Source organism: Mytilus edulis, chromosome 3 (assembly GCF_963676685.1).
Source record: "Mytilus edulis chromosome 3, xbMytEdul2.2, whole genome shotgun sequence".
NCBI classification, from domain to species: Eukaryota; Metazoa; Mollusca; class Bivalvia; order Mytilida; family Mytilidae; genus Mytilus; species Mytilus edulis.
The window spans coordinates 7,600,209-7,672,297 of record NC_092346.1 but is presented as its reverse complement, the minus strand read 5'-3'; the positions used below and the strand labels follow the sequence as shown (position 1 = coordinate 7,672,297).

Genomic DNA, 72,089 nt, shown 5'->3' with positions numbered 1-72,089 from the left:
AGTAAATAACGAAATCGAAGAGCATGGAGGATCCACATATCGAAAATAAGTGATAATGTTTTAAACATTAATATAGAAAAGAAAAATAATACACTTAGAGGCGTGCTCAGATGTTTCATTACAGACTAGACTTACTATGTTCTGAAAATAAGGTCATCCCTTGACTTCATTCACCCGGTCGTAAAACCAATACTACAGAGGTTGTCAATTTTGCAGTTTGAAGAATGGTAAGCTCACTGTTTGCTTATAAACCTGGTAGTATTTGGTGGTATTTTTTAAAGCAGATATTCAAACACATTTCATGCAATTTCGTTTGCAAATCTATAAAAAGAAAAAAAGTATTCTCAGTTCACTCTTATATTACAATATTTCTCGCTTACACTTCGGTGTTGACATGACTATAAATAATGTGGTCATTTAACAAATTTCCTGTTTACAAAACTTTGAAATTTTCGAAATACTAAGGATTTTCTTATCCCAGGCATAGATAACCGTAGCCGTATTTGGCACAATTTTTTGGAAGTTTTGATCCTCAACTCTCTTCAACCTTTTACTTGTTTGGATTAATAAATATTTTGATATGAGCGTCACTGATGAGTCTTTTGTAGACAAAACGCGCGTCTGGAGTACTAAATTATAATACTGACACTTTGATAACTAATTATAAACAATTTTGGAAAAGAACCCACACGGTTTGAAAACAGAATGAAGCATATTTTTCCAGGACAGCCAACACATTTAAGGAATAAGATAACGTTTTGATATAGTTAATATTTGTGAGAAAATAGCACGTATTTCATTTGAAAAAGTGAGGTTTAATAAACATTTATTTGTGAGAGGTTACAATTCATTTGATAAGTATTTAGTTTCCCTATATTTGTGAAGAATGAGAAAAAACTAAATTCATTTTCTCAAGATTATCCGCAACTTTCAAATAACAACTTTGATTCTTTTGTTTTAATTCTTCATTCGTTCTAGGACAATAATTCAATTTAATTATGACTTAACTCATTATTTAATAGCCAGTTTAGAATTAAGCGTTAAAATTTTAGTAAAAGCTTTTACCTATTCTCATGATAATGCCCGTACGTTTTGTTCAAATGCATATACATATATGATGGAAAAGTTTTGCTCCAATACTCCATTGCCTAAAGAAAAACAAAAAATAATCCCTGTATTTAACATCCTGACTTATTGTCAAACTTGCAAAAATAACACTTAAAAAATCCGCGTGTTTTTTTTTTCTATTTTGAATGACAACTCCAATAGGCGTTGCTTGCTACAATAATAGACAATAAAAATCTTGTCAGTAATTACAGATTAATTTAGACCTCCAATGCAGACTTAGGCGAAGCAATGCGATTTATCATTTGAACACACATGTACATTCTAATAATGTTAAATTTAATATGTGATCGAATTTCCGCGAACTGATGATTAAAGATCATATCTGTCAATCTTCTGGCTTCCGTTAGAAGAAATAATTACGCCGTCATCTGTGCGTTTTTTTACTCTTGGCGTTGTAACGTATTTTTGTATAATTGACATTGAAACAGAAGAACCGTTGTTTCGTTATTAAAACTGAAAATTGTCGGTTTTCTGGAAACAAGATCCGGAGCAATTTAAAAACCACAAGAAAGCAGAGGAAACTTTATACCATTGACAATAATTAAGTTTTTGAGATATATGACGTGTATTGCTAAATCATGAGATGTATTAATATAAAGACATGGCATATCGATATTGTGTAATTGTCAGTTTTTAATAGAAAGCAAAATTTGAAACGAGCACGAAACAAATTGATTTGTTGTGATTTATTATCTCTGTAAAGATCTATATGATATTGTAACTATAATATTCTTAAAGAAAAGTATATAGTTATATTTTATAATGTAACTAGACTATTCTTACAGTAAAGTACATAAAAAATACAACATAGCATACACAATTGTTTTTTTTGTGAATTTTATGTTTTATTTAAACATATTTGTCTCGCATCCCATTGCCAGTAAACAAAAGAAACTATTATAAATGATCGCTGAATATAAATATCAAATCAGTTAAAAATGTCTATTTATGAACATGAAAGTTATAAGATAATATGAAAAAATATTGTATAATTGCATGAAGCATAAAAAATTATGACACGATCTAAAATAAATTCAACCATATCTACAGACTAAAGTGAGTAAAAGACAATTATAAAGTGTTTTTTCATAACTGCAATGTTTTCTAAAATAAGAATATACATTCATGCAATTGCTTTGTTTTTATTGTTCATTGTGCTTTTAATATATGCTGTCACTTAATTTTTATTCATCGATCATTTTCGAAGTAATATTATGATAATTTTTATTTAATAGGCCGATGAAAGACAACTAAAGGTAAACAAAACAAAACATGTAATAAAACACAATGTGATTTAAAAAAATATAATTCCTTATTTTAATTGAACTTCTCAAAATAGATAAGTTGAACTTTTATAATTAATCATATGTATTTAAAAAGAGCCCATTTGGTAAATTATTGGTACTTGACGGGTAGTATTACCGAACTATTACAAGTTTGTGATTTTATCTATTTTTGTCAATTTTGCCTACAATATGTATGCACATAACAGAACGGGTATTACTTTAAACACGCATCGGTCATTCACAAACTACAGAAATCGTTGACGGTTATAACCGCTACATTAAATGCAACAATAATAAAAGATATATATTTTGCGTGACGGTATTTATTTCGTGTATATTTTAGTTGGACAATCGGATGCATTTCCTGTTTGGTACTCAATACCGGAAGTTAATCAAAGCTTGTTTGTATGTCGCGGCGCCATCTTAAACCTCTACGATTTACAGTTGTAACTTGTAGAAAGCGTATTCATCATCATTCTTCTGTCTTAGACTTCCTTTATAGTTATGAATTTATACAATCAATGCCATATAATTACAGACTGCACCTGGTACCTTATACGTGTTGCAGTAATAACAAATGATAGTTATCACAAAACCATTTCCGATTTCAATGTATCATTCCGACTTAATCAAACATGGCGTCCATAAACTTGTTATTTTTTCTGGAGCAGACTATTTGCAGTTTATTTGTAACCGATACTGCTACGTTTTTATTAGGTCTTTAATTTAAGAAATGCTTTTATTCTGGAAAAAATAGATTGAACTCTTGTATGTTAAATTTAGAGGAAAATGAAAAAAATAAAACCACCTTTTAAATAAGATGCACGTGAAATAAAAATGGCTAAACACGTTACACGAATATAACCCTTTATCACCCTCAACAGTAGATAATTCAAACAACATTTTTAAGATTTGGTGCGTATACCCAAAGAAGAAATATACAATATCCTCAGTTAACAGTTTATTATTTCGAATTATGTACCCTCAAATATTTTTAGTTTCGATATTTTCAACTCATGTGTAAAAATAGCTGCTCCATTTCGGCGTAACCAATTTGCTTTGTGATGTCAAAATCAATGGCATATATTCAATGATTTCATGTAAAGAAAGGTAGATAAGAATAGCGAATAGCGAATCATTTCTATCTCACATATGTCAATTATATTAAGAAAAATAACGTTTTGATTTACCCTTCATCAATTTTTATAAGCGTAGGAAATATACATTGATGCCCTTACTATCTTTTGAGATAAGACCAAAAGTATTCACAACAAAAACAACTTCAATGTTAATTTAGAAAGGGGAAGTCCATAAAACCCTGACAAAACCAAACGTTCAACTATACCAACTATACCAACTAATGTAACGAATGAAAAAACAACTGTTAATTGATAACTTGGTATGAAAATGTTTCCTCAGTAAATGGTGTGTTAACCTGTTTTATATCTAGCTAAACTTCTCACTTGTATGATAGTTGTTTCTTGCTTCGTCACATTCGCAAAACTTGGTGAGCAACCAAAACCAGACAGTATTGGTGAACGTGACAATAGTTTGTATCCAAATGTGTATATACAACTGACTTAAAAATTGAAACAAACATACTAATGAATCTTACAAAGACACCGACAGAGTTTGTGTAGTTGATGGTGTATACAGTACACTTAACAAAATAGCATATGTATATACGTCTCCAATTAATTACAAATTCAATAAAATATACATAAAAGGGAATACAAAAAGAAAACAATTATGAACCTCATGCATCCGAATAGCACCTCTGTACCAACCGTTGCACAGAACGCGCGCCTACATACCAAAACCTAAAGTGTACAAATACCAATCCATTTTAAAAGTCATACGACCAACATGAACATAATAGCACAAAGAAAAATAAAGTGAAAACTGTTAATTTATTAGAATGATACATGATATATAATACATAACATATTACTGTAAATACCTTCTTGTTTTATAATTTTTACAGTAAGAGGGTAATCTAAAACAGATGAACACTCACTACAGCAATACATAGAAGGCAGTTTGATATAAACCCCTGCTGTTTGTCTGTTTGTTGTTGTCCTTTTCCTTTTAGCCCTGGTGTTGTCAGTTTATTATCGACTATGAGTTTGAATGTCTCTTTTGTATCCTTCGACTCTCTTCAGCAAATTAAATATATGGAAGTCGATTGTCTCGTTCTCAAATGTTGAGTATATGAAATCAATTTAATAAGTGTATTTAACTACCATCATAGATGATGCTTAATGTTTTATTTGAAAATGTGATACATCATCCAGTTGGTCATTGTGGTCAGTTGTCGGTGAGAAATTGTCACCTGTTGTTAAAAGGGTAAGGTTTATTTGTCTTTGTCATTACATATGGTCGTACAAAAGTAAAATCAAAACAATATCAAAATTAAAAAAAAACCGCATAGACATTACTTCAAACAACATTAACGGTAACAAATTTTCAGTACCAGATACGCATTTCGACAATAAATGCATCTAAAGTGATGCTGTAACCGAATTATGTATATTCAAAGTTTATCAAAAGGGACTCAAAAGCATAGAGAAAATCTGGCAAGGAATCGGAGGTTTGCATGAGGCAAATATATTCCTTAATCAAAAATAATTTCAAAAATGTTTTTCCAGCAAATTTGAACACACAATAACCGTAGTCAGAGGTATTAATAGAATTAATGCCAAATAAATTGTATTACACATACCGATGTCACTATGACTTTAAAGCATCCTGAAAATCAAGTGTCAGTAGGGTATATATTTGATGTTCTCGTCAGTAACATTCAAGACGTTATAAACACTGGAGGGGAGATTCAACAAGATTGAAAGATTTTTTTTTCACTAAGCATTTTATTTTTGTTATAAAAATATAATAATAATATCCCAGCTAAATTCAAAAGGTGAATTAGTCGATTGAAACAGACAATATCAAGAATTATCAAGCAATGGAACGAGAGAAAAACAATTTTCTTATTTCTGACTAGGAAAAGGCATTTAGTAAGATTCTAATTTGTGAGGACCTTATGTACCCAAATGTTCACCAATATAGATCTTGCATTCAGACTCCCTGATTTCTTTTTTGATGTCTTCTAATAATAATGACTCGCTCCAATACTGAGTTTATTGTCTGTCTTATGTAGATAATCTTATCATAGATACGAGGATTGAAATTTTGTATTTGTGACAGACGCGCGTTTAGTCTATTAAAGATTCATCAGTGACGCTCGAATAAAAAAAAAATGAAAATGCCAAATAAAGTACAAAATTGAAAGCATAGGACCGTAAATTCCTAAAATGTTTGCCAAGTAAAACTAAGGTAATCTATTCCTGAGGTAGATAAAACCTTTATATTCCAAATATTTTTGTAAACAGTTAATTTATACTTATCATCATATCAATAATTCATGTCAACACAGAAGAGCTAACTACTGGGCATGCGATACCCTCGGAGAATAAAAATTCCGCCAACAGTGACATCGACCCAGTGGTTGTAAATAAACTCATCATAGATACCAGGATTGAACTTTTTTAGTTGATGCCAGAAGTAAATGTGTAAATTTGTGTTATTCATTAAGTTAATGCTTCAACCTTCTTATATTAAGTCGAAAACATTTAAAAAAAATGCCAAATCAGCCTCATTTTGATGTTTTGTCATTAATATTAAGATATGAACAACAGCCTCACCTTAAGGTATTTTACTACAGAATGTTTTTTTACAAAAGATATGTGTGGAATATATGTTTGGGACCAAAGGCATTTACTCATGTATATTTTGACAAATTACTATGTGTTAAAATACCATTTAATGTTACCATCATCAGTTTTCAATTCATATCAACTGGTTAATTTATCGATACAACTAACACAATTTTGAAAACAGTTGGATAATGTTTACACTGATTTCAATACCAGGGATCAAATACGAATTCTAATAATACCTCCTCCATTTCTTTTAATATTTTGGTTGACCTTTGTTTTTCAACACGACATAAGAATAAGGTTTTCAGATTTTCATTCAGATGAGAATTGACATATGTCAATCTATACCTCACCTCGAATCTGGACAAGATGTGAGTAGATTAAAATGAGACTGAATAAAATCAGCGTTCACCAGCAAAAAGTTCGAAAAACCTACAAAGACCTGTCATCATTGCTGAACTATTCAAAGAAAAACAAGCCATGAGACATAACCTTCGGTACCAGAAGATAGGGAACCTAATACAAAAGATCAGCAACATCAACAATAATAAGTCATACAGGGAAGCTTTGTAGAGTATGTATACGAAGAAGAAAAACTAACCGAAATTTTAAATGCCTGATATTGAAATATATGTATAATTTTTGCACTCAACTTGTCTGGCGTATTAAATTATAATCCTGGTACCTTTGATAACTACTATTAACTTTCTGACCATATGATAAATTGTATTAAACAAATTTTGGTATGCTGTCATGACCTTTAAAGACTACTCCGTTCACTTCACATGTACAAATTTTTTTTTGATGATTTAACAATAAAGGACAGTCAACTTCTCACACCAATTGTTATTTTATTGTTTGCAATTGCGATTCTTAGTTGTTTCAGGCTTGATCTTGCAAAAATATGAAGAAAAAAAAAAAACATTTGACGGTAATTCAAAAAATGTGTTCGCCAAGCTACGATATGTGCTATATGGTCAATAATCGCGAATTACGCCATCTTTCAAAGATCCTTAATCCGTCCCTATAAAAGGGTCTTTGATACTGTTTAATGTGTTTTTCAAGACATTCTAGTATTTTAACCAGCCTTAAGATTTTTATTCTCTCTTTTGGGCCAAATAAAACAATGATATCTTAAACGAAGTGTTCGTTTTCATTTTACTATTTTAATTATTCGAACAGTCGTTGACTTTAATTCAGATAAAATTAATGTTTTCCAAAGTTTCTTTAAACTAGTATATTCATATAACAAATTACCAGTATTAACCATTTTTATGACCATTGCTCTAGCTACATGATATATAATTTTCAGTTTTTAAAATTAAAATTATTGCATTTTTATGACCATTGCCTTAGCTACATGATATATAATTTTCAGTTTTAAGAAATTAGAAGTATTGTATTTCCAAATAAAATCTAAGTAATAACAATACACTAACACTACAATACACGAGAAATGAAATCTACATTTATAATCCTGATAAAGCAGTTAGGAATTCCCCAAACGGGAAGATAGGATGTATTTTTGTTATTAAAATGTCATTCTCACGATTCGTGCTGTAACTTGAACACCCCTCAATTGCTATAGATTACAAAATTGACGGTAAAGTAAGATGATACGTAATTGAAATATTTATTATAAGGATTCCGTGTCAGTGTCGACATTGAATTTCCCTGAACAAATTATAGTGTAGCGTTGACGATCAATTACACCATAGCATTTCATGTGTAACCCAACACCACTTTATAGACACTTGATAAATAAACATTATGAGACATGTCCTATTGATTATCATCTTTTTAATTAATTGAGTTTTTTAATTCACATCTGAGATGGTTTGAGCCAAAAGGCTGGTTTTAAACGAGTTTATGTCAAGTGTAAAAAGTGTTACAATGAACTTAATGTTAGAAGTAGAATATAACATAAAGCATTGTTTACGTTAGATTTGTTTTATCTATTATCAAAAAGTAAAATCAGACAAACGCATCCCTTTTTAGACAAGTTGTGTTTATTAATATACATAAATTCGCTTTATATTAATTTCGCACGAAAGAAATTTAGAACATTCTCAATGAATAAATAATTTTACAATGAATAGTCAAATATTTCGAGGAGTACATGTAATAAACAGTGTTCCATCAATTTGTTACATCTGAGATGGTTAGAGCCAAACGGTTGGTTTTAAACGAGTTTATGCTTTAAGTTAGAAAGTAGAATCTAGCACAAAGCATTATTAGGTTGATTTGTTTTATCTATTACCAAAAAGTAAAATCCGTCAATCGCATCCCTTGTAAGACAATCTTTATTTATTGATATACATAAATCCACTTTATGATAATTTCGCACGCACGAAAATCAGAACATTATCTTTATAATAATTTTACAATGAATGGTGAAATATTTCGAGAAGTACATGTCATTAACAGTGTTCCATCAAATTGTTACACCTTATTTTTGATTGGTAAAAAAAATGCAGCCATGTGTGTATATATAGTAGTATGTTCTGATTCGCTTTCAATTGTCTAAAACGGTTGTTTGAGCACTAGATGCACACCACGGTGACGTTAGGCAAATGCCGTATATGATTTAAACTGAGATATTATCGTAAATGCAAAAAGATCTAAGGGAGGAGATGTATATATCAGAATAAGTCAAATATGCCGCTGGAACGCTTTTGCAGAGATATATAAAGCTTACAATTGGAAAATTGGAAAAACAATTTTCATCATAAGGACAAGTTTTCAACCGGAATTTGCTGTCAAATTAAAGATATCAAATCAAAATAGGAAGCAGCCTTAACTATATCTGTGGTATCATTATTCAGATTCAATGGGATTAATATAAGGCAAAATAAGAGGCAATATTAGATTATACCGATATTCAAGTTTTATACCAATCTATTAGATAGATACAAACCAAGGTAAAACCTGACGAGAACAGGTGTGTCCACAGCTTAAGCGTCAACCACATCGTATCAGGCAACCATTTCGTTTGGTTGAAACACTCTGTCATGTTGATAGTAACACTTACAATTCTCTTCAACTTCGTCAGCACTTCGGTGTTGACATGAATATCCATTATATGGTCATTTTTATAAATTTCCTGTTACAAAACTTTGAATTTTTCGAAAAACTAAGGATTTTCTTATCCCAAGAACAGATTACCTTAGCCGTATTTGGCACAATTTTTTGAAACCTTTGATCCTCAATGCTCTTCAACTTTGTACTTGTTTGGCTTTGTAACTATTTTGATCTGAGCGTCACTAATGAGTCTTATGTAGACGAAACGCGCGTCTGGCGTATTAAATTTTAATCCTGGTACCTTTGATAACTATTCGTACTTTATTTGGCCTTTAAACATTTTTTCAATTCCAGCGTCACTGATGAGTGTTTTGTAGACAAAACGCGCGCCTGGCGTAAATATAAAATTTCAATCCTGGTATCTTTATGATGAGTGTATTTCACTCGGTTTTCTACAGGATTTGTGTCAAGTGCAATTTTGGTTTTTTGATACCTTATTTTTGGGACAATATATATAGTTCCTGTTTAGCCATATTGTTTGGTATTGATTTTGTATGATATCTTTTGGTGTCTTTTGTATTTTGTAGACATAACGCGATTCTGGAATCTGATTTTTTAATTCTGGTATATATGATTAATTTATTCACAACTGAGTCGATGCCACTGCTGGTTAAAGTTTTTACCCCAAGTCCAAGTGCAAGTGCATCACAAGTGAATTATCATTGATATTAAAATAATGAATTTTTACGATTTTTTAATTCTTCGAAAAACAAAGGATTTTCTACCCAAGGAATAGATTAGCGTAGACATATTTGCAGAAACATTTCGGAATTTCGGTGTCGCAGTGCTCTTCGATTTCAATCTTTATTTTGCTTGTTTTAACTTTTTGTTATTCGAAAGGCTATGATAAGTTTTAAGTAGACTAAACGCGTGTCTGGCCTTCAAAATTGTAATCTTGATATTTATGATAAGTTTAATTATACCGTTGAAAAATTTACAATAATGGTGTAATTTGTCCCTCCTAGTAAACTGATGATTTGAATCCTTAAAACAAGAATATTTTTCTCGAACAAATATATAATTTGTGCAGCATCAGTTGTTCAGTACTAGCTTTTCGCGTGTTGGAAGTTATAATAAAAAGCATTTACCTTAAGATTCGAGTGTGTAACCTTTTTCCTTTCAAAAGAAAAAAAACCAAGTCAATTGGGTCAACAGCATCTTTTATTTTAGCTCAGTTAGACATCAAATAAATCATTCGGAGGAATCTCAAATACAAAATAAATCATAAAAAAATATCAATATTAAAATAATACGCCAGACGTTTTGTTTTCAAAAGACTTATCAGTGACGCTTGAATAAAAAAATGTAAAAAATGCATAATCAAGTACCAAGTCTGAGAGCATAGAAACCCCAAAATTTAGAAAGTTTTTTTTTCTTTCTTTTCAAAGGAAATCCATTCCTGTCGTAACATTGAGTTTATTATTAAAGACTACTTTGTTATCCCATATTTTATGATATTTTTTTTTTTATCATTTATGAAAACTATAAAAAGGACTCAGAAGGATACGGACTTTATGTAGTCCCCGTAATTTCTGTGTGGTCTCTTTGAGTTGGTTTTAGTTATGATGTTGTTATCTGTCATTTAATGAGAGAATTGTGATATCACCCCCAGTTTTTGGTGAGGTTTGTTTTGCTTGGTCCTTAGTTTTCTATGTTGTGTCTTGTGTACTTTTATTTGAGTTTGTCTTTTTCGTTTTTAGCCGTAGCCTTATCAGTTTATCAGTTTATTTTCGATCTATGAGTTTTACTGTATTCCTGTTACGTAATGTTGTCGTTTTAATGATTTTTTTTTAACATTGTCGTATAAGCAGGAGGTTTGGCTAGCTATAAAACCAGGTTCAATCCACCATATTTTCTTAAAATGTCCTGCACTTAGTTAGAAATATGGCAATTGTTATCAAATAGTCCGTTTCTATGTATGTTGACGTCTGATTTTGTTGCTGTTCAGTGTTTCTGTTGTTCCGTTGTTTTCCTCTTATAGTTGATGTATTTCCCTCTGTTTTGGTATATGACCCGGATTTGCTATCGCTTAATCGATTTCTGACTATTGAACAGCAGTATACTTCTTTTGCCTTTGTTTTGGAACTGTTGGTTTAAATATTTCCTTGTAAGAAAGTCTCTATTATAATTTGCAAGCTATTGGCTATCGTATCAACTGGGAGATAATCCATATATGCAAGCGCTGGTAAAATGTTGCTACAAAGAAATAATAAATTCACAATTGGAAAGCTTAAACCATCTCTTGTGTCGTTAATTTTAATCTCGACCAACCCTCATTGCCAATTGCCACATGTAGGTGACGATATGAAGCACACTTTACAATTGTATTAATATACGAATTTCAATTTTGGGTACCTTTGTGGATAGAGGAAAATTTACATTTTCGTGAATATATGATATTCGTAGTTCCACGAAATTTGGTATCCATTGTATAATAATCAATCAACAGTGGTTAAATTTTGCCATAGTGTCTGTGTATGTACAGGACAAGATTTTAAACATCTTTATGATTGATAAATCAACTGTTTTGGTTAATTTATCTACTTGTTTATTTAACTTCAGTAAGCCCAAATCTGCATTACATTGGACACACTACAATTAATTATCCCAAATACATACTCGTAAATCAATTAGAATATAAAATATCAAGAAAATACTTCAAACAGAGCGAGACCAGTTGGGTCGAAAAGGTAGGCATCGGTACAAAAAATAACACAAATAAAGGCAACAGTAGTATACCGCTGTACGAAAGATATCAATCGGTTGAGAGAAAACAAATCTGGATTACGAACTCAAACCGAGGGAAACACATCAACTATAAGAGGAAAACAACGAATCAACAGAAACACTAAAGTGCAACAAAAAAACAAACGACAATACAACACACACAGAAACGAACAATAAGATAACAAATGCTAACATTAACTCAACCAAGATCTAAAAACTATAAATATAGAAATACTTTATAATTAGTATATATTTTTAAAAACAAAGTAGCTGCATAACTATTTTTCAAAATTGTTAATTGCTGTCAAGTTAACGGTGATCAAAATAAAAATCTTTGTCTGGAGATGTTTTACGTTTAAAGAATACAAATTGAGAACATTAGAAATTAAAAAAAAAGACCAGAGGATCACCAAACAAAGACTACAACTCCCAAAGTTTATGATGATACCATATAGTCTGTTAGGTTCGCTTCGGCATTGATGCTCACAAATTTTCATAAAGTATTTTGCAGTCAAAACTTTTGTTTTCGAGCGTTGAGGCTTACTCCACGAGGAGTCCGGTGTTGTTGCTTGGGTTTATTTTGCTGTATGGTATTTGGTACGATTCCTGTTACACCATTTTGTATATTGTCCAGAAGCACGTGTGGTAGACATTAGATGGTATTATTAGCACACATATATGATATAATACTAGAACACATGGGATTTATATTACAAATATAACTTTTCTTCCCATTACCTTATCAACATTATATTGGTTTTTAGCTATTCTGACAATAATATCTATATATTAACAACAGATGAAACATTGATTATGAAAAGTTCAATTGCGTATATTGAACAGGGTCTGGATGAGGGTCCTTCAGTTCTGTATTATTTTTTTTTCATGTCATTTTTCTCTGGGTTTTTTTTTAATTATTTTTCTCGTCTTAATATTACCTCCAAGGAAACAACAGACAGGGCTTCCTCTGACTCATTTTCAGATCCCATATGCAGGTGAAGTTGTTATAAAGCTACTATGGTTGGGGAAACTGATAATTTCAAAATTAAAATCGTCTCGTTTGTCATAGATTCTGATACCTCGAATTTTACTTACGCGGTTATCTCAGTATCAGAATCTATGACAAACGAGACGATTCTAATTATGAAATTATCAATTTCCCCAACCATAGTAGCATTATAACAACTTCACCTGCATATGGGATAAATATTTTCCACCTTATTCGGTATTCAATAGCTTGTAGCTGCTACTCAGACTTTGTAAAACGTCAACAGTGTTTGTCAATGAGTAGAAAGCTGATGAACCACAAGGGTATGCAAAATAATGTCTTGTCCTTTTCTAAAAAATAATTCATTGGATGGTACCAAGACCTTGTTAATAAATATTCCGTATCAATTTCGCACATATTACACGATGGTCTCGAAGTATAGATTCTAGGTACTGACGTTATTTATCATCTGAATAACGTGTTATAGTATTCTTCTATTTGTCTTTACGAATATTAATTTTACTGTTTAGTCTGTTTTTGGTGATATCCATTCGACGTTGCTCTGTACTTATACATCCCGTCATTGTGTAATTGTAAATTTTTGTCTTTCAATTTTGCTAATGTTCTTTGTCTATATGCCTTTTTCTGTTCTTTGTTACCATTGAATTGGCCGTTTCAGAATCTAAAGTATCATGGGTAATTTCATTGTTCGTATTCCAAAGTGAAAATAACGTTACGTCATTGGTTGAATTTCGATTGTTTGGGACGTTTTAAACCAATCAAAACGCTTTGGTGTACGCTTTTGAAAATATTACCCAGGATGCATTAGATTCTGAAACGGCGAATTGGATCTGTACTTATACATCCCGGCATTGTGTTATTTTACTATGGTAATTTTTTGGAATCTTGTCTTTCGTTTTTGATGTTGTGTTTTATCTATATTCCTTTTTGCGTTTCTTTGTTATATATCTGTTAGTTTTAGTGATTAAATATAACCCAAATGTTGACTGCGCTCTGCTTTTTTTTTTTTTTTATATATTTCGACCTTTTATGTCTGTTTGTTTTGTTCACACATCTTTGTCAATATAATGTAATTGTATGCGACTGTCATACAAGTGAGAGGTGAAGCTAGCCATAAAACAGGTTAATCCACCATTTTCCACATAAGAAAATGCCTGTACCTGTAGTTGTTATCCATTCGTTTGATATTTTTGAGCTTTTGATTTTGGCACATGACTATGGACTTTCCGTTTTGAATTTCTTTGGAGTTTTGGTAATTTTGTTATTTTACTTTTTTAGCACCCGGCGATTCTCTATTCTTTTTTTCATTTCTTTGGTTCTTTTTTCTACATTCTTCACATTGTTACCACTATTATCTATTCTGTTAACCTCCCGCCAGACCCTCATTGAAAATAAATCGGAACATGATTATTGTCGTATATAAAGTTGTTGACGTTTGAGTTTACTATTTGTGAATTTAATTAAAAGAAACCAGTTAGAGTCTAGCTGATATGATAGTTTACTCTAAATGGTTAATCAACAGATCAGCCATTGGATTTGACGGCCGTGTTTTATTCTTCAAAGACATTCGGTTATCAGATAAAGTATTAAAATTAATATCCGTGAACAGTTTCAAATTGGCGACAACCAGGAGAAATCAATAAATACTTCACCAATTACGGGCTCCATTCTGTGTAACATCTTGACATCTTCATAAAAATGATACTTTATGCTGGTGTCTATTCGTTAACGATATTAAGTGCATTTACATGTAGTATACGCAAGTCATGTGATTTGGAACTCTACACACCAATTATTGTTTAAATTATTGAATGGGTATTTATGATTTATGGAGGATGCTTTTATTTATTTACATTGAATCAAGCATAACAACTCATTAAAAAGCAGGGTTATAATTTGGTTCACTAGACACTCGTTTAGTTTACATTAGACTCATGATTGGCGCTCGAATCAAAACAATAGAAAGGTAAAATGAATAACAAAGTTGCTGGGCAATGAAAAACCAGAATTTTCAAAAAGTTCTGCTTCAAGGCGATGCTTTTGTTGTTGGAATGGTATAGGACAAAATTAATATTGTTCATATTGTGTTCTCATATTCGGTTAATTTATAGAGTCCTGTTTTGATGTATTGTATGTATACTTGTATATATGTACATTTTCGACGTTTACTTATGAATCGAAAGTCAAAGAGGAGAGTTGAGATCTCAAAACTCTAGTTTAAGTGAGTAATTGTCGTTTGTCTTCTAGTTATCGAAAACATATATTTGAAGAATTGTGAGATATATGATAGTTTCTGTTGCATATATTCTACTTCGGAAGGTATATGGCTTGACATGTTGTCTTTGTTTGCAGTAACATTGACGTATACCCCCAACGACTCATTTTATTCATAACGGAAAAGATACATTAAGTTATTCTAAAAAAAAACCACACACACGCACAAACATAACACATCTAAAACATACTTCTATATTCTATAAAATAATCCGGCAATTTTTTGTTGTTGCTTTCTTTACTTTTGCAATATTTTGTATACCTTGTTATCTTATCTCACATCTAAATGGTATTTATTAGGTCCTTTTCGGAACACTTATTTTTTCGTGTGTACTGGACATTGTTCTGGCTATCCCTCGAAAATGTAGTGAAAAGTAAAATCACAAAAATACTGAACTTAGAGGAAAATCTAATCGGAAAGTCCATAATCACATGGCAAAATCAAATAACTAAACACATAAAAAACGAATGGACAAGAACTTTCATATTCCTGACTTGGTACAGGCATTTTCAAATGTAGAAAATGGTGGATTAAACCTGGTTTTATAGCGCTAACCCTCTGACTTTGATGACAGTCTCATCAAATTCCGTTATATTTACAATGATGCGTGAAAGAATTTTGACAATACAAATAAAAACAACAAATTAATAAAGAAAAGAACTATATGCACATATTACCAAGGAAAAAAATATTCTAGTAGTGGCTCGATGCCACAAGTAAATGACATTAAGAGTACTTTTTAAATTACTTCTTCCTTGTTCTGATTTTTATCGAATGTTTTTAAAATTTAAGTTATAAAAAACCGTTTATCTCCTTAGCCAAATACTGACCTGATGGTTCTACTTCTCTTAAGAAGAATCATAATTTTATCATAATCATTAACCTCTGATATTTATAGACATTTTTTGTTGGGGTCGATTTATGATACATGTATATTCTTATTGTAAAAGTTGTTTTGATATAGATTGAAGTCTATAACGTTACTGCAAGCATTTAACTTCTTGTAATAATGGAAAGATTTTTTTATCTGATGACTGAGACATTATAAAAGTACGTTTACATTATAATTTCTATACAACTATGCAATGCAGCATAACACATACAAATTTACAAATCTCAGATTAAAAAACAGTAGAAGAAAAGCACTTTTCCAGAATCAGTTGGAAAATAATGATAGATTTAGCTGAAGATAAGTTGAGTAGGTCTGATAATAGACTTCATTATTCTCACTATACAAAACATTACGTGGGAAAGAGAAAACAAAGCCCTGATTATGTATATGCCACAGCAGTATTTCCCAATAGCGTGTCCATCTTGTAGGATCTAATTTCCGTTAGTCAATCTTTTTGACTTGTCTGTAATTTTAGATAACATTCGATCCATGCCCCCTTTGTACGAGGTGACAATCCATGAAGTCTGTAATCAGTGTGTGTGTGAGGTCCTCTGATCTCCTTCTGATATTTTGTCAATCCTGAGCTAGTAGCCCACGGTTTTTTGCTGCTAATTCTGACATTTCTGCTGATACGTATTTTTGATTTCAAGCTCGTATTGCAAAAACATTTAAGGTTCATTACTATTTTCTTTACGATATACTGTGATATTTATCATCACAAGGGTACTGACACGTATGTAGGTTTTTAAAAAGAATATATAGGTATAATATTGACTTAGCCGAGATAATTCTGTGTTTGATTTCATGTCACAAATATACGATATCTTGCCATAAAATAATCCAACCATATCTCGGTTTATCAAGTCGGGTATAAGAATCACAATCTTATGCTAAATGTAATAGAAGGAAACACAGTCTGAAACATGAATACATTAAACTATTTTGAAATCAGGAACTTGTTTTAAACATTATTAAAAGTTGAGTTAAGACCAATAGTTTTATTTTAAAGTTTAGACTATTAACACAACAAAAGTGAATTATGTCCCCGCATTTCTACGGCATTTCTTACGAATTTAGAAAACATTTTCTACATGGCTTAACAAAAAGAAGAAACATTCATTGCAACATGTATTTTTAATGTTATCAGGTTGGTTGAGCGAGTTTCCATCCTAAGCGAAGTGATAATAGACTTAGGTAAACGGAAACATGATTCCTAAACATCATTCGGCCGCCCAAGTCCCTCTAAGAAATACGAAATCGTGTATGACCTCTTCAAAACCAGTTGAATATCCGGAACAAAAATCTACATCTCCTGTCTTATTTCTATGTTTTTTTTAGCAATGAATAAAAGGAGTTTTGTGCATAAACATCAATCAATCTTTAACCAGATAAAACACACAGACTCAAACCATAAACATGCAACTGATTGTACCAAATGTCAAGCTCAAATCGACAAAGTTCGGACAGGTTAATAATGTTACTGTAAAATCAAAAAAGATATACCATTACATTATGCTATTACTGGAGACAACTGACGAGGGACAGGCGCGTCAACATCAGAAGTTTTAATGGTTTTGATTTTTAAAATTGCTTTTAAGATATATACATTTTAAGATATATTTATGTAAATTGTAAGTAAAAGTTGAACTTTAATTGTTTTAAAACTAACATAAATTCTGTTTAAAATGATGGAGTCACACATTTTACAACAGACAAAAGTCAGCAAATTTGAAAAGAGTCTGTCAGAAGATAGATTGGAGTGACTTAAGATTGTTTTATTTACTTCCGCTTAACATCGACACAATCTACTCTTAAAGCAGCAATAATTACCCGTGCATAATGAAAACGTCCCCCAAATACCTGGATTCATGTTTAATGTCAGAAATATTATCCCCATTCACTGGACCAAATGCTTTTTAAATGATACGTTTCTTCACTTTGATTGACAAGAAAAAATAAAGTTGTCATTCTATCTCATTTGAAATGAATTCATTGCAAGTAAATTTGGACTGTGTTAAGACTATGTCTACATACAAGTGTTATTAGCGACTTAACTGTTGTCTCGAGGTGACAGCGTCTTGATGGGAAAAGACTTTCTCATACTCCGTAAAAACTTAGATCAATCCTTTTTACGAGTCTGTTTTTCTCAGCCACAACACGCAAGGCTATGATTGTCGAACAAAAAGAATGCGAAATAAAAAAAATCCAACATTTATTAAGTAAATGGATGTTTCGGATTATATTCATTTCTGTGGTATTAAAACCCCAAAATATTAAGTTCCTGAAATGAATATCAAAGAAGAAATAAGATATATTTAGCTTTATATCTATTTCAAGTTGAAACCCTGTACAATTATTGTTTGTTTTGTGATATTTTTTTAAATTGAAGATCATTAATATCTGCAGAAATGTGACCCGTAATTGTGTCAAGTTGCTTTTGAAATTGACCATATACGTATAGAGTTGTGAAGAAGGATATCATTTCAAAACCATACCAAAGACTGGTTTACAGATAAAATCATTTAATCAAGATACTTTTTTTACAAAATCTGGCGTTTAAAAAAAATACTATAATGTAATATATGAGTTAAACAAACATTAAAATAACTTGTAGTTCGTAATGATATTTAGAGCTGTATATTTCATTCATTTATGTTTCTTCATTTATTTGTTGACCCGTTCAATGGTTTCTCTGAGGTTTATCTTTTATTTGAGCACGAAATTTGATTTTGGGATTAAGTAAAAAAATAAATAATAATAAAACAATACATGCACACAAAAAAAAAATTCCTCCTACAAAAAAAAAAGAGACTTGAAGAAAAAAAGCAAAACACTTTTTAAACTTGCTTTTCTAAAAAAAATCCATGAACCACTGTCTTTTATAAGATAGTTTTTATGCAAAAGTATGACTAGTAGAATTTTAGTTGGTAATACATGTATGCGTTGGTGATAACATTTTAATTTTATTTGTTTTCAAATATGATAAAAGTTACATATTCTATGTGATATATTTTCTTTGATTTACATTCTTTTAAAGAAGAGTGCTTGCAAATCATACGAATTTAAATTAAGTTGCTGTTGCTGATTCAAATAATTGATTAATGAGTAAATAAAGATATATTGCAAAAAAATATATATATGTTTTATGTATGCAAGCAAAAAGTAAAAATATGGTATAATTATTTATAAAACGTTAATATGCGCAGAGACCTGATATAGTGTATGGATAAATTACCATTTATCGATGATGTTGTCTGTCTATTGGCAGTTTGTTGATAATATCGATCTATGAACAAACGTTCGCGTCGCACTGCTGCTCAGAATAGTCAATACTACATTCATCTCATTAATATGTCGATAAAACGGAAAGGTCATATAAGGTAGAAAATGGTAAATAAAAAATTTGAACTAATTTTGTAGATCTAATACTAAAATGAATTTAATTTCTTAATTTATTATGTTCATTTTTTGCATTTGTTTCTTTTTCGCGTCTGATATTTGAATAAAATGGAAAGAGGAATTATTTTTCTAATATTTTCTTAATCGAACAAGATATTTCAAACTTATAGTTAGTCTTTCTACGGTTTTTAATTTTCTAATGTTTATACCCCAATCCTGCCCTGTCGAAATGACAACATTTTTTTTGGAAAATGTTAAAACTATTTCCTGTTTCATTAATTCATTCAATAAATCTTTGTTGCCTTTGTTTTTTTTAACCTTTTCAAATCATTTATTTTCTTTCTTATTTCCACAATCACAAATCACATGTATTCACTCCTCCTTACCCCACCCCCTGCAATAAGGAGAAAGAACATTTTGAATGGCTTGTTGAGACTATCTGACTTTTATAGATGGCCCCTAAGACAATTGTTCCATATACCGTTCCATAAATTATTACACAGCATCACAGAAGTATCCGAAACATTTTGGAGAGAGGAAAATTCAAACAAAAAAAGACAAAAACAGGGCATGTTTTGTGACGTTAATAGGTCAAATGTTGCAAATTCTTAGGCCAAGTATTGCAGAATTCCAAAGATAGCGATGAAGTCTATATACATATATACGACCATCACCTCGAGTCTCATTACAGGCATGATGACTTGTTGATTGGTTAACGTCAAGTGTCAAAACCTAGTGCATATTTAGGACTGGAAAAAATTACTGACAAATAATCCATTCTGTAGATATCTTTGCAAACAGGCTATTGAACGTTATGTGAAGAACGCAACATATGGAATTGCTCTGGAAAAAAATCAGTTTGTATTATTATTAAGAAATAAAGCTATCCTCTAGAATCCAAGGCTCATTTAATAGCGTGAGTTTTTGGCTTTATAGTTTGTTTTATTCATCGCATTATTTCGTGTAGTAACTATGCTTTTGATTTGCTGATATGGTTAAAAATGAAAAAAGTAGCAGGAAGGTGCATGAGCTAATATATATCCGCTTCAAATGCTATTTCGATTAGAAAGCTATATCAGCTGTCACATGGAAAATCCGTATCAGCTTTCTTGGGGTTTAAATGCCCACTTTTCAAGATATATACTTGATATGAATCTGATCCTATCGTTTATATAACTATGCTTACAACCAGCACATCCTTCATACAAACTACGCTCATCTTTTATCTTTAAAATATCGCACGAGATTGCGAGATCTTTGCTAGAAACAATATATACTTCCATGTTGAACTTGAAGTCTGAGAAGACAAGCCGTGATTATTGATATTGTTGGGAAATCTTATGTATATAGGAAAGTATAGAACACTGCAAAAAGCACAAAGAAGCAATGAAACAAACAAAAAAACCAGAGACATTGAATACATAAAAGAGGGACGAAAGATACCAAAGGGACAGTCAAACTCATAAATCTAACAAACTGACAACGCCATGGCTAAAAATGAAAAAAACAAACAGAAAAACAATAGTAAACATGACACAACATAGAAAACTAAAGAATAAACAACACGAACCCCACCAAAAACTAGGGGTGATCTCAGGTGCTCCGGAAGGGTAAGCAGATCCTGCTCCACATGTGGCACCCGTCGAGTTGCTTATGTGATTACAAATCCGGTAAATAGTCTAATTCGGTAGGTCACATTCATGAAAGGGAAGGGGATTGTATTTACGACGTAAGGAACATATCCGATATCATTTGTGAAACGGTTATTCCATAACGGTCAACCAACTCGTGATGGCGTCCGTGAAATTTACGAAGGGATGATTTCAACTTCACCATTTGGAACTCTTGGTTTAATAGCTTCCTTGTGAGCAGTAACCCTCTATCAACAAAATCATGATAGGAAATGCAAGCACGGGAATATAGTATCAATTGGGAGATATATACCCCGTATGCAGGTGCTGCTGGAATGTTGCTACTTAGAAATGGAAAGTTCACAATTGGAAAGCTGAAATCATCTCTTTTGTCGTAAAGTTTTGTTTTCAACCGACCCTCATTGTCAATTTCTAGATGTAAGTCAAGATATGAAGCCGACTTAACTGTATCTGTAGTATCCTTTATCTCCAATTCGATGGGATAGATGCGTTCCACATAGTCACCAAATTTTGAATTGTTTAGTGAAAGAACGTCATCTATATAGCGGAAAGTAAAGTTAAAGGATATTGCTAACTTCTTATCTTTCTTCCTAAGAAGTTCCTGCATGAAGTCAGCCTCATAATAATAGAGAAATTAAATTAAAAATTAAATTAATAAAATAAATTAGCTGGAGCATGCACATGAGATCACCCCCAGTTTTTGGTAGGGTTTGTGTTGCTCAGTCTTTAGTGTGCTATGTTGTGTTTTTGTGCAGACTTTTGTTTGTCTATTGGTCTTTTTCATTTTTAGCCATGTCGTAATTTATTTTCGACTAATGAGTTTGAATGACCTTTTTAGTATGTACTGCCCCTCTTTTACAGTTATTGTTTTATTTTCTCCTTCCAATTACATAGGCTAAATGTATGGTAATAGATTATTCATATCATGGCATCTCTATCTGTCCTTCTTGGGGTCATTAGCTAAAGTCACTTTTCTCGATATGCGAGTCTCGTTATAATACCAAAGCCAATATCGAAAATGCCCTGCTATAATCAGTATGTTTTCTTTGTCATATCATTTTTCAATTTTTGGTTCATATTTTAATAAGTATATATAGGAACCAAAGCACATCCTGGTATCTTTTCTTAGACGGTCCAAAGTTCCTGCTATTGTGTTTCGAATGCGTCTTAATTATAGATCTGATACGAAACACAAAAGTTCCGATTTTTTCTATAATAATCGAATACAATCATCTATTTCATGTTCTATGCTCATTTAAACATGGAAAGGCATAACATTTGTCAACATTTTAACTCGCTACTGCTCAGTGTTCAGATATTGACAAATAGTATGCCTATCTATGTTGAAATGAGCATGCATAGAGAATGACATGAACGAATCATTTATTAAGCATTCTGACGTTTATTACATTAGGGTATATGTTGATATTATTAATAATGTTTTTTCATAAAGGAAGGATATTTTCTAAACCTAGGGTAGAAATGAGAATTACTAATAGTATTATCATGACTGATTTGAAATAAGTTTTACTTGATAGTCAAGAAATTTAAAGTCTACATTTAAATATTGCTTTAATTTGTATCCATGTTTTGCGAGTTTAAGAAAGCATCGTACACGCCAAGGCACCAAAGCGCATATGGTCCCTAAGTCCCTAATCTCGTCCGATTATGTTCGTACACTCTCGGTTATAGATATCTTCCCGTTACTCACTTTTAACCTATCTCATTCATTGTCTTTTTTCTTTCGGTCTGTCACTGTCAATGTCTGTACTTCAATGTCTTGATATCTTCAAATTCTATTTGACCTTGTATTTGTATATAGGTGTGCAAAGTGAAAATTATTTAGAGCTTCTAATTAAGTGTCTATCTTTGCTACGGAACTGTCCGCAAGAAAATGTATGAACATAGGAGTGGAACTTTGAAAAAAAACTATAATCGCTTTCAAATTTGAGCAAATTCTCACACTCAAGCATGAAATAACCGGTCAAAAATAAGTGCAACTTCAAAACATTTAAAATTTAAAATAGAGAAAATTTAGGATGATTTAATGAATATTTTTGTTACCGCCTTAAACATTCTATCTATAGGTTATTGCAAAAAAGTAAAGTGCTAAAAACACTACAATTACAATAACTTGTTGATGCAACTGCAATATTTTCTTTTTAATTTTTAGACGCATACAATGAGTTGATTGTCTTCAGCACGTCCACCCAATATCATTTCGTTTCTAAAAAGATAAACAATTTGTCAATAAACTGTCTTATAGCAGTGAAGTCAAACAATACCACAACTTAAAGATACAAGCAATGGTCGATCATTCTCAATTTTCTGTTAAACTTAGTTATCCACGCTTAACTGGCAAATCTTTATCCAATTTCAGCAGATAAGCAGTGACAAAGAATCAAATTAAGGAATTAGAAGACGTCTGCTAATGGTTGATCTGCCATTTTATGTGTAAATGTTAGCAAATACCTGCGAATTTAATTGTAGCGTTGGAAATTGATTTGAGAATTCCACATGGAACATCTATAATTATATGTACAATTAATCAATGGAATTACACGTGCACTGGGAAACTCAAATGTCAATTACAAATATTAGAACTGACAGTACCAAGTTTTCATCGTTGATGTCGTCTGTTCGTAATAGCAGATATTCCCGCCCGTCTTTCAGAAAAGATACTATCAGGCATATTCGAAGAAATGATGAGTAAAATACCGGTCACAAAACAGCATGATAATGCCAAACCAAACTGATGTTTAGTACTTTGGACTTATCCAAACCAAACTGAAGATAGCTCTTTGGATTCATCCATACAAACACTTTAGCAGACTGAACAAATATCCTAAATTGCGAACCAACTTTTTATTTTAATAGAGCCATAAGTAAAATTACTGCATGCTTTTATAAAACTTGTTTTTTTTAATTGGAAGCAACACGTTTACAGCATAGAAAATATGAAAATTTGCTGATTCGCTTGGGTCTGTTCGTCACCTTTTGACTCCAAATAATAACAGGGGAAAACGAAGCACAGGCAGGGTGACAAATCGCCAAAGAATCAAAAATCAAATTCATCAGCTGGACACTTAACAACAGTGTTAGTCCAAATCATTTGTTTATTTTTGTGTCTTGTTGTTTAGTACAAAACGCTTCGTTACTGCGGTAGAGTAACAACCTCTTTACAAAGAAATTCAAACCTGATGATAAAGTCGCCCGAGACAAAATAAGAAATAGACTATACCATTGCACTGGACACAGACATGATAGTAGCGGACATAGAGAATTTACAATATTACAGTAGCGTGTATGATTTGGCAGTGAAGACAGATGGGATGTAATTATATCATGTTTCCTTGCGTTGTAACAAACTGTCAGATTTTACATACCATAACATACTTGTATTGCAATTAAGATAAGCGATCTTCGCTGGTGAAACCTGACGCCTAGCTGTAATTATGATGGTGGCCAACTATTTTCTTGTTTGTAACAATAAATAAACCAAGTGTTCATAATAAATGGGAAAACTGCAATCAGTTTCTGGCAATTTTTATAAAAAGGTCTATAGTTTACTAGTTTGAGTTATTATTTGTCTGACAAACTTTATCACATATATACGTGTCATAATTCGTCTATCCTTGATTAAATCAAGATTTTACGCCGACCACCATCTTGTTTCTTCAACGATATCGTGTTTCCCTTGTCAAACATTCACGTGTGTATAGTAGAATATTTTGAAATAGTAAACCTATGTAAACGTTTAACAGCTTGTCGAGCGGCTTTGAACGAGAATATCCGGTTTATTCATCTATTTTTATTGCTTACATTGGATTAGTAAAATGTGCGAATCGTTAACAAGATAGAATGGTATCAAAAAAAGAAAAACCTTTGGCAAAAAAAAAAAAACAACCTTTAAAATTTTAATTTTAAACATTAAAACCATATAAAATTGTAACTCAGTTTGCGAATACATCGATTATTGGAAATGAAAATTTAACATTAACGTCCATAAAAGATAATTATTTAAGATTGTGTTACAATTCCATTTTCAGCACTTTTAATTTCAAATTGTAAAATGCTATAAAATACGTCTGAGGCGCCACCAACGAAGAAATCTATATACTATAAAACGGGATATAATTTATTCTGAAATTAGAATTTTATCTCTGATTCAATCTTCACTCTCTAAAAGCATATGACATGTTAATTGTACTATAAATAAAATCACTTCATCAGTATAGTAAAAGATTAGGAGAAATTTCATATCCCTAATAACAAAATGACGGCTAAATATAAAACCAACCAAAGATCAAATTATGGGATTTAATTGTAAAGAGTGAAATTGAATACTTTTTGAAAGTAAAAACAACCTCAGACCTATTAGGATAACAAGGAGACGGAAGATACCAATGGGATACAAATTGACAAAACCATGGCAAAAATACGAGAGACCACGAATAGACAAACTACAATCTGAAAATAGGAACATAAAAAACAAAAGACTGAGCAACTAACTCGAATGATTCAGCGCCCTCTATCGGTCAGTGTCCTCTATTCGGGTTACATCACCAAATACAGGGGAAATCTCATCGACTCCGGAAGGGAAATCAGATCCCGTTCCACATGTACCAACTGACCTCTTGTTTTGTTACTACAATGAATCTGTCACATTCGAGGGGAAGCGGACGGAACTTTCGGTACGTTAAATGGACCATGACATATCTGATGGCTTCTGTGAAACAGAAAATGGTCAACCATTTCGTGATTGCGTTCATAATTTTTTTTATAAAGAAGGATTCTAACTCTATCACTTGGAACCATTGGTTTGATAGTTTCCTTGTACATGTTGTTGTAAGCTAAGACAATAATACATGAAAATACCAGGAATGAGATCACATATGGAACAGTACAATAGATCTCACACTAACTACAACAATTGACGCTCCTACAAAAATTAGACGTTTACAATCAAACAACAACGAACAAATTTACAATGCATGGTCTTAATAGCCTCACTTGACTAACAGGTCACACCAACTACAAAACACTGGCCTCTCTAAAAACATAAACGTTCATTATTAAACAACAAAGAACAGTGTATGGTCAAAATAGCTTCACTTGATCAACAGGTCACATCAACTAACAACACTTGACCCTCTAAAAACATAAACGTTCATTAGCTATCAACAAAAAAAACAATGTATGGTCAAAATAGCTTGGTACAGGACTATGATATAACCAATGTTACCTACGTTTGTTACGTTACTGAACAATTTAGTGTTCAGAAATTCAGAACCGTGTCAACATTTGTCTCCGATATGATTTATGACCTCTCTTGAATAAATGCTTTATAATTCAGATTTTCAATTTCCAATGGATCTGGTTTGTGAAGCACAAGGTATATCATCAAAGTAAAAGTTTTTGGTCGAGAAAAAGTGAATCTATATTGCGCAAAACACAAATAAACAGTCGATTCACAGCTGTTTCCTTGATGTCAGCTTTATACCAATGGTTGACTTGGGTAGAAATATAAGGTCACCTGGACCTATTCTATACGGCAGTAAAACAACAAGGGGCTCCCAGATGTGTAAATACGTAGCCACGGTTGGTCAAGTTGGGGACCTGAATCTGGTGTATCGGATAGAGAGTACCAAACTCTTTAATGGAAAAGACACTTCGCAACAACTCGTTGGTAACATATCCAGCATACCTATTAATGATTAAATTGTTCTCATCCTAAATATGCATAGTACATTTACGACTGGAGGTTGAGCAAACGACAATCAATCAATGAACTATTTCAGCATATAAATTCAGGAAGACAATTACAGTATTATGAGCATTCTGGATTATTAACAACAGATTCATAAACAATGTTTTATTTTTATTTATTATCGGTCAACATATAAATAATATTTATATCTAGTAAATAAATGAAGCTGGACAAATGTTTTGCATAGTCACCAAAATAGTTAAGTAGGGTTTTTAAGTTATTTCTAATTACAAAGAATAATTCGGAACATTTCGGGAGATACCATAAATCATCGTCTTAGTACAGAACCCACAGACAAATGTGAATATGTATTCAGTATAGCACTATATTGAAAGTAGTAATGAAGAAAAAGACTATATGGTGTCAAAAAATAAGTTGCAGTGTAGCATTAATTAGTAAATATAGCATGTTCCACACTAAACTATTGTGTTACCGTAACATGCTATATTTACATCGTTCTTATTAAACTCTGCAATAAAATGTGATGAGACACCAGACAACCGTTTTCTCGATTATTACTTTTCACAACTATGACATTTTTTTAAGATTTCATCAGCTTTTCATTCACTGAATCTCAAAATGTAAGTGTAAACAAAACAGTTGAGTATAAATAAGGAACAAATTCTTAGTGTCTTATCAAGGACGATCGGAATTTAGGTTAAAAATATGCGAATTTTAAAGATTATTTTGATGATTGATGGGGTCTTACAATATAGGTATAATGAATGGTATTCTTGTCATATTTACAAACAGGATATGTGTATGTTATGAAGAATGTAAGAGAGAAACGGGAAAAGTACACATTTGTGCAAAACATTCACAACAGTCATAGCAGATACACATACGACAGAATAGTTGATAATTACAAGGCGTTTAAAAATACCATTGAGAGTCAATTATCTGATATATGATCTGCACAAAATATATTGTTTCATTTGAATACTGTTATCCGTAGTAATATTAAACGACTTTTATAATTTTGTTTGAGACTTATAACCGGATAAGGATATATTCCATTTGAAATGTAACTTGACAGAGCAATACAAGGGTAAAAGGAAACCGTTCTAGCTTATTTTGAAGAATATTCATGAAAAATGTATCAAAGTATTTGATCTTTTATCAAATAATTAGCTTTCAATGGTAAATTTAGATGCAATGTAATTGACCTGAAGTTCTAATATTATGCAAAATAAGACAAATCATAAAATGCACCAAAATATGGAATATCATTGCAGTTTTTATATAAACGTCATGTATGGCAAGCAGTCGGCACCATGATTGCCTGAATATATTTGTCACTTGCACCGAACTCCAGTATGTCTTTATCTTTGGTCAATAGCTTTACAACAAAACACAAGGTTCAAGGTCACAAAGTTTGAAAATCTTGATACATATTGCTAACATGATCGTTCGACAGTCGATTTTGATTTCCCGCCATTAACATGGGATTGTCAGGCAATGATTTCTGTAGATTGGTATATATAGAGCCTGGGTTGTGCTCGTCTGGCGGTTCTATTTTTGTTTGTGCAGTAAATGCATCATCACTGCTAATATCACCGTCTTTATTATCACTCTGAGGAGATCCCATATTTGAATCCTGACTGCTTTGCGAACAATGTGGATCCCTGAAAAAGGAAAACAAGTTAAATACATGTCGATATGGTGATCATGAATGTTTTATTGACAACAGATTCAATGCGAAAACTGCAACTACACTTGGTTTCAATTTAGAACATGCTTACTTTCACATATTCTGTACATTTCTCATATTAATGTTTTGGTCAATTTGTACATGTAGCATTATCGCAAAATGAGACGGTGACCCTAGTATTTTTGTCTTGCTTTTTAATTGTTTTTTTAGTGTCGAGCTATTTGATAAACTCTATGCCATAAGCAATCTGGTTAGACAACAGGGATACAGCTACATGTACCATTCATTGGTACATAAATATGTATCACAAATAAACTCGATATGATTAAAATTTATACTGTGTCCACGCTTATGCTTTATTCTTCTTCTGGTTTAAAAGATCTTTCGGGGTCCACTTGGTTTGTCGTAATTATGATACAGACATTAAAAAAATTGTATGCAGACTTTCATTGGACGATGTGACAATTACAGAACAGAAAGTGGAAAGGAATGTTTTAGATACTTGTAAGCAAAACGTTGACACATCATCTGTATTTGATATCAGATTGATTTAAATTTATCACAGGAATACTTGGTTACATACATAGTACCAATTACCAAACAGTGCTTTATGTAGTAATATTTATATAGCAAACAACCCATTTAGTAGGGTATTTTTTACTTTGGCTTCTTTTTTCATTGGGTTGCTGACTCGTTGACGTAAGCCGTATATGTCTAATGATTCATTATACCCTAAATTCCATTTGTTTACAAGTATAACAATTGTTCTTCATTTTACCCGTAATAACATAGCTAAAAATGTTTGTAATTTTACTTATGCATTTTCACACGCTCGCTTGTTTCTGAGATTTTCCTGTATGGAAAACATGCAGAAATATAGCGGCCAATTTGGTAAATAATATTAAAGCTGTGATTTCAGCAGATTTAAACTTGTAGCTGGCTTTTAACAACTGATAGCAGTTCTTGAATTGTGTTTCTTGTACCCTTTTTGTTGATGTGTCTATTATATCGTTATTCAAGAATGATTGTGTCTTCTGGACTGAATTTCAAGAGCCCTTCTGATATTGCAGTATTTTAGATAAAAAAAAAGGGGGGGTGAGCACTTAACAACGGGTTCTTCGCGACGGGGAGTGATGCGATTAAATGATTAGGTATAATGTTATAATTGGACTGGTCGTGTTTTGAATTTATTTGTATGTAGTTTTACGTGACAGATATGAAAAGATAAACAATGAATAAAATTATAATAGATTATCAGGAATATGGATATTTTTGACTATTTTATAAGAAATGGATAATGAGAAAATGGAAATACATGTACAAAATAAAAAAGGATAAATATTTTTGATTGATGTTTTAAAGAATAAAATGTAAGACGAAAACAGCATTTGAATTATCCTCACACCCTACTTATGATGATACACATGGTTACATAATGTGATTAAGAAAGTCTTAAAGTGCTTTGTAGCTTAAAAGTGCATCGGAATGAGAGTTAGTCTTATGTAATAGTATTTAGATCTCTCACAAACATTCAACGAGATTATGCACATATTTATCTTATTTACTTATCTAAAACCGATGACATTTTAGCTATCTAACTTCATAATTATACCTTCATTGAACATATTATATATGTATTCAATTTCAAAATAATTATTTTCAATTCCAATTATTCTATTTCAATAATTAAGTTAAATAAAATAAATACGTGTGGTGACCCTTATCAAAATGAATAAAAGATTAATATTTCTCTTTATAATTATTCAACTTTTTCGCCTTCCTTAAATGATTTCACATTTTATTCAAAATCTTTTTGTTCTTTCACAAATTCTTTTCATGTAATTGGTATTTATTAAAAAATATTAGTTATAAAAATTAGATTTTTTTTTTTATTGAGAGCCAATTTCAAAATGTTTAAAACCTTTTTCTAGTAATTTTAAGACGACATATGAACTTTCCAAATATATTTCCCTATATCTTTAAATGTAAAAAAAATGCAATGATCACGATTATATAATTTTTAATCAGCACGTGCATATTTTGATGAAATGAAGAAAAAAAAAATATAAATAAAAAAAATATTGCATCAAATTGTATTTAATTGTTAAATCGTTTGTACTCAAATCTGCCTTCGGAAAAGAAACATGTGCATGTACATGTATATACAAAAATAATTATAGTATTGAAGTCATAATATCCTGAATATCTTTCATGTTTGTTATTATTTAATATTTGAAAAAAAAGTTTTTGTCTGTAAACAATTGTGTGTCTAAAAAGTGAGATTTTTCACGGATATTTGTAGTACAATACACTGAACTAAACTATAATTAAAGGTGATCTCGGAGGCAGGTGACCGCCAGACGATTGTTCGAAGCACTGTATCAAATTTCACTTACAAAATTAAATGTTTGTTTAATTTTAACTTGACAATGGGTTGACACTATATATTATTTCAAACCCGTCATTATATAGAAAATACGTAGAAGTCGATACAAAACTTGAAAAATATTTTATTTCAATGAAGTGTTCTCAAATACAACTAACACATGATTATGTAAAATTTAATTGGCGTGTATCATCTCATTATAGCGTAAATAAAGAATTCTGTGTTTCTGCCAACAAAAACAAGCCGGTATCGCTAGAACGTTAATGTAATCTGACACCGCCTCCCTCTCGTATCAATTTACATCAACAAAACAGGCGATAACCTAGACTCCATCTTGGAACTTGAGACAAAGAATATGAAACTATATCTTTGTAATATTACCCTGTAAATATATGAAAGTTATAAACTTACCGATCGCCTCTGTCTTTAGTTTCTGATGCCCTATCCCTCTGTCGTCGGTTTTTGAACCAGTTACTAACTTGTGTTGTTGTTAATCCCGTTCCCTCGGCCAATTCTCTCTTTTCACGAGGTGAAGGGTATGGATTATGAGCATACCACTCCCTCAGAACAGTTCTAGATTTTTCTTTGAAACAATAACTGGTTTCTTCCCCGTCCCATATTGTTCTAGGAAGTGGGAATTTCCTTCTCACACGGTACTTTCCCACAGCGCCCAGAGGTCGACCTCTTAACTTTTCCGCTTCAATATAATGTGCTTTAAGCCATAATGCCTGTAACTTTGGGTGATTATGAGGTGAAAAATTGTTACTTTCCATTATTTTATAAAGTTCTTTGAAGTTTCCTCTGTGAAAGGCCACCACTGCCTTCGCTTTAAGCACACTTTCATTTTTATGTAAATGTTCACAAGCAGGGAGTGACCATAAAAACCTAGCTAATCTGTCAATGTTTCCACCTTGTTGCAAAACTTCACACACGCACGCAACTTGTTCCTGTGTAAATCCAAAAGACGGAATCATTGCCCCGGGGGTCGGGGATCCGACTGATGACGTTGGTGGTTGGTCGTGTAACATTGAGAGATCTGGATGGAAGGCAGGAACTCCGGAACTATTCCCAGGTGAGCGGTAGTGCACTAAAAAGACACAAATTATAAAGGTGTTTTGATATTGTATACTTCAGCCTAATACACTTCATTACAGTATTATTTTTAAAGAGTGCGTTAATGGTTCATTGCCTATCGCTCATTGGTTACTAGTCTCGACCTCGTGAATATATCGTTATTCATACGGTGGCCCGATTAAATTAGTCACTATAGCAACTACGTCAATCAGGAAACCTGATATCGGGGTAGGCGTATTCCAAATAGAACTACAGCATAGAAATTTGGCTACAGGTTTTTGCACAAATATAAATAAGACGAATAACCTCAGTTAAAATAAGTGAACGATTTATGTTTACTTTGAATTGTTCTACTGGAAATGTTCAATAGAACACTGTCCCTGTTTATAGTGTACCCGTAACCGTGAAATTAAACCTATAATCAAGATTAGACGAGGTCATGTATATTCACCATCACGTATAGTTTTGTAAATGAACTAATGTTTGAATACGTATTGTTAAATAAATGAAGAAGTTGTCCTTAAATTCATAATCAGACTGTCAATATTTGGTAAAATCTGTTTACTTACGGAAGTGAAGAAACATTGAAAAGGTGAAATTGTTTACATTTAAAATTTTCTATCATATTTTCAATTGTTAAATAAATTTATTTTACCGAACTAGGCTTTTTAAATCTTTAAATTTTTGATTTTGAAAGTATTTTTAATTACTCTTTGTTATAAATAAATACCTGAATCAAAAATATCTAAAGAAGAGTCACTATATAAAGAATCCGTATCTAAATCACAATCATCCGAGGCCGTGAGGCCGAAATCAAACATATCCAAATCCATATTTTTTCCATCAACTGACAAATGATGTTCCACATCATGTAATATATGTAGATAATGTTTACTAACGGATGCAGGAAGCTTTGAACCCCGGGGTATAAAGACACATCCCCAGATTGATACCAGCAGGACTCCCAGTGTCAAGACCAGTGACACTTTATTTGTACTGACATTAAACAATTCTTTACACAGAGGGGTGTACAACTTTTATTTACTTTTTCTTTCGGAGTTGAATTTAAAAAATGAAATTTAAAATAAACTTTACCATTTAGGTATACAATGATTTATATAATAAAATCGTTCATGCTTGTAGCAAATAATAGATTGTTTCAAATTTTATTTTTATTTTATAACTAGGGAATCATTTATATGAAAATATGAAAAAAAGGAAAGAAATGGAAAACCGGAGACATAATTATACACTTGTATATATGTCTCTGGAAAAACTCATTTCTATAGAAATATATGTACAAGGATTTGTAAAGTAAGACTACTATTATAATCCTTTATATGCTTATGAATATGACACTTAATTATTTTTTATCATTTACCAAAAAATATGTAATTTATTTTCGGTCTACAAATATAACACTTCCCTATTTTTATCATCTAAAACAAAGACTAATATTTTTAGACGGAAGAAATATAAATCCTTGCTTAAAACAAAATGTTTTGAGATTATAATTTATACAAACGCCTTGGGTTTGATATAAGTAGTAAGTACACAACACCTCAGTGTGAAATAAACGCATAACTGTTCACAAGAAATGTGCAATTAGTATCAGATGGTAGCAGCATATGTTTCAGCTAATAAAAAGAAACACGATACCAATGTAACATGATATACACTCAGCTGGCAATTCTATGTCCACTGCAATATTAATTTAGATAAACAATCCCGCACAAATTATTCATCATTCAATACACATTTGTTTTCCTGATAAAAGTTCATGACACATTTTTATAAATGAGCGATAATTTTTTTTATTCATTTAATTTTCTTAAATTTATTTTCGAAAATTAAAAAAAAAATGTTGATGATTTAAGAAAAAGAAAACAATTTTAAAGGCTTTAAATAAAACAAAAATTAAGCAAAATAGAATTCCAACAATATATCTGGTAAAATGTCATTCCGATTTTCAATATAATTTTATACAGCACCCCTAGGTATATTGAAAGTGTAATTATAATTTTCTGGATGAGTATGATTTGGTTATGATTAACTTGAAACTTTTGTCCGACAAATGGTTACATTAACAAAACCAACAGGAAGTCGTCACGGATCACTGCGCACACACAAATATCAACAAATTTATAGCAGTTTATCCTCAAATAAATTAAATGGCATGAAAAGGCACGAATGTTTAAATTTAAATAATATCCTTGCTCTAACAATAGTTTAATTCGATATGCTGTACCGTTTTTGTTTCTTTAACGACTCTTTCAGTTAAATCAGAAATTCTATCTGACCCTTCTATACTTTTATGACATAAACTAACAAGTCATCCGATATATATTAAAAAAAATAATAATAACCTTTTTTGCTGGAATTAAAAAATTTATCATATATTACATTTTCTCATATTTTATTTTCAAAGTAATTATTTTCATGTAATATTCAAATACTACAAGTATTATTTTATATTCTGTAACTTGAAAACATCTATAAAATGACATTAAGTCAAATTTGATCCAAAGCAATAAAAGAAATTAACCGATATGAAATGAAAAGATGATTTGTGTTTTTTAGTGTGGATGACAAAATGTCATTAAATATTTCTAAAAGCACCACAGAGTAAATTATATTGTTATTAGAAGGGATAGGTTTCACAGTTGTAAGCTGATAGTCGTTTATTGTGTAAAATGCATTACATTGCCGCTATTGTTTCCCGAAAGCCGATACGGGCTGGTAAAACAACATATTGACTTAGGACCTAGGTATTATTGCCTTTTAAAAGACTAAAGTATTAATATGTAATTTGATATCTATAGAAATCAATAGTTGCTTATTTCCGAATTAAAGATAACGATACAATCATCAATATTCATCCAGCAAAACATCATCAAATTTTAATAATACTACTGATTTTTTTTTTAGAAATGTCGACGAAATAGCCTGATAGAAAAGAGTAGAAAAGAGAAAAGACTTGCTTGGGTCATCTGGTAGATTATATTTCATCCTGCTATCTGACTGATTCCTAATTATTACCATGCTCTCGGATGCTTCAATTTTAGACTCAATTTCTCCTGTAAATTATTACACTAGGGCTGATAAGAAGCTGTAAAATTAAGTAGTTTCTAGACAGATATAAATTTAATAAAATCTCTTGACTGTAATCAGATAGTCTTGATAAAATAGTGTCTATTGCAGCATTCGGCCATTATTCTCAGTTATCCGTCATGCCAAAAACTAACTTAAAAGTCTCGAGGTAAATAATGCATCGGATATTTTTTGGTTCTTATCTATATTGAATCTAGTCTACGACATCAATGCGGGTTAATTTCAGTGAAATATCAATTTTTGTTCTTCCTTGGTATTGAGGAAAGTTGAAAAAGAGCAATTAATTTGCAGAAGGGATAAATCAACTATCTTTTTACAAAAAAACTAGTTCCTATCATGATTATAGAAAGGAGCTCATCTCACCAACTGTCTTATCTAAAGGATATAATACGTCAAATTACGAAAAACGAAACTTTAAAAAGATTTGTAGCAACATTTTAGCTAACTCTGCTTATCTCCCTTGCTATACTTGAAAATTGACAGTTTGAATTTTGTTCTAATTAGTTGAATGTTAAAACAAGATAGGGATAACTAGAACATATTCATATTAACGGTATATCAACTTCTATGAACAAATTATAATTAATAAATTAAATGAAAATGAAAAAAAATAAATTTCAAAGAACGTTCAAACAAAGTAGTAAAAATTATCAAATACATGAGGACGAATGACAGCACAGGGGGTTTATTATAATTGACAGTCCCCTCGGGCAAATAAAGACTGAATAGTAAAATTCTAAATAACACATTAACGGCAGAATGTATTACAAGAGGAGCTGACAATCTTGTCCGTGATCATGTGACCTTACAATAATCTGTCAAAGTCAAACTAGTGTGATTTGAGAAACCTCAATTATCGCTGTAATATATGACACTTTATTTCAACTAATATGAAACACAAAAATCGGAAGAATAAATTAATGAAATTCGATAGCGTTTTAACTTAAATTCTGTTTAATTTAAACCACTTCAATTACAGGGAAAATTTCACAGAAGCATTTGATTTTATTTACATAGAAAATTGACGCTATTTCTTAAGTCTTTAAATATGACTAGCGAAGGAAATAGTCTAAATATTGTAGAAATTGATACATGGAGAAAGACGGAGAAAATTATACGGTTCCATTTAAATGAAGTCTTGTGTGGAGATGTATAATTAAAGTAATATCAGACGACGGAAGCCGTCATCAGAACCTAGTGCTAGCACTGTTTACAATTCATCCTTCCAGGTTTTCACACTTCCACAGTGTTGATGAGAATGCGTGTTTTCTTTCAAACAGATCATAAGGATAGAATGTACCGAACGCTTACTTTCATCTTTTAATGAATGGATAATTTTTCTCACAGTTCATCATTTTACATAGAAATTGAAGAGAAATATAAACAAATCGGATCTGTGTTCATAGCAGCGAATCTTTTTCTGATAGATAAAAAGAGGGGGTTCGGTATACATTAAGAAGTATGTGTGGCCTGAATAATACCGAGAAGTAATCAAAATCTGTTTTGTAAATACGTATATTATTTTTGCATATCTACTCAACAATTCCCCGTAATAAATGTACTAGCCGAACTTTTTCCGCTAATGACGTTCTTACATCTGTAAAATCAATCTGATTAACGCCTCTGTTGGTTCAGTGGAAACGCATAAGATTTATTTTCTTCCCTCTTTTTAATCCCTTACTTTTTGGGAAGGTCAATATGTGTTGACCAACATAGTAATATTGAATGTTATTACTTACTGTATAAACCATGTAAACGCACTTTGAAAGGATTTTAATGTTTTTAGCATTCGATCTGAACGCACTGGTAAATTATGTACGCATTTCAAAGTTGTGTTTTTTTTATAGAATTTTTTTTATTCTTGTTCCTTTATGTTCTTCAAAATTTTGTAGCACTGTTGCGTGTTTTTGTTTCCTCTTGAAAGTTTCTCCAATTAAATTGTTAAATCTGTTGCTACTGTTAATGTCAAAATCAAAATTTATAAATAAGAAGGATAACCTTTTTCCCTGAGAAAAAAGAGGAAAGAACCAACAAGAAAACATGTCATTAAATCCGACCAAAGAGTCATGGTCATTCTTTTGCTACATAAGTTTGCCTTTTTCACGCCTATCAAAAATTAGACTGCAGAGCACATTCTTTATACCGCCAGAAACAAATGTTTTGTAGACAAAAAGAAGATTGGAAACAATAGAAAACGATGACCAAAATATATTTCTCCCTTATTTATAATCTGGTGCAGGGATTGTTGTCTCTGGTTATCATACTACAACGAATAACAGAAAAGATACGTGAACATCAACAATACAGTCAACCCGGCAAAAAACCCATTCAAAACATTGTAGATATTCAATATGCTCTTAAACTCTTCATACATGATTAAAATAATCAATTTTGTTGATTGCCAAGAACGTTTACTTTCTGTGACATTTGCATAAAAGACTTGTTACTTTTTAGTTTCGTTTGAGTCTATTAAAAAAACTACCTCCAAGACCCAACTCTACATTAATATGAATAAATGTGTTTCAAAACATTTCAAAAATTTACTGAAAGGTTCCAGAAAATCTATTATGTAATATACAAGGACCCTCAATTCAACAGTTTAATGTCATGTGCCTTTTTCACCATTACAGATATTTTCTCACCCTAAAATATTAGTTTTCAGTTGAAACGATTGAATATGCATCTTTGCATGAATCTAAAATTGTTCCGGATCAAGGAAAACTTGACATAAATGGTAATGAAGGGACAAAATGTATATCCTTGTAAGACCTAATAATCAATTTTCCTTATTCGAGACAGGCTACATATTCCGTTTTGAGAGATAAATGATTGAACCCCAGCTTTTGGGAAAAATGTTCCTGACCTTGCATTTCTTTTTTTAAGATGGAAATATTTGAATTTAAAAAAAAAAAATATTTGACCGAGTATTCGTTTTGTTTTAAAGTTTTTTTTGTTGCTCAAATATCAATTGGATAAATATATTTAGTATGAAATTCAAAACAGTGTAGCTGTGGCCATTGATTGACCCATCAAAATCATCCATTGACTGGGACAATTTACGTGAACGTTTGTCTGTAACAACCACTGTTCATGACGTACCTACGATAGACATTTAAACTGTGGGGTCAACAAAGGTTTCTTAACGCTTTTAATTATAAAATAATTCGAAAAATTAATCAGGAATAACCTTTGTGTTTTGATTTATATAATTGATATAAATCAAAATATCGTGTTATTTCTGATTAATTTTTCGAATTACTTTATTTAGGTGTTGAGAACCTTTGGTGACCCCATAGTTTAAGTGTCTTTAAAAAGTACATAGTGAGCATTGGTCGTTACATACAAACGTTCACCTAAATTGTCCCAGTCAATGAATGATTTTAATGTGTCAATCAATGGCCACAGCTACACTGTTTTGAATTTCATACTATTTATTTTTATTTGATTTGAAGATTGAAACCGTTTGGTGAATATTACTAGTTTCAACCGCAGAATAACAAACTGATATATGAATATACATATATATATAGATAAATTAATTAATGAAAAAAAATATGATAAAGATCACACACATTTCCCGCGAAATTTAGAATTAAGTTTAAATACAGGAGATGTTGTATGATTGACATTGAGACAATTATCCACCTGCTCATGTTAGTGAAAGAAATTTCTCCAGGTAAAGACTTAATACTTTTTATGGTATATTACTATTGAAGCATGGATACAGCTTCATTAGTAAATCCTTAATTTTAATCACAAATTAATGCCTCGACATCTTTTTATAAAGAACTGTCTGTTATCGAATAAAGCTGCAACAAGTAACTTCAAATACAGTACCATATAACAAATATCTGACCACTGAAGGGACGACATCAAAAGTTCAATATACGATAAAAAAAATTAATTCACATAGTTTTTTTACTGACCCCCCCCCCCCCCTCCCCCACCCCTATCCGACCACTCAAGATTGGTATAAACTATAATAAATACAAGACAAATATATTATGTGTTTTACTTTTTTCTTCTTGCATTGTAGCACCGTCTTTTTCATTATTCACATTTATTAATGCTATGCTTATCAATAATGAAAATTTATTATTAATTTATAAAAAGCAATAGATTGATTATATAAAACATATTTGTCCTTGTAATAAATAACTGACTATAGGCCGAAGACAATCCCGATAAGCTAATTAGTACAGATTTCGCTTACGTGCAGCCTTAAAGGTATTCTACGATAGTCCTTATTTAGACAAGCATTAGGCGACACATCTATATGGACATGTGTTTGTATCAGGCCCCAGATTTTTGATTTCTAGATAGTTGACTATTTCAAAATCAAACTCAGTTGCACTATTGGGTTTAATTGTTAACAGACCAATAACAAATTTATGAAAATGCAGACTGTCCTCAGACTGTCCCCTGGATCAATATGGTGTCTCATGCACAGATACCTATCTGCATACATGTGTTAAGCGGTAATTTGTTTTTAATATCTTATTAACGATAATTGATTTCAGATTTTTTTTAAGGTAATTGAGTGCATAAACAAAATAGTAAATACATATAACAATGGCAACAGAAATAGTTTTAAATGCTTCCGTATGACTCTTTTTCTTCAATTAGGGGTTTCAGCAAAAAGAAAAAAATGGTCAAACTAGTTGAAGCTTTGTATAGCAATCTTAAAAGGTTACTATAGCCCATTACATGAAAATTGAGTATTTTAAAGGCCAACATGTACTATGCAAAGTTTGGTTGATTGATTGGTGGTTGGTTGCTTCAAGTCGAATCAGCACACAAAAGCCATATTGCAAAATTTCTTGTTAAGTTTAACCTGTATCGCCACTTATGTAAAACTAAACAACATGCACACACAGTACTACACCGCTACTTTTGCATAGGTACTATTTCTGTACTAAAAAATGCAGTACTGAAAATTTACTTTTAATATTTAGTACTATTTCTTTACTTTAAAACTATTGTAATATTTAGGTACTTGTATTTTACAGTACTTGATTTGTGCTAAATATTTTGGTACAGAAATAATACAATATTCCATGTTTGAAAATCATAACTTTAAGAGATTTGAAATAGAAAAACTTTCAAAATGCTGAAAATGTAACGGTAGTAACCAAAAATATGTAGTACCTAAATTTCAAGTACAAATAAAGTGCTGTAAAATAAAGGTACCTAAATATTACAATAATTTTAGAGTAACAAAATGGTACTGAATATTAAAAGTAGATTTCCAGTACTACAGATTTTAAGTACAGAAATAGTACCTATGCAAAAATAGCTGTGTTTCTTTGTATGTTGCATTGAACTGTCGTTTGTTTTTGTAGCACTTCTGTGTTTCTGTTCTTCTGCTGTCTTCCTATTCGTATAGTTGACATGTTTCCCTCGGTTATAGTTTGTAACCCGGATTTGTTTTCTCGCAATAGATTTATGACTTTTGAATAGTTGTATACTAATGTTGTTTTTATATATTAAAAAATTCTCTTTTAACTATATAAGGAAATGCACACGGAAATATACATAATCGTTAATATGCAGATGTTACCATATTTGAAAAAAACGACGTTTATATCGAACTTTAGATTTATGTTCATTTTGCAATATGAAATATTCTGTCCTATCATATTACAAATTATTGAGGAATCAATTTTAAGTGTGAAAATATATCTTATGTTATGGTTAAGAAACGATTTATTTTAGAGAAAAATAACATATTCCTGCCATTGAAACAGTCAAAATTGTAATCTATACGTTTACTATATTAGTCATGTAAATGCTTAATTACTGCCATATTTTAAATTATCATCAATATTAGCAAATATGAAAATAATGATATGAATTATAAAAAAACAAACAAAAAAAGTCCACTTTAATTACTGTCTGTTTTAAATCTGCCACACAGACCTGTTTCACCATCAATCAATACTTTCAGACGGCAAAGGTCAACATGAAACCGTTATAAAGTAAAAAAAAGTTCCCAAACCCGTATCCTAAAATTTAATGTGGACAGTATAATGATGGACAAATGAAATCATCAAGACTTTTGAAATTAAGATTTCGGAATAAACTAATTACCGCAGAATTGACCGAAAAATGAAACGAGAAACTTAAAATACGCAATCTTGAATGACATATTTTATAACAATCCCCGCCGATTATGACTTATATCAATAACATTATCTCTTTAACATATATTGAATTGAAATATTTAATGGGATGATTGCCGTGTCTGTTTAGATTTTTATCAAATAATATAGGGTTGAATAAGGTTATATTTGTATTATGTATAGTACATGTAAGTTGGCTTATCTGGGTGTATTCGATGTTTTAACCATCACAAAAAACTGCATTGAAATACCCTTGCAATGAGAGGCGAGAAAAACCACAGGGGATAAGCTATTCTCGTCATCCTGGCAAGCCTTTTCATCTCGCCACATGAAATACTATGCACTTTTAAATGCAATGTAAGCATAACGTGAAGAAAGATAAATTTTTAAATTAAAACTTGCGTTATCGCTGGAGTCCCCTCCCCTCCAGGATTCTTTAAAAACTGCAAACATGACAAATTAGCTGTAATATTTTTGAAGAATGTTCCGATATTGGAGATCTTATTATATATTGGATACAAAACAAAAATCACATATAGTGTTTTTTGTAACTAGACAATTTTCTAAACAATAAGGAAAATAAGACTGCAAACGTTTGTCATATCCGTCCGGGACCGAATTTTTCTTCGAACAAACAATTTTTTTTTAATGCAAAACTAAAATTTAAGAAATATGCATATCTGAGATATTTCAAATCTTCGGCTGAATTCTAGTATAAAACCTGTTGTGGTTGCCTAAGAAAATCCGCAATTATAAGGTGCATTGAATAGACATTCTATAATCATTTTCAATTATCCAAAACTAAATTTTAAATTATTAAATATATAATCAATACTTGCAATTGATGATACTTTCTTTTAGTTAGATTATCAATTATAGAGTCAAATTCATTAAAAAAGAAATTCCAAGAATACCTCTTATTTGGTCATAACAATACAACCTACTGGCGAATATACCGAGCAAAATATTTTAATGTATAAACAAGTATTTAACAGAATTTCCGAATTCTTCAATTTGATTTATTTACATCAGTTATATCTCAAAAATTAGGAATGATTAGGAATTTCTATACTATACAAATTCGCGTTGAGATTATTTTTTTTTTAATTTAGGGAACAAAGTAATAAACACGAACTTTATCATATATAATATTCAAGCTGAAGATGAAGTAAAGTTATTTTGGTTTGGGGTTGCGTTTGGGGAGAGCCTCGGTGGCCTAGTGGTCTAAGTATTCGAACCACTTAGAGGTTGTGAGTTCAAATCCCGCAAATGGCAGGTGCGCTTGATTCTTAAGTTATATTTATTGTCTAATTCCTATTTAAGGTGAGTGATTCTCTCCGTGCACTCCGGCTTCCTCCACTAATAAAAACTGACTGCATCGGAACAGCACAATAGTGTTGAAAGTGGCACTAAACACATATCAATCAATGAATCAATAAGTTATATTTTTTTAGAAAAGAAATTAATGTCATCAAAGTATACTCGTCAGAACTAGAGCCTGCATCCATCATAGAATTATGATTTATAAAATAACAAACTTATAATTTTGCAAAACATGCTCGAACTCTCATGGATCTATTTTAAGGTCAACTGTGCAAATATACTCTTAGATTTTAATATATTAGTAAGTGAATCGTTATGATCATGTTTCGACATGGTCTAAACAGTAAAGCGGCATGTACGGACAATAATCTTGCAATGATTAAGTAAAATCTTTAAAAAAAAGAAAAAGTTCGATGTGAACGTCACATGCCAGTTTTTTTGCTTTCTTAAAAAAAATTGTAATCTCGATGTATTCCCATTTCTTCACAAAAAACTAGGATATGATCTGAAAACCATATCCGAACATTTCATGTTACTGTTTGAATGCAGTAATCCAAATTTAATCTGTCACGCAAATTATGTTAAAAATGAGCGAACGTGCAACAGTCATTTAAAATTGCAGAAAAATGAAATAATCTGATACGATGAAACTAAGTAGCCCTCTTGTCGAAAATTTGGTATATTGAATCGTCCTTTCCTAAGACACATCACAGTTAAACTATATATCGACGAAATTATGTCTGTCGCGTGACAGTCAAAAGTTAAAGATATAATTTCTTAAAGACAAAATGAAAATAAACATGATTAGTGTCAATTTTCGTGATATCACCAGCTAAATATTTCGATTGCATACATTTTTTGATTGGACGATAATTTTTTTACCTTCGCTAGACAATATATAAGTACTAATTTTGATGCTATCGAAAGACCACCCCGTAATTCTAATCAAAAGTACATAATTACATAATGACGACAAAACTATAAATAGAAGTTCACCAAAAGAGTTAAAAATCTCGTACTTTTTGGCAAATTTTTACATTTTCCCGTTAAAATAGTTCTAATTTACTGTTCACAACTTTTTAAAAAGCCACCGTCGTAAATACAGGGAAAACTGTCGCTGAATTAAGTTACCAAATTTTCAGACTATTCCAAAATTACAATGCTATGATTTTTTTTTATAATAGAATATTAAAAAAATATTTGAACAACAAAAAAGTTAATATATGTTGACCTCTCAATGTTTTTTTTGTTTTTTTTTTTTATAATTTTGGGTTGCTTTCTTATATAGTCTTAAAAACGGTTTTTAACAATAGACTTTATTATCTAGACAACTTTACGAATACAATTAACTATAATAAACAATATAATACAAACCCTATATTCCCTAACTGCATGACAGTGACCGAGTTACATGTAAACCAGCTTATTTTCGCGAATATGTTAGTTTGCGTTTAATCCTTTCTAGCCAACTTCTCATTGACTTTATTTCGCGATTTTCACTTGATGTAGTTAAATAAGAAAAGATCCAAGTTTTAAATTTTCGCGACAATTCATATTCGAGTTATTTATCTACTCGCGAAAATTATTTGTTTAGAGTATTCCTGTACTCAATATAGTTAACTGTGCAGTCTACAATTCTTTATTTGTATATACTACAAAAAGCAATGGAAGGATTCGTACCATTTATGAAATCAAATGCAAGATTGTCAAGAAGACTAGGAAGCATCGATTAAAATTAGAAGCTGTATTGCGGATTTTTTCTGAAAACTTTGAAACTTCATGACATTATAAATTACTCAAATTTATATATGTATGTTTATGACTTTTCATATATTTGTGTAAATAGAACAAAAGGAAAAATGGCTGATAACTACTTATCAGAAAAGAAATATACAAATTATATTTTTTTTTCTCTGAGAAATTGTTTGGATATCATTTAAAATTTACAATAATTCAAGAGTGATACGTTTAGGCTTTGAAATATCAATGAAGTCGATTCTGAACATTAAGTTTAAGACATCTCTTTTTGTCATACAGCGTCATGCTTTGTGTTTATAAGGAAAACATACAATTTCTATACATTATGCACTTAACGTACATTTTACTTAGTTTTAGCAGCTGAAAATTTTATACCTTTTTTTGCCTGAAAGGTTTGAATTCACTTGTAAAACCTGACATCAGATAAGTAAGGTTGTCCTGTTTAAGGGCCTATTTTGTTTCGATGCTGTGTAATATTTTTCGTTATTCTGCTTTGGTCAGTTTTGGTCTTGAGCATACCTGATTTAAGTTAGCCAAGGAACACAAGTTTAGCGCAAGCAATGAAATTTGGTATCAGGCGTTTAAAGCATTATTATTTATTTCACGTCATAGAAGAAATGTGTTAGTTGCACCACAACTATTTTAGAAATTGACGGTTCCGAATGGAGCCTTATTACCTGTATAGAAGAATACATAATGAAAAGAAGACGTTTCCGTAAAATATCAAATATTCAGATGCTTGATGATTGATCTCGATCTAACCAGACATTTTCATCAATTGATATAAATATTTTATATTCTTCTTTATCAATGGTCTCGTACACGGACGATAAAGATAAAGGAAACATGTGCACTTTCCCGAAGAGAACAACCAGTTCAGGTTTCTTACTAATACTGCATTTCAACTTCTCAGTAAACCCCTAAGTAACTTCAAATTGCGCATAACATTTTTGTTCTTGTGAAATAGTGTTGCCTGAAACACACACAGCATCTCAAAGGCATATGATTAATCACCGAAAGTCATAAAATAAGCACATACAAGTTATGATAACCTTGAATTTTTTATTGTTTTAAGATTTGAGTTACTTTAATCATTATACATAAGACATGGCATATTGTCTTTTAGATAATTGAACTAAAATAAAAGTAAAATTATAAAAATAAATGCAGAGTAAGTAAAACACAGTCTTTGAAGCAAATAAAGAATTAACACACAATTCTACACCGTTTACAAAGAATGTGCTGCTTTATAAAATAGTTTTGAGTGTTCGGTAAATTTCTTAAAACTTAGTTAGAATTTGCCTCGACTTGAACCACATATATGGTAAGGATACGTGTTAAGAGATGAAGATATTATGACCCCCTTTCGAATTTAATTTTTGTTGTGGTATAGGGTTATTCTCTGTTATGGATGCTTCACATTTTTTTCTCTTCATATACAGCACTGCGCATCCACTGCCGCATATAAGGTGTAGCATTGGCGCTAACGAGTTGTCAGAGGAAGCATTTTTTGCGCAAACTGATTAATCCCTTCAAAACATGGGGATGTACAAATTAAAACCTTGCACAAAGGGTATTCTATTTCTGAAGGCGAGCACTGTTGCGATAATTTTACTTAATATATTTCAGGCCATTTTAATTAATTATAGTTAAAGCCTAAAAACCAACAAATTAAAGTTATTAACCTAAAGACAAGTTTACAACAAGATATTGGTCAATACAAACAATGAATAGAAGGAATTTCCAACATTTTTATGATATTCATCAGTAAATAAAATCAATTGAATGTAATAAAAAAAAAGTTTTTAGATAAAACAGGAGGAATTTGAACTTGTATACAAAGAATGTATAAAATATCACACAAGCACAAAGTAGCTAACAATTGCTTTTTGTTTGATACAGCTTGTTTTTTTGTTCATGTTTTACATTTCTGCATCATTTTCAGTTTATGAAAAGAAATTGATATTCTAAATAAGCTCCAGAATGTTTTTGTAAGGATTTCATCTTACGTAATTCGTTTTTATGCCGACTAATTTATCACGCATGATTTCTGAGTTTATGGTATTGGTTTCTTTCTGGTAATATAGTCTTTAGATTAGTATATACCATCTGAAACAAGAGCTGCGTGAAGCAATGGCGCACTGAAAAATAGTTAGTCACGCTTTTTCTACTTTGTTCGGGTTGATAATTGACACTCTGTTGTGAGAAAGAAACACATTATATATTTTCACATTGGCTTCCAATTGAAAGATGGAAATCATATTATTCCGGAGAAGAAATTTGATTCCTTTAGGCTTTTGGGAAAATGAATTAATGTGTATTTATGAAACTCTACACCCTACAGATGAACACTAATGAAGTAACATTTTTATTGAAACAATAATTAAAACATCTGAAGTTGTGTGACTAAAGCTATATAATATTGGGTTATATTACCCGACAGGGAAGACACGAGTTTGAAACATTACACTGTAATTATATGGTGCAGGTGTAGCAACGCTTTGCCTCAGTTTGCTGGACAAAGCAATTCAAACGTACATGGAATTACACATAAGTAAATATCTAGTTGTGTGGTCCTAATCGAAGAAAGTCAAACATCATATCGATTGAAACTCAGATAAGTCAATAATGATTTCTAAGCCTGGTAAAAAACTTAATAAACTTTAAACCCAAATCTTGCGTGCATTTATTTGCAGATCAATATTTGTTGTACAAAGTATAAGGTTTTCTCATATGGACGTTTTTTCATTATTGAGTTTCGAAGATATACCAGGCGGAAAAGAGATACGAAAATGAATACAATTATTTTTATTGAAGATATATTGATTGATAGGTAAGACGTCAATGGTACGTACTGTCACTGCGATATAATTGACACTCATTTGCATATTTCTATTTTATTTCCTAACCTGTCATTCAGTGGTAATTTGGTGAAAAGCTTGATTTAAATAATGACTCATAAATCGGGTATTATAAATTTAATTGCCGGTTATCATTTTTGACAAACTACACACCATCTTTGCAATAAAACGTGGGGAGTCTGTCATTGCTGCATAGTAAAGGTGTGAACATATAGAAAAAAATATATTGTTGAACATTCGAACCTGGATTTATGCACGTAAACCGTCTTTTCGTTCTTTTCCTTTTTTGAGGAAACTATCCTTTGCATTATTTACGCAACTAAGTAAATTAAATTAGTTGTGGGGTATATGAGAGCGGATCCAAAATAGCAACCGAAGGACATTACCATCCCCTCCCAAAATTTCAAGCTCTTAGTTCCTCAAGTTTATAAAGGTCGGTAATGAATTTAACTGACTATCAAAATTCAATTAAGCTGCATTCAACTACATTAAATTTTTCAAAACATCGTTTTAGTCCAGAGTGGAAGTATAAAAATAAAATAAGCTTGAAATATATATATATCACGGGGAAAATTAATGAGCACGTTTACATTGAAAGCTTTTACTTTTGTAAAACCTGTTTAATAAAACATGATTTTTTTGTCTAGTTATATTTTGATAAATACATTTGAATTTTATAGTGTCGACCAAATGCAGAAAGTAATACAAACTATATATATATATCTTACTAATGTTTTAATGTATACGTTTCGCGCGTCTGGCGTAAATACAAAATTTAATACTGGTATCTATGATGAGTTTATTTACAACCATTGGGTCGATGTCACTGCTGGTGGAGTTCAGCCCAGTAGTCAGTACTTCTGTGTTGGCATGAATTATTATTGATATGGTCATATTTAAAAATTAACTGTTTACAAAACTTTTAAATTTTTGAAATACTTAGGTTTTTATACCTCAGGAATAGAGTACTTAGCTGTATCGGCAAAACCTTTAGGAATTTTGGTCCTCAATGCTCTTCAACGTCGTACTTTATTTGGCCTTTTTAACTTTTTTGGATTCGAGCGTCCCCGATGAGTCTTTTGTAGACGAAACGCGCGTCTGGCGTTAATACAAAATTTAATCCTGGTATCTATTATGAGTTTATTTCGTAAATTGAATACACCGCGTTTAAAAAAACCTTTTGAAATTCAGTATTTTCATTACAGATAACTCTTTGAGGTTGTTTATTATTAATCATCGGATTTACATTACGTAGAAAACCATTGTTATGATTGTGTTTTGTGCATATATACACATGTAATGTTTGACCATTGTTTGTTGTTCCCTCTTAATTCTTTTACTAATGGCTTTCTTATTTTTTTTATACTTATATTTAATTGATTTCTTCCTTGACATTTTAATATTATTTTACACATAAAATCTTACTGTTAGATTGAATGATAACGAAAATTTAAGAACTAGATTTGTTGATCTTTAATGCCCTAATGAATTTGCAATACTGTGTACATTAAAGGTTGGTAGACAACAGTTGTACTCCATTCGACAGTTGTACTCAATTTGTTGTACTCCATTCGTTTGATGTGTTTTTTCTTTTGAAATTGCCATTTGATTAGGAACTTTCCGTTTTGAATTTTCTTCGGAGTTCAATATTTTTATGATTTTACTTCTAACATAAAAAAAAAACAAACTTATAAGTTGTAGTTTACACTGCCATATCTAATCCAAATGTTGTTATGATTGAAATGAAATAAAGACGGACGACTGATACTTATTCGCAAGTTCTAAAATGTAATTCCTAAGAGAAATTTACTGAAATAAAAAAAACATTCATCAATAACATAAAAATCTCGCAATTATATGTATATGAAAGAATTTCCCTTTGGTTTTCTCTTTTTACAAACAATGCTATGTATATGTATTCATTATTGAAATGATATATAAAAGGTTTGAACTGATTATGTTTTCAATTTATTTATATCTTTAGAGATATATTGTTCTAATCAATATTTGAGGTTTGGTCTGTACCAGGCAAACCCAGTTTCAAAAGCAGTAAACACCAAGGGATCGCGAATTTATGGCCAAATAATACCATGGAAAAAAGAAAAAAAGATGAAGAGAATATAACTATTATTCAAAACGTCAATGATGCTTGAGTCACCAAAAGAATAGTTTTTTTTCTAATTATGTTTGGACTGTGTCAGCATATATGGTTAAAAACAACATTTCTTTGAGGTAACATACAATTCCATTATTCAACTTTAATTCTAAATGTTGAATAAAATTGAGAAAGGAAATGGGGAATGTGTCAAAGCGACAACAACCCGACCATAGAGCAGACAACAGCCGGAGGCCACCAATTGGTCTACAATGTAGCGAAAAACTCCCGCAACCGTAGGCGTCCTTCAGCTGGCGCCTTAAAAAATATGTATACTAGTACAGTGATAATGGACGTAATATATATTTTATTCGAATACTTGTTTGATGAGAAATTTTAGATGTAAATATGTATTATTATATGATTAACTTTATCAAAACACTGAATGTTGAAAGCAACATTGCACAATCCATGCCATATGCAATAAGAGAAAACAACTGTGACATAAATATAGAAAGAAAAAAATATACCAAAGGTTAACCAGAGGAGTAACAACGGAATTGCACAGAGGATTAAACTGATCCAATTTGCTCACAAACTTTATAATTACAAAGTTCAAAGATCAAATGTACTCTTTTATTTCGATATTTTCAACAAAGGTAAATTATAATTCTTTTTGTATAACACTGAATAAAGTCGCCTACTTGTTTATATGCATGATATCAGTAGTCTGTTAAGTTGTAGGCCTATCGAAAAATTTACTGACAAAAACGCCTGTACCAAAAATAGTATAGAATTCCTATAAAACTTGGGGGAATATTGTAACAAAAAATGAACAACCATGCAAATTAAAGAAGCAGTGTTCTCTATTTTTAACATGACTATTCTGTATCAATAGATTAGGAGACAAACTTTCAGCTTCGTCTTTTTTGTGGTGTCTGTCATATTTATCATGTTTTTGCTATACACCTAAATTTTCTAAAATTTTCTTGTTGGCGCCTGTATAGTTTGCAGATAATACCTTTTCGAAAGCTCTCTTCCTTTATCGACGATCAAATGACAATCGAACATATCGTTTTCCATAGACATCTGTTTCGACGTTAATGACGACTAGTTAAATGTGCATCTGCTGCTTTTTGCATTGTTAAAATTTATTTTATTTGTTTCCTTTAATGAAACAAATCAGCATATATGGCAGATATGCAATGTATCAAATTTCCAATCGAACGGAGAAATATGACAAATTGCATTTTGATGGCATTTAATCTTTCTTATTAGATTTGCACGGATGCTGCAATATATCTCTAGAAGTAAACTATGTTGTGCATCACGTGAAAAAGAATATTAAAAAAAAAATGTTGTTTATATGTGCATATTTATTAAATTATTATTTATATAACTGCACAATGTTGTCATTCAACCTACGATTAAATAACAATAAAAACCTACTTCAGCAAACTAGTTTTGGTGTAAATATGATCCCAGTACAGAGAAAGATACTTGCACAAAATTCAATATACAAATAAATAAAATAAGATACTATGTATATATATTGAAATGAGCAGCTGGTAGAAGGTCCTCAGCAATGCCTCTCGACAAATGATTTTAAACAATATTCGAATTCATTTATATACATCATGGACCCTAACAGTTGTCATGCATTTATTAACATGGAAATTTCTGATTCGTATCTATCCATTAGAATGTGTTTTGACAAAACAACTTTTATTTCTCCTACAGGAAAAGTTCGAGTGAGGCATACTGTTTTGAAATCTGTTATCCCTATTTTGACAATTTACCTAATATGTCTGTTTTGTTCACTTATCGTTATAAATATAATGGAATTTGATGCGATTGTCATACAAGTGAGAGGTTTAGCGCTATAATACCATGTTCAATCCACCTTTTTCTACATTTGAGACTGCTTGTACCATGTAAGGAATATGACAGTTATTGTTCATTCGTTTGATGTGTTTCCGTACCTGTGTGTGTTACATTGTAGTGTTATGTCGTTGTTCTCCTCTTATATCTAATGCGTTTCCCTCAGTTTTAGTTTGTTACCCCGATTTTGTTTTTTGTCCATGGATTTATGAGTTTGAACAGCGGTATACTGCTGTTGCCTTTATTTATCGTTTGATTTTGCCATTTGATTGGAGACTTTCCGTTTTGAATTTTCCTCGGAGTTCGGTATTTTTGTTATTTTACTTTTTGAATGTTTTGTTTTGGTTAGTTAGTAATGAATGTCCTATGCGTTTGTTAATGTGTACAAATAAAACAAAATTTGCAAATGGAAATATATTTTTGATAACCACTGCAGGCGCATTTTATTTTTTGCACTACGATACAAAAATAAGCTGATCAAAATTAAAATAATATATATACATATATACAATATATATGCTTGTTTTATCAATCCATGGAATTTTCTTTCTGGTTTAATAATTATTAAAACCGATTCTAGGGATCACTACATGCGTTTGATGTCGCCATCTCACTGGTACACCATACACCATTGGGTAAATTTTGTAAAGAATGAAAAAAATTTGAAACAGGCTCTGCATGTCATGGAATATTTTCAAGGAAAATTGGTACCTTCCACTTTCGTAATTGAAAAAAGTGAAATGATTATACAAGTTTTTATGATCATTATTAAGTCTGAAGTAGAAGAGAAAGATTGTTGTGCATCCGTGTTTATGACACGAAATCCCTTTGCGCACTGAACGAAATTCAAGGCACAACTAATGCGTCTTTATTGCTGTTCTCCCGTCACAACATTCTGAATACTCGGGTATTCATGATATTTTAATAGATTGTGAAAAGAGTTAATGTCAATGGAGCAATGCATTTATTTCTGTCCGCCTGTGCAATTGTTAGAAGTTCTGCATTACATGGTGAACTATTAGAAATGTCATTTTTAACATTCTTAAAAACAATATTATTTGGCTCCATACTTTCTACAACTTACATTATTCAAAATAAACAGTCGTTAGAACTAGTATACGCGAAATTAAATATTTAATTATTTCTTTTATCTCCTACTTACAATCATTAAACGAGAAAATAAATTAAAGCAATTGTTTATGATATTCTTCTCATTAAAATGTAAAGCTTTATCATATATACTCTCATCAACATCCTTATTCTGTACAAATAGACATATTCAATAAAATATATGGCTTTGTAAGTATCAATATATCGTGTCCAAAGCATAAACATAACACATCTATATCAAACGTGTGTAAAAAATCAATTGAAAGTCTATTGTTAAAACCATCTAGATTTACGATATGAATTTATATGAAATATTTAAATAAAAAATAAATAAATCATAAGAAAACGATGTACTCGACATATCCCCACCTCCAACGACGCTGATTACGACGACTTAATGAGAAAAAACATTAAAACATAAGTAGAGAATTACTGAAGTTTAGTTACTGTATCATACGCTTCATCAATGTTTGCTGTTCACGCTGCGATTCCAAATGTATTCCAGTTAAATATGTAACTGAAGTCCCTGAGACGCCGAGTTGTTCTTTTAGATACATTACCAACATGGGTGGCCTGACTTATCAAAACTATATGGCTTTAGTGAAAGGGTCATAATAATGTTATAGAATGATAAAAAATTAAACATTTCCTAAACCTTCCTAAATAATGAATATTCAGGGATAATTACCTTGATTTTACCGATAAAAAGACTGACTGATCTTTGAAGTCAAACAGCACGCGCCGAATCCTGCATTCGATACGTACAGCGATATCAATATTGGTTGAAAAATCGCGGATGGATGGGACGAAATTCAATTATGATTTACTAGATAAATGTCTACAATTTAAAAGGTTTTACCTATATATTGACAGTCTGCTGAATGATCAGAAAAAGGTCGTTTCTTGTGTAAATTTAACTGTTTTAAATCACCTATATATTGCGGTAAATATTGAATAAATAATCTGTCGGGATTAAACAGAAATAGAAAAAAGAGAAATATTATAAGACTATAAGGTTTCAATAGGCACTTAAATATCTGATGTTTATTTTGTGTATTTTCATTGTCAACAAGCGGCTCCCGACGTAAAGGTGTACTTGTGACTTGTTTGTAAAACATGAATTGATAGTAACAATATACGGTATGAATTAGTGACAGAAACCCTTTGATACTAACCTTATCGATAATTATTATTTTGTCAACAACCTGATTTGATAAATGACTAAAGCTATTAGGACCGTCAATAGCTTAAAAAATCAACAAAACCAGGACCAGAAAAAAGCGAATGAATCGCCTTATCATACAAAATCTGTCAAAGTGTTGTATTATCTACAACATTTTATCCCATAATTATTTTGTCCTCAATTTTCCTAACATCAAGAAAAGAAACATTGAAAAAAGCAATGTATGGTTAGTTTTTGGAACCTAATCCCTTTTCCTGTCAATCAAAGACGAGACCGGATCGTTTGGGCTTTGATCTAAAGACCACAGTCATTCATCATACGTTACAGTTTAATTTTTCTATTTAAGAAAATGAAATTATAGATATCTTTACGTCTTATTAAGATAAATAAGTATTTCTCAGCTGTTAAATTATTTACCCGGTGAACATAATGTAGAACAAGAAAACATATCATTTCTACTATTGAATATAAGTGTAAGAAAACCCAACTAAATCACTTTTAAAAACGACTTTTAATGAATTAATAATTCAAGATTCTTGCAGTTTGTTGTTTTTTAAGTGTACATTTGTACAAACTGTTAAAGAAATTAAGTTAGTTGGAAATAAAAATGAAATACAATTTTGAATTTAAACATAAAAAAGACTCCGAACACCACAAACTCAAAAAATCACACGACATATCGCCCACGGGTTCTTTGCAAAAATAATTAAAGTTAATATTATAATGCATTTCACCAATCTCGGTGAAAGGTAACAATTAAATGGAAATAGCTTTTATGACACAATTATCAGCCCAGACTAGTATTAAACGAACGATACAAAAAGGTTCAAATACAAATTTATTTTGATAACACATACTTGATACCAAAAAAATAAAATGAAAATGAATAGGACTTAAGATATATTCTTTCAGATGTTTAAATCATAAATTAAACATTTCCCCCTTGAAAGGAAATCTTTACCAAATATAGTGTGAAAAAATATGCAGCAAATTTAAATACTCACTACAAAACAGAATATTTGAAGAGATATATAATAAAGAAATTAAAAATTAAAACCTTAATCAATATAAATCACAAATTTGTACATCTCTCTACTCAGTTTCTTCATTTTAAACATTCTGATTGTCCTTATAATATCAGCTTTTGTTTCCATGAAATCGACAAGAAAATGCATTTATTTTTGTTTCCTCAAATTTTTGGAAAAAAATAAAGAAAGAAAAGCACATGTTATTCGCCAAGCTTAAATTTACGTTATTTGGTCACATCTTCTTTTGTCTTATCATATAGAATCTATAAAGCACATAGTTTATCATGTTTCATTCTATCCTATAACTATTTGGTCAGCAATTTTTCAAATAGAGAAACTTTTAGATGTGTTTAATATTTTTTTCATCAAATGTATACTCCAATTCTCGTCAGGTTGTTTCGATAAAGGAGATACGTAATTATTGAATAAAAAGAAAAACTTTGAAGATAAGAAGGCGTTTTGAAACAAAAGCTTCTTCTTGCGCTTAAAATGTCTAAACTTTAAAAATAGTATGAACCAAATGGCTCAGACACTCACTTTTCTTTATATACTAGTACACAAATCTTATTTGTAATCTTCAGACCGAAATATTCGGATAGCTTGTAGGCATTATTAAACAAACTCTACAAAATAAGTAACCAAAAAGTGAAATTTAAAAGACAAACACACGCGGAATGGGTTTGTTCACAAAAAGAAATAAGGAATACAAAATGCTTTCAGAGCTAGCCATGACGAACTATACGTTCGGTTATAGTTTTCTCGTTTTGTTGCCGTTTCAATGACGAACGAAGGCAACAGAAGTATACCGGTGTTCAAAAGTCATACTCGACACCTTCTTTTGAACATACCAAAATGGTACTAAAATTTAATTAATTTATAGAAGCATTCGTTTAACCGTGTATATGTTCCTCCATTCTCTCTTCATATACATTTTTGTCACCAATATTCATACTATATGGTCCACAAGTTCAATATTTTATAACAGTATTAATTTAACCTTATATGTCCCTGTCGACTCTCGGCATATAAATACTTTGTAACCAATAGATATTAGCTTTAGCAAGCATGATGTTAAAAACGCATGATTGTCATGCAAAGCTAACTTGGTTCAGCGAAGACATTTTTTTTCAGTAACATTATACATAAGATCAACACAATCTTTAACAAATTTACAGAGTAAATCAATTACCATTATTATAAATTTATACATTATTTTTTTTAATGATTTTGTAATTTTCATATTAAATTTAATGTTCCACTTAAATCAATGAAGCAATTTTGAACAGCGAATAAGCTAACGATTGATAGAATTAACATCTTTTTAATACCTAAGCTAACACCATTTTTCTTGGAAATGGATTATTTGGATTAAAGAATAATCCTTCAAATGTGTATAATAGTTATAATTTTCCATTGAAATTTATAAAAGATGATATCAAAGTCCAGTTTACAATGAAAATAAATACTTTCATTCTGTCTGTTTCAGTAACTTCACAATTAACTAATGAAACAGTTTTTGTTATATGTTTATCAAAATACAGTTTCACAAAACATCTTTAATGGAAAATAATGAATAGTTCATTAAAAACTAGCTATGCATTTAGAACTAGTTTACTTTTCAACGAGGTATAGTTCTATTTTTATTGATAGGAAACTAGTTACTGTTTCTTTAAATACGAAAATCGGCAAAAGATTCCGAATAAGTCAGGAATATGACAGTTGTTATCCATTCGTTTGGTGTGTTTTAGCTTTCCATTTTCCATTTGATTAGATACTTTTCGCTTTGAATCTTCCTTTGAGTTCAGTATTTTTCTTTATTTAACTTTTTTCTTTAAACAGAACAGTTTTGTATTGTTCTTCATGCCTTGTTTATATGCTTTTTGGTCACATAACCCCTAAATTTATGTGCATCCTTGCTTTAAAATGTTTAGGTTTGAGCGTTCCTGATGACGCTGACTCCAAAAAGTGCAATTAGGACACAATAAAGTTATCAAATGTTTATTTGGATTAATATATTACCATCAAAGTTGACAAATTTGAAAAAAAAAACATGCCAGGCTTTCAATTGTCATTTCCTTATATGTCTATATATCACAAAAAGCGTAGTTTATATAATTTTAAAAATGTTGGCGAGATTTTCAAAATTCAACCTAAAACAATTGAAAAAGTGTGGGGTAAAGAATAGTACAACTTGATGTAAATATTTCCTGTTTGTAAAAATAATTGACAATATACAAGGAAATAAAACAATAAAACTACAATCAACTTCTGTATAACTAACTGGTCCATTTAAAACTGATTATGACATACAGCTATAGATATGAAACATAGCTGCAATTTATGAAAATTGAGACTTTTATTTGGTTTGATTTGAAAAATTGTAACGAACATAATGTATAATTTGTGGCCATTACCGTATGAATTATGGAGAGTTTTATTACATTATAACACAACAATCATACCCTGTTAAGCTGGCCTACGGTATAATTTTGCCAATCTTGTATAAAATTTGTCCAGTAGAATAATTTGATAGTGTGTTTTAATGGCAATACACAAAATCTATATCGTATCTGGTATTTATCTTTAAATGAAACATACATAAATTTTGCTATAATTTTACAAAACTGATAAACAATCTGTACATTTGAATACTCGAAAAATAATTAATCCTCCCCAAATATGTAGGGTTAGTAGATAATAATCAGCTAGGTATCATGTATTTATTTGTCTCGTTAAATTGAGATTGATATCAAAATAAATAAAGCTAAATGCCAATTGATAAACGACAAAGAAAAATATACAATTGCACTAAGTCAATAAAACTGATCAGAGATAAAGAAGAAAAAAATAATTGTGTTTTAAAAGAGGTTTGTCGGTTTGGTTAGAATCAAATATGTTGAGTAATTGGGGTTAAGTCGTCCATTTCTGTGTCTTTTCGTTTAGGGGTTGTTAATTTCTTGTAAACATTTTTATAATTCGATTAACAGTTATGGTTTCGTGAGAATTTATTTTCAACACAATGAACAGACTGTATTTAACAGGAGAATAATTTTTCTTTCATTATACACGACTATTCTAAACAAATATTGTTTCATGATAAATATTCAACACAAAAATAATATGCTTTTCTATAATTAATAATTCCAGTCTATATGTGCATCAAAGAGACTTCATGTAGATATTCAAAATATATTCAAAACCGTATTTTATTTTTATTCTATTTCAATGATTTAACACTCAATTTGTATTTATTGTTTTTATCAAGATTTCACATTTTCATGGTGTTGTTTAGATTATTTCATATTATGCAAAATAAAATTTAACTTTAAAATAGTAAAAATATAGTAAAACAACTTGGTTAAATCACATTACACTGTTATTAAAAAACTAAATATTTCTTAAAAAACGAGCATATGATTTTTTAATGTCAAAATTCATTTTGATGACCATGTGTTATTTTTGAAAGTTTTATCGCGTGTTTACTTTTTTTGTCATGGGACAATATTTTTCTTGGTTGGGGAATTTGCTGTAGAACACAACATTTTATTACATTTCATTTTATAACTTTTTCTATTTATACATTTTAAAATCTACCAGTCTGTTTTGTTTTCTTAGATACTTACGAACTTATCTTATTAAATTTTATCAATATAGTTTACAAATTAGAAAAGAACGATTGAGACAGAAATTGATAAAGAGAAAAAAATATATATTTCATTACACATTTAATAAAAATAAGAATACGATATGAAAATGAATATTTTTCTGACCTCCATGCTGTATTTCCACAATTTATAATAACAATATTTAAACTAAATGGTTGACAATTATACAAAATTCGCAGATCGGAACTGATCACTGTTATTATAGCGACATATTAATTACAACTGGCAGTGCTCAGTTTGTAGACATTTATGACTCCGTTTGCTTCATTTATGTTGCATCCACTCAACATCACCAGAACAAAGACGTTTTGAATAAATGTTTATTTTTTCCCATCTCTCTCTTTCTTTTTTATAAACTTCTCTTAAATTATTCACCACTAAGCTTAAATTTTTATGAAGACACCTTACATTTTAAAACGTTTAGCACGCACACGATTTCCACACTAAAAGTCAATGTAAAAGCTAACATTTCACAAACATATGTCAAAAAGTGTAAACAAAGTTGGTAGCAATTACTATACAAATAATGGTGATAGTACTCACCTGAGTAATGATAAGGGTCCATGACTGCCTGAGAATGCATCCTGTCTGTACTACTGCAATCCGATAGTAGTAGAGTAGTCACTCAGGTAAACGCTTTTATGTTCTATGCTTAAAAATATTTATGTTTAGTTACAGTTCTGTATTTCTTATCTATTAACAAGCCCCACCCCCAAACTTTACCGCTTTGTTTTCATACACAAGTGTTACAGAAGTTATTGAGCCATAAAAAGAACTGCTGATCGAGAGGTGTTTAACCATTGGCAGCAACGATATAAACAACGGACCCGGTGACAATTAAATGGCCGGTCACTGATGAAGGATCTAACTCCGGACAGATTCCGATAGTCCTGAATTAAATGATTGACAGCGATACTCCTAGAGGGATGCAGACGTCGGTTGGTTCTTGGATAATTTGTTTGTGATGCTGTAACGTTAGAAAGACATATCATATGACACCTCTAATTTCCTTTGGTTTCCGAGTAATTCCAAGTAGTTTATTAACTGGAACAGATCCCTCTATGGACCCGGATTCACTTCATATTGGAAATTTAAGAAGCATATATATTATACAGAATGAACATCAAATTATGAGATGCCACAGAACAAGAAACATGATGATTATACAAACGAAATAAATAATTTAGTGTAATGGAACTTCTACAAGAGACTAATAAACTTCGATTATTACTTTTTAAAAATAAAAAGAAGAAAAATTACAAGACAAATCAGGATAACGTGTTATTCTTACCTAAAAAATTATGAATAGTTCCTGTCAAAACTTCTCTCTCATCTGATAAGGCTATTTTAAGAAGGTAATGCATTATTATTATTTAACAGTTTAAAATGATGACCATCTGATAGTTTTTCTTGATTGTACAAGATAGTGTTAGGTTTCCACTATCAAACGATTTAAAAGTGGACCAGTATTTTAAGGTCAGGTGAAACCTCACGGAGTTCAAATTAAAACACTAGACATATAACAATGGCAATCACTATAAAAACTTTACCTTTAAATGAACCAACAATTAAACCCATCTATGTGGTTTGTTTGTTATTTGGTGGAAGCCATTTGACAAGTCAAATTTAAATTTAACCTGATCTATTTCAACTTAAATTTTACAATAGAATTAATAAGTGAAGCGATAAAATGCCATTTAATAATAATAAAAATAATGATATTGATATTGATGATAAAAAACATAGCAATAAAATATACTATTGAGAGAGAGCGAAAGTACTCTGTTGTAAGTTTCTTCATGCATTATTCCGATTTCCGTTCGCCCAACACGTGACATTTTTTTCGGAATGACTGTCATCAGATATTTACGAAACCAGAAGTTTGGAAAGCTAAAAATAGAAAAAAAGCGTAAGAGCATACGCCTTAGTAAAGAACATACACATATTCTTGAAATAATTGTACACCACTTATATAATTTATGACAAGATTACTAATGATGAATAAAAAAAAATAGTAAACCATTTGTTCACATCTCAAAGGTCAGAGTATACAACATAGAAACATGGGAGGAGAACACAATTGGAATAACAAAATGGAGTTAAACCATTTATCTGTATGCAGGTTTTTGTTTTTTTATCAATCATTGAAATTAATATTTATGTATGAAAAAAAGTTCGATCTTTTCCTAAAGATAGAGCTTAAGATGAGTGAATATTTTCATTAACAGACTAACAGTAAATTGCTTTAAAAAAGATATGAATGTTAATTTCAATATCTGTGGTATTTTCTTCAAATACATTAGATATCATAAACAAACTAAATGTTACGGTCAATTTCTAATGCATTTTAATTAGTAATACATTTGGTTAGAACGTTCAGTAAACGGGTTTACTATTATTCACATATTGAAGAAAACATCCACAAGCACAATTTGCCAGAATAGTAAGAAAAAACAAATCATAAAGCATCACAAAACAGTAAGAAATAATATCTGTTAGCTTTCGATCAAATACAAAAATGATTAAGACATTTTCATCATCAAAATTTATTAGATTTATCAGTAATTTTAATTTTATTGCCATCTTATCCGAATACATAATAACTTTCTTTTTTAAGGGATATTCATATGTCATGTTGTGTTACGATATCATCTATATTCATAAAGCGGAAAATAGAACATTTGAAAGATTTGAATGCGAGAGAACTAATGAGGCCTACAAATTATCGCATCAAGTTTCAGAATTATAGGAATACACGAAATATTTAACTTCGTCTCTATCATGTCTTTGACAAGTGGGGTATAGAATTTCAAAGCCAAGTTTAAATAATTTCATAGACTGAATGATTGGGAGAAAGTATTTACATGATTATCCTTGTCTGTTGTAGTAGTAACATCTGATTCATCTTGGATAATATAACTTTTTCATATTAGTTTTCTGAAGTCTTGTTGTCTGTCTGACCACCTCATGACACCAGTGATTACCTCCCTTTCAATGCCAATGAATGTTATGACCAATATGATCATCGAACGCGAGGAAAAGAAAACTTGAGTAAAGTCCACATTAATTAGAGCCTCGGACTTCGGATTCTTATAAAATGAGATGCGTCAAATAGATATCGACCTTATGCAAATGAATATTTACATCTGTTAACCTATTTTAATTTGAAAAAATCTCTCCGAAAAGTCTGTAAATAAAGGCAACAGTAGTATACCGCTGTTCAAACTCATAAATCCATGGACAAAAAAACAAAATCGGGGTAACAAACTAAAACTGAGGGAAATGCATAAATATAAGAGGAGAACAACGACACAACACTACAATGTAACTAACACACACAGAAACGGACCAAGCATCAGACAAAATCCCACGCATTTCTAAAAACTGAATTGGATTGTTATAAAAACCCTACAAAACAGAACAAAACTCATCTTAGACTTTTCTTTCGTATTTGATTGTTCCAAAATCTATCAAAGTCTTAAACATGTACATGTATACGTGCACTTGCATAAGGTCGAGTTATATCCGACACAGATACAATGTTATTTCAATTCATAAACTCTGAATAAAAACAATTCTTGAATTTATATCACTCATATACCACATCATCAAAAGACTAATACCGGGGGGAAATCAGGATTTTGTTCACAAAAATTTTTAAATTATATCGAAAAAAGTAAAATCACAAAAATAATGAACTCCGAGGAAAAATTCAAAGTGTAAGAGCCTAATCAAATGGCAAAATCAAAAGCTCAAACACACCAACCTGTCATATACATGCCCAGTAGTCAGCACTTCGGTGTTGACATGAATATCAATTATATGGTCATTTTTATAAATATCCCGTTTACAAAACTTTGATTTTTTCGAAAAACTAAGGATTTACTTACCCCAGGAGTAGATTAGCTTAGCCGTATTTGGCACAACTTTTTGGAATTTTGGGTCCACAATGCTCTTCAACTTTGTATTAGTTTGGCCTTTTAACTGTTTTGATCTGAGCGTCACTGATGAGTCTTCTGTAGACGAAACGCGCGTCTGGCGTATTAAATTATAAACCTGGTACCTTTGATAACTATTGGTACAGGCAAAACTTTTTCGAAATTAGTGCTATGAGTAGTCTTTACGATACACATTAATTCAATATAATTAAATAGTATCCTTTGCTGCAAAATGTCACAAAAATGTAAAATTTGTCTTCAACATCAGTAAAAGAACACAATTACATTTTTATTTTATTGAACCAAATAAAAGTGTTGAAACCTTTGAAGGATAAGAAATAATCCTTTATAATTTTCAAACGTCCGAGGTTCTTTTCTGGATTCCATGAGTATTTGTTTGTTATCTTGATTTGTTTTCTTAAACGATGTATGGTATTTGAACATCGGTACACTGATGTTACATTAATGTGACCTCAAATATTTCAAAGCCAATGAAGTATAAGTTCAGAACTTTTGGAAACTTTGATATGACTGAAGGGTGTCTTTAGTTCCATTGAAGCATATCATTTGTTTGTATAATAATCAAGAACATAAGATTTCGCCAACTTTTGGTTTTTGACCTGGTTGGTTTAATGTCAAAGGAAATTACCATATTCTCTTTATAAAGCCTGAATCATAAGCACATTTTCAGTCAAAATCAACAGATAAGTTGGTTACAAAAAGTTATTAGCAAATGCACAAGAAACAAAAGAGCATTTTGCAAACATATGAGTATCAAGTAAAAACACAAAAATACTGAACTCCGAGGAAAAATTCAAAAAGGAAAATCCCTAATCAAATGGCAAAATTTAAAGCTCAAACACATCAACCGAACGAATAGCAACTGTCATAGCATACGACTGTATTTCGTAAGCTTAAAACAACTGTGTTGTGTAAAATTCTTTCTAGAAAAAAGTAAAATCACAAAACTACCGAACTCCGAGTAAAATTCAAAAAGGAAAGTCTCTAATCAAATGACAAAATCAAAAGCTCAAACACATCAAACGAATTGATAACAACTGTCATATTCCTGATTTGATACAGGCAGAGAAAGGTTATTGTGTTTCTTCCAAAAAAAAAAATATTACGAGTAATTCTATTTGTTTGGCTGTTTTTGTGAATACAACAGAAAGGAACCTTTTCACTTTGGAGATAGTTGTAAGAAATCTGCGTTTTGCAACTAAAGAAATTATCTTAAACCTGCCATTTGTCTACCTCATGTCAAAATGCTATTCAGTGCATGCTGACGTGATGTCATTTTTTTGGTCTGCAGAGATTTTAGTGTCAGATATTTGTTCGTCTGCGGTTAAATGTACTTTTGAAAGCACCGGAAGGATGTTTTTTTTTAAAAGGCGAATGCTTTAAAAGAGAGAGAGAGAGAAAAAAAAATATCCAAGGTGCAATCGATAATCATAAGTCAGTTAAGACAAACAACACAATGGGCAACACATAAACAGGACAAAAGGACAAATAACAATAAAATAACAAATATATGTTCAATTTTTGGGGCCCTTTATAGCTTACTGTTCAGTATGAGCCAAGGCTCCGTGTTGAATACCTTACTTTGACCTAAAAGGTCTTTTCTTTTAAAAATTGTGATTTGCATGTAGAGTTGTCTCATTTGCACTCATTTCACATCTTCTTATATCTATCGAGGTAGTATGTAGCGAGATCTTGATCCAAAAAAAAAAAAACCGGCATCACAAATATCATGTAGTTAAGAACACCATGAGAAAAGAACTAACAGAAGAAAAAAAAATGCACCGACTGCGTTTATAAGTCGCATTCAGTTATTAATCCCTTACAAGACAGAAGGACATTGCAGTTAATACAAAAACGACGATTCAGTTGTCATTTATAAAAAAAAAACAATGTTAATTCAATAATTAATGGCCAACATATCTTGATGGCGTCCGTGAAACTTTGAAAAGATGACTTCAACTAGAGTATTAAGAACAATATATTCAAAAGCATCGTGGTTGGCAGCAACCGTCTATCGTTTATGGAATCCTGATTGGACAAATCGCTTTTAAATATCACATAAACTAGGAGATATAATATGTAGAAACGTTACTTGACTATTGATATTGGAACGATTTTTATAGGACATTGGAATCTCTTATGTCCAAAATTAGTTCTGAGGCTACCATCGTTCACCTTTGTGTGTGTGTGTAAGGGGTGGTTAGATCTTACGAAATGTTTGAATCTCAATTAATTTGTCTTAGAAAAATACACAATTGTCCAAAAGGATAAACGGATGGTGTCTCAATTATTTTATAGTACACTAAAAAGCAGATATATAGCTTATAATGTGGTACATAAAGGCAACAGTAGTATACCACTGTTCAAACTCATAAATCCATGGACAAAAAACAAAATCGGGGTAACAAACTAAAACTGAGGGAAACGATAAGAGGTACAATATTTTAAGTTAAATTAAAAAAAAATAATGGATAAAGGATGCTTCAAATAAAATTGGAACGAAAACAACACAAACGGAAAAAAAATCAACACATCACATGAGCGATACAATATTGCTATATAACAGCTACCGCTCCGTTAGTTTATAGAATAAAATATAACAAAAATACCGAACTCCAAGGTAAAATCAAAAAGGGGAAGTAACTCCAAGGTAAGATCAAAAAGGGGAAGTCCATAAAAACAGAAACAATCAAATGCTGCCAATCAACCAATCAAACGCTACCAATCAACCAATCAAACGCTACCAATCAACAAAACAATAAAACGCTACCAATCAACAAAACAATCAAACGCTACCAATCAACAAAACAATCAAACGCTACCAATCAAACGCTACCAATCAACAAAACAATCGAAAACCAACTACCATATTCCTGACTTGGTACATGGTTTTGCCAGGAACTTTGAAAAGAAGCTGATACGAAACGTCACATAAAGACTTTATATCAAGCACGAATACGTATAAAATCCCAATAACGAATTGGTTGACACATACGCTGGGTCTGTATATATAGTGACATTTTGACTTAATGTGAAATCGCGACTGTCATGCAGATGTTGTGTTTCTGTTGTGTCGAAGTTCTCTTATATTTGATGCGTTTCCCTCAGTTTTAGTTTGTAACTCGGATTTATTTTTTCTCTATAGATTTATGAATTTCGAACAGCGGTATACTACTGTTGCCTTTATTTACTAGCAATTAAACTAGGTTTAATTAACCATTTTCTACTCAAAAAAGTGCTGTACCAAGTCAGGAATATGATCGTTTGAATTCGTTTTGAATTTTTGCCTCAATATGATCGTTTTGAATTTTTGCTTCAGTTTTGCTTTTTTTTTTCTTTCTATTTTTCGGTGCATGATTTATGAGCTAGCGCTTGTCCTGTCGAAACACCCATTTCAGGCCCGTAGCCAGGAATTTCCAAAGGGGGGGGGGGGGGGTCGTTGGACTCATGAACTCGACTTTAACAGTCACAATTTGAACAAAGCGTTGACTTTAACCGTGCTTATTTGATTTCAAGGGGGGGGGGGGGTCGTCCGAACCCCCGAACCCCCCTGGCTACGGGTTTGCATTTGTGCACCTTTTGGAGTTCAGTTTTTGTTCATTACCTTGATTTGTATCTTATTAGATTTAAGGAGGTAGACCTAGGTTAAGGGAAATAACTCTTAAAATCATCAGTACGTTTGTGTCAGCCATTTTCATAAATATGTTCTAAGCTTCTTGGATACATAGATTTTTTCCAATCTGTTTCAGGTAAATGCTTAAAATTCATTGACGAAACTTGACGTTTACAAACGCATAACTGATTTAAAGAGTTATCTCCCTGAACCAAGGTCTACCCCCTTAAAAGATATGAATATAGGTTAACTAATGTTACTATAAATAAAACAACGAATATAGGTTAACTAATGTTACTATAAATAAAACAATGAATATAGGTTAACTAATGTTACTATAAATAAAACAACGAATATAGGTCAACTAATGTTACTATAAATAAAACAACGAATATAGGTTAACTAATGTTACTATAAATAAAACAACGAATATAGGTTAACTAATGTTACTATAAATAAAACAACGAATATAGGTTAACCAATGAATATAGGTTAACTAATGTTACTATAAATAAAACAACGAATATAGGTTAACTAATGTTACTATAAATAAAACAATGAATATAGGTTAACTAATGTTACTATAAATAAAACAACGAATATAGGTCAACTAATGTTACTATAAATAAAACAACGAATATAGGTTAACTAATGTTACTATAAATAAAACAACGAATATAGGTTAACTAATGTTACTATAAATAAAACAACGAATATAGGTTAACCAATGAATATAGGTTAACTAATGTTACTATAAATAAAACAACGAATAGAAAACCATGGCAAAACCGTATTTTTATTTTGTTGTCAGAACAAAGAAATTTCCTCACTTCTTTATCTTTAATCTTATTCAACACAGAAACTAACATCTGAAACTTTCTAACGTCTAGTTTCGAAAAATATGAAATGTTAGCTTAATTACATAACTCTTTCCAAAAAATAGATATATGATATGAAGCAATGTCTAATTACAATGGTTAATTTCGACAAGGATTCATTTCAAAAGACAATTTGACCACTATATTCTTTCAATACCAACTCGCATATAAACTGATCCTTTGACGTTGTAAGGAGCTAAAAAATACGAACTCCAAGTCAAACCGGAAGTGGTATCTTAAGAACTGGAAGGAAAAAACATATCTAGTTATTTTGTTTTAATAGCCAATGCAAAGTGATCATAACTGTAAATCAATCAGAATGAAACATACATATATTTGTCGGTGACTTGTATGGAAAAGCAGTCAAGACAAATTGTCGACAGGATCAGCCTACTCTTCCGGAGCACCACGGGGTTTCTTGTTAGTCAGTCTTTTTTTCTCTTCGTTGTGGCTAATGGATTATTGTCGGTCTTTTCATCGTTTTGCGGTTTTGCCATGGCATTGATAGTTTGTCTTCGAAGTTTGACCACTAATATTCGTACGCCTTTCTTTTTCTGTATCAATTTCTTTTGGTAACAAACGGAAGGGTGTTTCGAATCTTGGAGGTACATAGGCAGATAGGGTTTTCGTACAGCTGTGAAACAGACAAACAAAAACATTAACAAAGAGTAGAAACCATTTAAGGTCTTTTTATAATATAAATGGCCAAAATCTTTGCAGAAAAAAAAGTTTTGAACTCTCTTGACAATAAATAAATTCGAATTGTGCATATAATTCATCTATTTATAGAATATGATAATTTTGTATTGGTGGCTGCATAATCATGTTCTGATTTGGTTGTGATCAGACAATTTAAATAGTTATAATTATGGTTATCATGATATATATAAAACAAGAATGTGTCCTCAGTACACAAATGCCCCACTCGCACTATCATTTTCTAAGTTCAGTGGACCGTGAAATTGGGGTAAAATCTCTAATTTGGCATTAAAATTAGAAAGATCATATCATAGGGAACATGTGTACCAAGTTTGAAGTCGATTGGACTTCAACTTCATCAAAAACTACCTTGACCAAAAACTTTAACCTGAAGCGGGACAGACGGACGAACGAACGAACGGACGAACGAACGGACGCACAGACCAGAAAACATAATGCCCCTCTACTATCGTAGGTGGGGCATAAAAATCAATATCATCAACAGGAAAGTGTAAAATAGGAAGCTCCAGAAGCGAATTGCGTTAATTGGCCGAGATATGAATATGCCTTTCCAAGGGGGAGAATGTATGTTACTGCTAGGAAATAGGAAGTTGAGTTTAGTTGACTATTGGAAATTAAACTTATCAAGTTTGTCATGTATACCATTTGATGCCGTTGATCTTTGTCAATATCATAGAAAAAAACAAAATATGAAGCATGACCTTTTAGTTTCGGTTGTATCCTTAATCTCAAGTTCACTTAGATAAACAAGAAGCTAACACTAACCAGTATTTTTGTTGGAATCAGTGTGGTTTTGCACAAAGTAAGGTGGGTTTTTTTCAAGACAGAAAACAAGAAATTGGTATCTAAGGAAAAGGTAAAAACACAAAAATACTGAACTCCGAGGAAAATTCAAAAAGGAAAATCCAAAATCAAAAGGCAAAATCAAAAGTCCAAACACATCAAACGAATGGATAACAACTGTCATATTCCTGACTTGGTACAGAGGATGGGAAAGTCGAAAGTTTCGATATAAAAGATTGTGATTGGATGGTTTGTTAAAAATGGTAAGGGAGAACATGTAACTGTTTGTAGTAATGTTAAGGGAGAACATATAACTGTTTGTAGTAATGTTAAATTCAAATGTTTGTTTAGTTTTTTGTTTTCGGAAATTGTTGTCTAATAATCATCCCGATCGTTTCCTTCAATTAAATGTGAACGATTCCAGTTTTGATCAATTTTGATTAAGTTTTCTCATACATTTATAACGACTTGTACGGATTTATAGCAAAGCCGTGATAAAAGTCTCAAACAAAGAGGTACCAAAGAATCATGAAATTCTCCCTACAGACGAATAAACGCTTTTGGTTGCCAATAAATAATGATTTTAGGAGGGGATGCCGATTCTATTTCACATCAAAAAGAGAGTGGTTAATATTTAAAATCAAAGTCTGATTAATCTGACGTCTTAACACATAGGATATAATTTGTATGATGAAATAAATCGGAGAGATATCAATGTCTGAATCTGAAAATCAAAATCGCCAAACTACTGGTCAACACGCCATCATGTATTATGTATAACTCGAACTCAAGGACAATTACATACATCAGGCAAAATCTTAAAGACAACACATAGAATGAAATTCAAAACAGTGTGGCTGTGGCCATTGATTGACAAATTAAATTCATCCATTGACTGGGACAATTTACGTGAACGTTTGTCCGTAACGACCACTGTTCACGACGTAGCTACGATAGACATTGAAACTGTGGGGTCACCAAAGGTTTCTTAACGCCTTTAATTATAAAATAATTCGAAAAATTAATCAGGAATAACCTTTATGTTTTGATTTATATAATTGATATAAATCAAAACATCGTGTTATTTCTGATTAATTTTTCGAATTACTTTATTAAGGTGTTGAGAACCTTTGGTGACCCCATAGTTTAAGTGTCTTTAAAAAGTACACAGTGAGCTGTGGTCGTTACATACAAACGTTCACCTAAATTGTCCCAGTCAATGGATGAATTTAATGTGTCAATCAATGGCCACAGCCACACTGTTTTGAATTTCATTCTATATTGTATGATAAAGATTTTGTCTTTATACAGACACCAAACTGATATTGAAATATAGTACTTTAATATAAGGAAATAAAACAGGACTTATCCATATATTTTAAATGAGAGGTATTTTAGAACAACGAATGAAATTAACACTTAATAAAGTTGATGCATCCAAATTTTGATGTCCCTTCCTTATGAACACTTATTCCCCAAAAACATGGAAGCCAATGATATCTAAATACATACTGAAAGTAAGAAAACAATTTTTTGTCACAAAACTAATTTAACTTGTATTTCTGTCATTTCCTGCTTCGTCGTAAAGAAAAATCAACAATAATAAGATCGACAAACTTATTGTGCCATACGTGAAGCTTAACCTATAGGAGCACCTGAAATCAGGGTTTAAGTAAGGTTTGCATTGCTCATTTTTTATTTTTGTCAGTTGTGTTCTGTGTACAGTTGTTTGTTTTTTGGTATTTTTTTCTTTTGCTATATCGTTGTCTTTCAATGTCCAGGGAAAAATATATCACGTATATCCAGGACGGCGGAACAAATAAACAATACAGTATAGGTACCAAAGAGAGAAATGTAGACTTTTATTGGAAAACAGGTTGTGTTGCGAAACGATTGCCTTGTAGATTGTTACATTAGGTATCTTATAGATTTTTTTCTATATTGATTGAACGTGCTACGAAAGTGACATTATCCATACACAATGCATCGGATTAAAGTTCCGCAAAACGACAATACGTGACTGCTTAACTCTACATAACACAATAAGGATTTTCTTTTCGTTTGGACAATTGAATTAGTTTGTTTAATTCTCAGGAAACCGAAATTTGACCAAAATGACATTTGAATCTTATATTTCGATAAACTTACAACCGATAGGTAAAACATCTTTACTACAAGAGCTGCTTTGGGTTACGACTGGTATATGAATCACTGCCAGTTAATCCTGCATACCTCGTATTTCAGTATTCTGTAATGCGGACGCATAACGTTAGTTATTTTGGATGTTCATAAAATTACGTTCATGATTCTGGGATCTTGACCGTTCCTGTCCATATTATAATGGTCTAGTCGAAAGTTTAATTAATATTATATTCCATTAGTATATATTTGTACAAAAACAACACTGCAGATTTGTTTCTGATAATATTGAAAAGCAAAGTAAAGCTTATTAAACTTGTCTGATATCTGATTAAACGTAGAAAATACCATGGGGGTACTGATAATATCACTTAAAAAGTATGGAATTTGTTTAATGCAGTAAATTATGCTTGTTTTCATCGATCAGTTGATACACGCCCAGGTTCATCGAGGGAGGATCTATAATAATTATATACAATTAAAAGTGAGCAATTCCCTAGTCTTTGAGATGAATAGATTTGTTTGTTGTTTGAGCCCTGTCTGGTGTGTGTCAAGATGCTGGTTTGTGACAACTTTACGTCTTCTGCCTCATCTGATCTTGTTAACTTGTCGATTAAGGGATTTAATTAAACTCGACACAAACTAAGACCATCAAAGTTAAATTAACATCATCACTTTTTAGTTTTTAAGTAGGAGAGCTTTGAAGAGAAGCAAATATTTATCATGTGTGTTGATCAGATTCGTAATGAAGATATTTTCCTCTGTAAATCAATTTCAGATCAAAATAACATTAAGCATTCGTGTACTTTTTTTTCTCAGGAATGATACGGGCAAAAATAATTAAATGAAGAAATGAATTCTATTTTGATAATTAGTTTTTATGTGACTTGATTAAAACAAATCACTGATAAGTGTATCATATTCGAAATCGCCGAATAGTTTTATTATATTTTGATAAAAAAATTATCTCATTTTTTGATTTACATATATTTACAACATCGCTATAAGATGTATAATATCCGAAAGTTTGTTGACATTATTTACATTAAAAATGACCCTGCTCCTGTGGTTCAAAAAAAGGATGATTACATATTATGTTATGATTTGACATTAAAGTGAAGCCATATAAGTACATTGGTATACTTATTAAGAAACCTTTAAATCAGGAAATTATTTCGGGAGAGATCCGTTTGCGCCAAAAATGCGTCCTTTTGCGCCACAACTTATTTTGTCCAATGCTACGTTTGCGCCACCGGTTTTAAAATTACATGGTATCATTTGCGCCAAAAATAAAACATACGATTGCGCCATTTATAGAAGAAAAATCACTTCCCTCCTCCTTTATTCGGACTTGGAACCGGCAGTTTACACAGCAAATATTTCCTTTTCTGAAACATACTTTCTTCTTACCGCCTTACTACTTCCCAATTTAAAGTATGTAGTAGCTTGTAACTTCACTTTATTGTCCAAAAAGACAAATATTTAAAGATGAAATACATAAAACAGTTCATAATAATTCCTGTGGAATACTTCTGTTCTATTACTGATCAAGATAGAGCTTCAGCCCAAACTGATGATGGGATCACAGCACTGTGTCATCAACATATGTGCATGGCTAAAAAACGTATCAGCAAAAGCTTCTATTTTCTTCTCTTTTTTTTTTGCATATCTTGTATTAAATATTCAGCAAAGCAATAATGTTTCTTCGCTCTCTGTACATGGACTGTCTAATGCACTTCAAGTCTCCAGAAGCTCATTTTCATGGTAAAATATATCTCCGAATATTTGATACTTTTTAAGCCAAACATAAGAAT

At 31.1% G+C, this 72,089-nt stretch overlaps 1 protein-coding gene across 1 annotated transcript; it reads right to left on the bottom strand.

The window, feature by feature from the left end:
* Positions 1-27,033: 27,033 nt before the first annotated feature.
* Positions 27,034-59,519, bottom strand: LOC139515704 (homeobox protein SIX1-like). The gene is made up of 4 exons (XM_071305359.1): positions 59,475-59,519; positions 58,727-58,834; positions 31,384-32,059; positions 27,034-28,560 (listed from the first exon to the last, which is right to left on the bottom strand). The coding sequence occupies exons 2-4, from the start codon at positions 58,764-58,766 to the stop codon at positions 28,302-28,304; spliced, it is 975 nt and encodes a 324-aa protein (XP_071161460.1). The 5' UTR covers positions 58,767-58,834; positions 59,475-59,519; the 3' UTR covers positions 27,034-28,301.
* Between the last annotated feature and the right edge of the window lie 12,570 nt (positions 59,520-72,089).

Excerpts from the sequence above, each read along its gene's own strand:
- LOC139515704 (XM_071305359.1), bottom strand. The coding sequence starts at position 58,766 with ATGCATTCTCAGGCAGTCATGGACCCTTATCATTACTCAG. Across the intron at positions 32,060-58,726 it reads GGACCCTTATCATTACTCAG|TGCACTACCGCTCACCTGGG; the intron begins GTGAGTACTATC and ends GTGTCTTTTTAG. Across the intron at positions 28,561-31,383 it reads ACTAAAGACAGAGGCGATCG|GGATCCACATTGTTCGCAAA; the intron begins GTAAGTTTATAA and ends TTCCTTTTTCAG.